Raw genomic sequence first — 71,586 nt, forward strand, 5'->3', positions numbered from 1 at the left:
GTTGTAAACCAAACACCATAAAGTTAGCTGAAACTATTCTGGGATTTTCAATTATATGTGAGATCTTGATGAATCACAATTAATACCCGTGCTTCGATACATTTAGTAAACCTACCTATGGATAGTTTAAGAATTATGGAGAACCCTAAGGAACAAATTTGAGGAAAGCGCAGGAGTTCAGGAAGTTTCGAAATATGTCATGTTGGCAAGAAAGTAGTTTCGAAGGCTATGAAATGGCAGCCTAGAGTGAACAACCTAAACTAAACTAATCTATGCTAAAGTATTTACCGCATATTTTGAGTATATGTAGAGACCTCAACCAGGCCATGTTCAAGGATCGAGTCACGTGATTTGGGTTGAGCCTCCATTGTTGAAAGAATTTGACTTAGGCGAGAGAATGTTGAACATCATTGTGTTAAAGTGAAATCAAAGAAATGCATGTTGAAGGACTAAAAGATGATTGATATGCCTCTATTAAGGAATCTAAGAAGTTATCAATAATTGGTCTATCAATAAGGTTGAATGATAAAGTACCGAAAGAGCACGAGTTTGTATTGTATAAGTGGCGAATCACAAATTAAATCAAGGTTATTCAAGGTTTCAAAGCGTTCAAGTCATGGTTGATTTTCGAGTTACCTTTCCGCACCCTTCATAATGATTGTTTTGTGGATGTAAGTACCTAAGTGTATTCTCAGATATGTTAGGGAAGCTAAGCTAGAAATTTTAAAGTTATGCAAGAATAGTATGCGGGACCCAACATGATTTATGTTGAAAAATATGAAATTGAGTTTACACATGAAGCTTTGAGGATTGTACAACAAATAAGTTATCAAGAATTAAGTTGTCAATAAGGTTGACGATATCATTGAATGTTAGAATTTCGAAAAGAATTATGAATGATTGAGGATTGCAATGGAACTGAGATTAGAAAATAACCATATGACATGTCTATAGGACCAGATAATCTGAACTAAGTTTTCTGGGAGCTAGATTGTTTGTGATAAAGGCACGCTTGATGGCTTAGCATTATCCGCAAAGTCCGAGGTTTGTCGACTTAGAATATAAAGGATAAGTAACAAAGTCATATGTCTAACGATGTATTTCTAGTCACGTGATTGGACCCGAACCCCTGCAACTAACGTAGTCAACAAAGTTATTTAACGTAGAATAAAAGATCGAAGATCGAAATCAAAACGAATCAAGTAATGAAAGTCAACGACAAGATCCCTGCAGCAAAGGAGCCTAATAACAAACGGAAACGAAATATCTTCAAATAGGTTCCTAAGAACGATATGATATACGAATCACTACGTTTTCTGTGAATATGTAATGTATCGACCATGCTTATGCGTGAGATCAAATGATTGGTTATGACATGTATGTTTTCAATGAATGACGAATAGAACGATTAAGTATGAATTTTATGATTTCTAAGAATGGCAAGTTCGACTGAGCTCCAGTTTCGAGGACGAAACTTTTTCTAAGGGGGTAAGAGTGTAATACCCCGAAATTTTTAAACTGATTTATTAAAATTAAAAATATTTATTAGCTTAATTTCGTTTTAAATAATAATGAATAATCGAATTTCGTTAATTTAAACGTTTTTACGATTTATTTTAAACGATAAATTTATAATCGAAAATTTATTTATTTTTCGTGTACAATATTTTACAAAGAATTATTTAAACTAAACATTTCTATTTTTAGTAGTTTCCAAAAATAGCAACAAGTTTCAGAAATTTTAGCCTAATCTTGTGAAATTACGGAATTGCCCTTGAAAGAGCCAAAATTCTATTCTCCTTCTTCTCCTTGCTCTCCACGTACAAAGCAAGAGGAAAATTTTTCCTTCCTTCCCCTATTTCCCTCAATTCAGTCCATGTTCATTCCTTCTTCTTTCACCTCACCTATTTACAAATTCAACTTCAGTTTCAGAATTGAATCTCAATATCAAAAACCAAATCCAATTTTTATCAAACTTCTTTTGTTCTTCTCTGATTTGAATCACCAACCCCAACAACCACCCACAACCACCATTGTTCACCTTCTTCTGCAACCGTCTGCCTACCACCACCGACCACCTAGCCTCAGCCACCCAGCACGCCACCATACGCCACCATACTCCCCCTGCTCTAGCTTCTCCTCCCAACGTATCCCCTGCCCTTCCCCTGTTTTCTCTTCTTCCTTGTCCACCGCACCACCAGCACCACGCCGCCACCACGAAGCAACCACCTCACCACCTATGGAGTGATCCCCCGCCTCCACCTTCACCGCGAACCACCACCCCTCCTCCTAGAATCGGCCGAAAATCACCCGCAAACTCCCCTGCTTCTCTCCTCCGTTCGCACCTCCCACCCTTTTCCCTCGCATCCTGCCGCCAAAAACCACCACCACCGTCGCCTTAACCGGTGTTAACCGGCGGTACCGAGCCGTCTAGACCCCAGCCTTCCTCCCTCCTCTCTTTCCTCCCCTGCTCTTCTTCGTGCTCCCTCCCCTGTTTCTATTTCCTTTCCCAAAAAAAAAAAAAAAACCCGAAAACAGGTTTGTTGAAACCTTGAATTTTATTCAAATCAAATCCATACCTGAGTTGGGCTATTCCAACTTGGGCCTTTGGTGAGTTAAACTTTGAATTACTATTTCAGATTTCCTAACTATTAAATTTCAGATTCTCTAATTATTAATTTTCATGTTTTAATATTATTATGATATAATTATTTACTAATAAATTGTTATTATTTTTCAGGTTTAATTATCAAATATCGATTTTCACTAAAATAAATTATTATCTTGGATTAACAAAAACGAAATTTAAATAAGATTTTCATAAAAACCGGTTTATGAAATAAATATATATTTCGATTAAAATTTCGATTAATAGTATTTTCATTAAGTTATGAAATTATATTTATATTAAAATTCGTTATTTATAAAATTCTTGACTTATAAAGGTTATGATTTATAAAATTTTGATTTTAAATTATTTATCGATTTAGTACTAATTCAATGATTTAATATTTTGAAAGAAATTGGACTCGGAGCTCAGGACGAACGAACCAAGGGAAAATCCTTAGCAAAATCGTGGAAGTGAGGTAACGGCTATTGCTAGTACCCGCAATTCCCTTCTAAATGTATTTATGAAATCATGACATTATGATTGAATTTATGATCTGAATGCTTTGACATGTTTTATTGAATTGCGGGAAATGAATTATGTTTTGATTGAATAATTTATTATAATATGATTTGATGGAATTATTCCTTATTTTATGATTGATTATAAAAATGATATTATGATTGATTGAATTTCTTATAAAATGTTGTTTATAAGAAACCATGAAAGAAAGGATGTTTGATCTTATGATCCAAAGGAAATATGTTACTTCAACTGAAGTAAAAAGGCTAAAATGTAAAATTAAACGAAACATGATAAATGAAAGTGAAAGACCTAGTCCGTTTGGCAGTATATGTTCACAAGTTACGATTCTCGGTCATGCATGTACCCATGGGGAATCCGCCCATTGAGCCAAGGCTCTCATGTTTTCGGGCCAAGGCCCCATGTTTATGGACAGCGGTCCATCGTGGAAGACGTTCCACCATGTCATACTTGCCACGACTAGCATGTGCACCCAAAAGTTATGAATGAATTAAATAAAGGACTTTATAAAATGTTTTATGTTATTCTATTCTCCCTGTGTTAGTAAATAAAATGAATTGAAATGAATTTACGTTGCTAGAATAGTTCGTTACTGAGTCTTCGTCTCACCGTTTTTGTTTTCTGTTTTAGGTACTGTTGGGAACGATGGAAACGAGTAGTAGCGAGGATTTCACTTTAGCAATATTCACCTAGTTAATGTTCTAAGTTTTAATAGTTTAATTAAAGATTTTTAGTAAGTTATGTACTTTTACTTTGGGAATATAAAGGATTATTATGTTGATTTTGGAGGATTTAATAGCTTGTTATTGATGGTTGCCTTGTAATTCCCAAGAGGGAGTTACGGCTGGTAATGTCCCGACTGAATTAGGTTAATTCCGCTGCTAAGTAGGCTTTAATAATTGAATTAGAGGTCGGGGTGTTACAATAACAATAGGGTATACTTATACAACAAGTCAGAGAACAAAGTATTCGTTGCTCGTAACAGTGTCTTTTTGGAAAAAATCACATTTCCAAATTGACAAGTGGGAGAATAATAGACCTCGAAGAGATTCGAGACGAACAATGAATCGAGAACTCTTTGGAAGCAGTTCAAGATGAAGAACCTCCAAGGCCTTTGAAGAGCCAGTGGGAGTAGTTCCTCAAGTCATTGTTGCCCCTTGTAGATCACATAAAACTAAGGTTCAGCTGGACAGATAGACTGGGGCCCTCTTGACTGAAAAATTAGAAGTTCTCATGTTGGATAATGATGAACCTATGTCCTACAAGCAAGCTATGACGAGCCCAAACTGCAAAATGGTTAGAGGCCATGAAATCTGAAATAAACTCCATGTCTGAAAATCAAGTCTGGGATTTGGTTGATTTTCCAGATGAGTTTACACATATTGGAAGCAAATGGGTCTTCAAACTGGAGAAAGATAAAGATAGAAATGTATATGTATACAAAGCTAGATTGGTAGCAAAAGGTTACATACAAGTTCACGGCATTGACTACGATGAAACTTTTTCTCTAGTTGTAATACTTAAGTCTATTCAGATAATCCTTGCAATTGATGCATTTCATGACTATGAAATATGGCAAATTGATGTATTCTAGAAGAGACTGTGTTCATGACACAACCGGAGGGTTTTGTTGATCCAAAGAATGCAGGAAAGGTATGCAAGCTTAAGAAATTCATTTACGGATTAAAGCAAGCATCCAGGTGTTGGACCATACGATTTGATGAAGCAGTCGGTGCATTTAGCTTCATCAAGAATATAGACGGATCTTGTGTATACAAGAAAGTTAGTGAGAGTAAAATTGCACTCCTGGTCTTGTATGTTGATGAAATACTACTTATTGGAAATGACATTCCAATGCTGGAGTCTATAAAGACTTGGTTTGGAAAGTGTTTTTGAATGAAGGGCTCAGGAGAGGCACAGTACATCTTGGGCCTCAAGATCTATAGGGATATATCTAAAAGGATGATTGGACTAAGCCAAAGTACTTACATTGATAAGGTTCTAGCTCGGTTGAATATGATGGAAGCCATGAGAGGGTATCTACCCATGTCACATGGCACATATCTAAGAAGGACTCAGTGTCCCACAATATCTGATGAGCGTAGAAAGATGAGTACGATTCTATAAGCTTCGACTATTGGATCTATCATGTATGCTATGATTCGTACAAGGCCGGATGTTTTGTTCGCACTCAGTGCAACGAGCATGTACCAATAAGACCTAGGAGAGGAGCATTAGACTGCAACCAAGAATATCCTATAGTGCCTGAAAAGGACAAAGGATCAATTTCTGGTCTATGGTGGAACTGATGAGTTGATTGTTAAAGGCTATACGGACACAAGCTTTCAAACCGACATAGACGATTTCATATCACAGTCTGGTTTTGTGTTCTACCTCAATGGTTGAGCAGTAAGCTGGAAAAGTGCTAAGCAAAGCACTATTGCGGATTCTACAACTGAAGTCGAGTACATCGATGCCTCAGAAGCAACAAAGGAAGCTATTTGGATTCGGAAGTTCATTGAAGAACCTTATTGCGATAATAGCGGATCCATTGTCCAGGCAAAGGAGACTTGGAGCTACCAGAAGGTTAAACACGTATTACGGCGATTTCACATACTTCGAGAAATCGTTGAAAGGAAATAAATCGAGATTAGCAAGGTTGGAACTGACGACAACGTCGCGGATCAATTGACTAAACCGTTGCCACAAGTGAAACACAACGCACATGTAGCAACCATGGGAATCAAGCATATTGGAGAATGGCTTTGATTTTCTTAAGTTTTGTTTTAGAATATTTGTCGGTTTTATGTTTAAAACAATTGGTTTAACCATTTCATATTTATGAAATTCTATGTTTCATATTCATTTATTTTGGTTTAGTATTAAATGATAAAGTCCAAGTGATTCAAAATTTCAAATCGGATATCAATACCCCTAACGGTGATTAATTAATTACCAAAGTGTTGCATGTAATAAATATAGAAAATAAAATAAGTGGTGATTTGGTATATTTATGATTTCATAATTTTTGGCAACAAAGATAATAGGAAGGATTTTATTCAGTTTTATAAATGGACGTATAGGACAGTATAAGATTACGGGTATCGAGTAGCTCATTTTCCTTGGAGATATCAAATTTTGCCTTGGAAAAATCCGTACCCTAAAAGTAATAGAAAAGGTTATGTGTTACTATACGTCCGTACCCAAACAAGAGTTTTTTTTTATTATTGTCTAGCTATAATTGTTTGTGTTGTATCGAAAATTTTAAGAGATTTTGTGTTGTATCGAAAATTTTAAGAGATTTTGTGTTGTGTCTTATTACATTTAATTTTTTCATTTAAACAAGGATTAAAAAATCGGTTCAACGAAATTATCTAGAAATTCGAAACTCGATCATATATGCGATATATAAAATAGAGTATCCGAGTATGGGGTATCAGATCAGATGTTGATGCTAATGATGATAATTAATATTTTTTCTTCTTTATTTCCATCTTAAATATTTCTATCAAAATACTATATCCGTACTCATTACTTTGTAATTAAAATAAAAGGTAATTTTATCTTATTATTCCATTAACAATGACAAAATCTATTTTTATTTAACTTAATGAAAAGTTCTTTTTAATATATCGATAGGAAGGAAAAATAAACGAATAACTAGTGTTTGTCCCGGTCGATGCCCCGAATTACAACATTGAATATTATATGATCTACGCACTATTTACACGTGTTGGTATGCGAGTTTGACTTTTTTAAAAAAAAATAACTATCCGGAAATCGTTTATTTTATTTGGATGTGGTGTGTTGTATGTAGTCAATGGCAGATGTTCTATATAGCTCGGGTTGGACCGCCGTGAAAAATTTTGTAGTGTGTTTTTAGTTACGCGCGGTCCCCTCAAAAATTTGTATATAATTGTATGAATTGCATAATATATTGCTTGATTCTTCTACTGCGCGCCTCCCTCATAACAGTGTCCAAGATCTGTCACTATACGTAGTATCTTTTTTAGTAATAGTGTTCTTAATCCTTTTTGGGTGTTAGTATTTGTATATATGTTATATATGCTAACACAGTTGTTGACTAAAGAATGAAATAACATGCTCTATGCTCTATAATACGTGAAAATGGACAATTAAAGATGTGGTAATTATTTGAAATCATTTTCAATAATGGTAATAAAATTACAATATTTTTTTTGCAATCACTATGTTGTGAAAATTAGCAAATAACATAACACGTGTGAAAAAATAGTATAAATACACACTAATCTCATCCAACTTAAATATATCTATACCTAGTCTATACCTAGTATTTAAAAAGCAAAACCACATTTGATTAGATGACAAGTGTCAACACATTTGATTAGATGACACGTGTCATCCATTCTTTCCTCCATCAATTTGGTTTTTTATTTTATTTTTTTCTTTGTTGTTTGATATATTATACAACTTAATGGCCCTTTTCACTTCATCTTCCCCCAACATCAATTCACCAATCTATTCATTCAACATCTTCCCATCCATCTCCCGATTAACACTCAATATTAATACACTATTTAATATATATATTATTTCAACTTACAAAATTTACCTCTATTTAAATCATATATTCTCTCTTAAATAATAAGCTCAATAAAATTAAAATTTTAAAAGATAGACTAAATAACCACTATGCAACAGCCCGTTCTTTGAACGGGCTCAAAAGCTAGTTTGAGTATAGTTAAAAGGCATAACTAATACTTAGCTAAGATGGTAAGATTTCTACTATACTTCTTAATGGTCCCATGTTCAAACCCTAACAAAAACATTTTATTTATCAATGTTAAAAGCATACCCTACATGTCATCGTTGATGTGGCGTCTTGTTTGATGGTCCCATGTTCAAACCCTAACAAAAACATTTTATTTATCAATGTTAAAAGCATACCCTACATGCCATCGTTGATGTGGCGTCTTGTTTGATGGTCCCATGTTCAAACCCTAACAAAAACATTTTATTTATCAATGTTAAAAGCATACCCTACATATCATCGTTGATGTGGCATCTTGTCATATTTAGAGAATGCGTCACATGGCGACTGATTTATCTTGGAGATTTAATAATAGTATAGATTTGTTAACCGTGTTTATAAAACCTTTGTGTAAACCCCCTTTAAAAACCTACGTTAGATTCCGGCTACAGCAGCAGCTGGTGCGAGCTCCAAGCCTCCGAGTAACTGGGTAAGCCACTCATCATTATCATCAAATACAAATGCCATTTTATTTTCTTTTGATTGTAAATTTTTCTAAGCAATGATCATTTTTTTATTACTTGAAGTTCAAAATTTGTTGGATTACATTGAAATTTTGATGAAAAAGGGGAAATTATTCCAATTAGATTAATTAGCGTGTAATTGGGTTTATCAGAATTTAAAATTTGCTTCCATCCTAGTCCGTATTATTGCTGAAAGTTATGATCTTAATATTTTGAAGTTGAAAATGTAATATTGGTGCGAACATAACAGTGACCTACTCCGTATTATTCAATTGATCAGTGTTTTTCAATGAAGTTAAGGTTTCTTGGAAATTTAGTTTGTTTATGCACTCTTATTGCTTAAAGTTTTGATATTTATTCTTTAAATCCGGACGATGGGAGTATTTATGCCATGACTTGATTGTTATTTCATGTATGGAATGGTTCTTGTTACAATTATGAGGTATGAATTATACTATACAATTGCTCATACTAGGAATACAAGGAAATGCCAAGTAGATTTGTGTCACTCGAGGTCTCTATACATCTTTGCCTTGTGCGGCTCCAAATACACCTAAACAGAATATATTAGCACCTTCTCAAAGGAGGAGGAAAGAATTGGGGGTCAATGGCATGATAATTGACTTTTTTGGCAAAAATGTGTCATTTTTAAAAGAAACTAGCTTAAGACCCGTGTGTTCCAAAATAAATATTCAAATGAACTAAATTTGCATATTACAATACAAAGTTAAGTATTATAGTTGTATACTTGTATGTAGATCGATCTAACTAATTAATTTAACCAAATCTGAGTGACCGATTCAAAACTAATTTTTGTCATCAAAGAGTGACCCAATAAATATTTCTGAAAATAGATAACCTGAAAAGATCCGACTTAACTGAGTTAGGCAAATAGTTTGAATTGAATACAATTTTGAAAAATGGACTTCTAATGTTAATCTATTTAGTACTACGTACTTACCATGTATTATTATTTTAATTAACATTGTAGTTACCTTGTGTACAAATTTTTAAATAAGTCCGTCTGACCTGTCAGACCGGGTTGGATTTCTAATTTTCGCGGGTCAATTAATGGAGATATGGGTCACGGGTTTTTATGTTCGGGTTATATAAAACTTATGTTTTTTTCAATATTTCATTTCTCTCTCATCAAATGCAGAAGCGCTTTCTCTCCCTTCCCCTCAAACTCTCCGCCTCTCCTCAAACACGCCGCCCTCCTCGGCGTCCTTCGAGTTCTCATCCATGGCGACGACGCCGTTGGAGAGGCCCCTCCTTTACCCCTCTCTCTCTCTTCTCCAACACTATGCTTTTGAAACCCTAAGATTTCTAACATGGCGTCGAAGAAGAAAATTCTCAGAGGTTTTCGATTTTGTACGGGTTTAGACGCGGCGGTGGTGTGGTTGTTGGTGGCGTTGTGCGGGTCGAGACGGAGGGATGAGAGACATAGATCCAGGTTTTTGGCTGCCTCACTCTTTCTTCTACTTCAAGTTTTATTGCTCTTAGGTTTTTGAGTTTTTTTTATTAATTTTGTTGATTTTCCGGCGAGGTTGTTGAACAGAGACGAAGGAATGTAGGTGGCGGTTCTCCTTGAGGTGGCACGACGGGACATCGGCGGTGATCGTTGAGGAGACGCGAGAAGAAGATCCTCTTTTGTAGATCGAGATCGAACAGATGGTTGGCTATGGAAGAACAGCTGCAGAAGCCATATCTAGGTTGCAAACACCGACCGGAAGCTGCAAGCGTAGGAAGAACAGGTAGGTTGCAGTGTATTGTGATAATGTATGCTTATGTGGTTTTATTAATTTTGGTTTCAAATTTGTATTGTGATTTTGATGATGTTTATTGTATTTGATGATTGGATTTGAGTCCTTTGGCTGTTGCAGTGTTTGCTCGATTCTGGTTGCAAGTGGTTGTACTTCTATTCATTTGGCGTATTGTTAGTGCTATTGTAAAATAAACATGCTAGTTAAGTAGTTATGATAAAGTTTGTTTTATTTAGGATTAAGTTTGTTTTAGTTATGATAAAGTCTTTAATAGTTAAATACTTTTATTTAATTTTGCGATTCAAGCCGTGATTTGGGGCTCTTAAGTTAAACTTTTGTTGCATTTAGTTATGAAATAGGATGCTTTAGTTATATTTTCTTCATTTATGTCAATTATTGACAGTAATGATTTTAGTTTCCAATTGATTCGACTGTCGAATAAGAATGGTTTATCTATCAGAAGTGATAAATTTTAGGTCGTTCGGTTCTGTCAATTAATCTGTCATGGATAGGAGTATAGGACCACCCTGTGTAGCACGCTGCTTAATACTGCTTTTGTTTAACAGCTTGGAACGCTGCTTGTTGCTTTCAGAACCAATCTAATGAAGGATGCTTGTTCTTTTATGATTTATTCTAGCCAAAGCAGGTTCAGATGAGATGCTAGTCTGCTTTATCTGCTCAACTGTTTTCTGTTGTTTGTGTTCTGGTTGTCTGCAGTTGCCTCTGTATAGTTAATTGTTGGTCTGCTAGATCTGATGTACCATGGATCAGTTGAAAGAAATGGAAATGCAGGGGGTAGAACTGTTGTGTTTGATCGCTGATTTCTGCTGCCTAATGAAGCGTGGAACATGGGCAGAAAGTGTGGCAGTCGAGATGTATCATGGGCAGAAATGCGAGAGAATCAGTTGGGACACTTGCGAGAGAATCTTGGAAGCGCGGCAGTCAAGATGTATCATGGGCAGAAATGCTATGATCAGTTGGTGTTTATGTCTTGTAGAACTTGTGTAATTCCAATCAAAATTCATAAGTTGGTGGTGTTTATTTTATATCAAAGTTGACTAGGTTTGACTTTGGTATATTCTGTGTAATTACAATCAAAATTCATCATGTCGGTATATTCTGTGTAATAATTAAATAGGTTTTGGTTCATGGTTAAGATGATTTAGTTTTAGTTATACTTTTGTTATATTTAGTGATGAAATGAAGCAGTTTAGTTACACTTTTATTGTCTAAGTTTTAGTTGTGATTTGAGAAGTTGTAGTTAAGAATAATGTTGTTTTAGTTGAGTGTAACTTTGTTTTAGTTAAGAATAGTTTCGTTTTAGGTAAGGTTAAATTTGCTTTAGTTTAGAATAATTTTATTTTAAAAGTAGCTTCAGACTATGTTTGACATTTTGCTTTGTTTTCGAGGTTGAGAAATTACTTCTTCGTTGTTTTATTTTATAATAATTTCATTTTATTTATGCTGAATTAGTTAAAGTGATAGAACCAATTAGTTAAACTTGAAATTCAATTAGTTAAGTAACGAAACCAATTAGTTAAGCAAATGAATGAATAAGTTAATTTAATTTAACCAATTAGTTAAATTAGAAATTCAATTATTTAACTAACGAAATCAATTAGTTAAGCAAATGAATGAATAAGTTAATTTAATTGAACCAATTAGTTAAACCAAAAAATCAATTAGTTGCGTTTTTTTCTCAATTATAATTTTAGTTATATTTTTTTTGTATTTAGTTAAGAAATAAATAGTTTTAGTTATTTATTATTTTCAATTAGTTTTGAGATTGAAATCGGTTAGTTAATCAATAAAACCAATTAGTTAAGGAATAGATTCAATTAGTTAAGCAATAAAACTAATTCGTAAAACATTGAAACTAAACTAATTACCAATTAGTTAATCAATCGAACTAATTAGTTAAGCATTTGAACCAATTAGTTAAGCAATAAAATCAATTATAATTAATTAGTTAATCAATCGAACTAATTAGTTAAGCATTTGAACCAATTAGTTAAGCAATGAAACCAATTAGTTAAGCACTCGAATTAATTAGTTAATCAATCGAACTAATTAGTTAAGTATTTGAACCAATTAGTTAGGCAATGAAACCAATTAGTTAAGAACTTGAATTAATTAGTTAAGCAATCGAACTAATTAGTTAAGCAATGATACCAATTAGTTAAGCAATGATACCAATTAGTTAAGCAATCGAACTAATTAGTGAAGCATTTGAACCAATTAGTTAAGCATTTGAACCAATTAGTTAAGCAATGAAACCAATTAGTTAAGCACTTGAATTAATTAGTTAAGCAATCGAACTAATTAGTTAATCAATGAAACCAATTAGTAAAGCAATCGAACTAATTAGTTAAGCATTTGAACCAATTAGTTAAGCAGTGAAACCAATTAGTTAAGCATTGGAATTAATTAGTTAATCAATCGAACTAATTAGTTAAGCATTTGAACCAATTAGTTAAGCAATGAAACCAATTAGTTAAGCACTGGAATTAATTAGTTAATCAATTGAACTAATAAGTTAAGCATTTGAACCAATTAGTTAAGCAATGAAACCAATTAGTTAAACACTTGAATTAATTAGTTAAGCAATCGAACTAATTAGTTAAGCAATGAAACCAATTAGTTAAGCAATCGAACTAATTAGTTAAGCATTTGAACCAATTAGTTAAGCATTTGAACCAATTAGTTAAGCAATGAAACCAATTAGTTAAGCACTGGAATTAATTAGTTAATTAATCGAACTAATAGTTAAGCATTTGAACCAATTAGTTAAGCAATGAATACAATTAGTTAAACACTTGAATTAATTAGTTAAGCAATCGAACTAATTAGTTACGCAATGATACCAATTAGTTAATCAATCGAACTAGTTAGTTAAGCAATGAAACCAATTAGTTAAACACTTGAATTAATTAGTTAAGCAATCGAACTAATTAGTTAAGCAATGATACCAATTAGTTAATCAATCGAACTAATTAGTTAAGCATTTGAACCAATTAGTTAAGCACTAGAATTAATTAGTTAATCAATTGAACTAATTAGTTAAGCAATGAAACCAATTAGTTAAACACTTGAACTAATTAGTTAAGCAATCGAAATAATTAGTTAAGCCATGAAACCAATTAGTTAAGCAATCGAACTAATTAGTTAAGCATTTGAACCAATTATTTAAGCATTTGAACCAATTAGTTAATCAATCGAACTAATAGTCAAGCATTTGAACCAATTAGTTAAGCAATGAAACCAATTAGTTAAACACTTGAATTAATTAGTTAAACAATCGAACTAATTAGTAAAGCAATGAAACCAATTAGTTAAGCAATCGAACTAATTAGTTAAGCATTTAAACCAATTAGTTAAGCATTTGAACCAATTAGTTAAGCATTTAAACCAATTAGTTAAGCAACATAACCAATTAGTTAAACAACATAACCAATTAGTTAAACAACAGATCCAATTAGTTAACCAATGAATCTAATTAGTTAAGCACTAAAACTAATTAATTAAGTAAATAAACCAAATAGTTAAGCAATGGATTTTAGAAAATTTAGTTATGATTTTCTTAGGTTTAGTTAAGAATAAATTTGATTTAGTTAAGAATAAATTTGATTTAGTATAACTAATTCAAATGACTTAAGTGTAAAAAAATATAAATAAAGCGTTTCATTTCGTAACTAAATATAACAAAACTATAACTAAAACAATATAATTGATAACTAATCGAATTGATAAGTAAATCGAAATTAAAACACCAACCAGAGAAAAGAAATTGGGGCTTTGCCCTCTTTATCAACAAAAAAAGCAGGTAAAAGAAAAAATTACAAAGCTAAAAACAAAATCACAGCAAGCTAACACCATGGCGCGGCCTCAACAATTCCACCACAGCAAGCTAACACCACCCCGTACTGAAGAAGCAGCAGCGCTGCTACCATAACTGTTGTCGTGAACCAGCCACAACCGCGCATCTTTGCGAGGAGGCCATTAACAACAGCATCGACCACCAGCGCAACTTTGTGAGGATGCGAACCGCCGCCTCTGCTCCCCACGTCTCTCCTCCGTCCTTCGACACTCAGCCGCCACCGCCGTTGATTCTTCCGTCGATATCACCGACTGAAATCTAAAAACAAAACCGAAAACCTAAAAACAAAATCAAATCCACATCAACTGAAATCTAAAAATAAAATCGAAAACCTAAAAACCTAAAAACCTCAAGGCAGCTAGGAGGGACAACGAGGAACTGCAAGGAGGAGCTCCTCGGAAATTTCCGACATGGTAATGGTCGTCTCCGGCGAGAGAGAAGAGTGAGGAGAGGAGAGAGAGGATCGCATCAGCAGGAGAGAGGGGAGGAGATGAGCGACGAGAGGGGAGAGCGCGCAGAAACGAGCAGGAGAGAAATTAGAAGGGTTTTATTATGCGCGTGAGCAAAGGGGCCGTCTGACAGGCGTGTGGCTGTCAGGCGGTCTGACACACAACTTGCTGTACCTTGTGTTATTATTATTAAAGATAGACTAACCTTAGAAGTCTATTCATCAATATTATTTAAATTAATAATATTATAGAAATAAAATCAAATTGTAATAATATTGATTCATCTTTCCTCCAATAATATATTATGCAGTTACATTTACGGATTTTTCATGAAATACCCCCGAATTATGGCGTAATTCACCAAATGCCCCTCGACTTTCAGAAATTCACCAAATGCCCCTCACAAATGACTTAATACCCAAAATACCCTTACTAATGACGCGCCGTTAGTCCTCCGTTAGCCTAATTTTTAAATTCACCAAATACCCCTATTTTATTACTTATTTCATATAATACCCCTATTCTGAAACTCAATTCACCAAATACACATAACTTAAAATTACCCATTTTGATGCTCAGCGGCTAGTTTTATGTTTGAAAATTAGCCGTTGCTTATTGTTTGCTTATAAAAACCCCTTTTCTGACTATTTATTGTAGTTTTTCTATTGTTTTGTTAATTTCATATCATTTTTGTCATGAGTTTTCTTTCAAAATCATCATCCACACCCATGAATCCACATATGTAAGAGTCCCAAACAATTTCTAATATTATGGGAGGAAATTTCCATCCGAGGCTCCGATACAACACTCAGTAAGTTTCAATTATGATCCAATAAGTTCAGGCCTCATCCAGTAAAGACAATGCACTTTAGCTGAGCAAAAGGCCAAAAAACCCCATTTTCAAAGGGATCTTATGTAAGTGAAGCTGAAGTAATTCAATCTAAAGCTAACACCTTAATTTTCTTATTGTCCGAATGGTAAAGAAACTAAGAAATCAAGTTCAATAACACATACATTTTTATCACAACCTCGATTTCAACTTGGATTCATGATGTGAAAATCTTGAGTTTGGAGGCAAATCTTTGTGCCAAGATTCATGTTTTTTCACTGGTTCATGAGCTTTGGAACATACCTTAGTTTCATTTTTTTTCTTGTTCCCTCAAATCCAAAAATAGACATTTGTCCATAAATCTGACCATGTCAATAGGACCTAGCTCAAAAGAAAAGTGGGAAAACCTTTATGCCTCGACTTTAAGGTTGAGAGAAAGTTAGGAGATTGAAGAAAGATGTTTAGAGGCAGTAGAGACAGGAGACAAAAGGGAGTTAACGTTAAATATGTGGCATGGAAGCAATAGAAGCCAAGGTAGCTGGAACATATGCGTTAGAATAAAATTAATAAGAGCTTTATTTTTAATCTGTTTGCATATGTTAAAGATATTTCCCATATTGAAAAAGGAATACCTTCCGATTGCGTGGTAAATATAATTAATTGGTCACATAAAGAATAAGGTACAAAAGAAGTAGCTATTTTCTTGAAGAGTTGCGACGTTTTGAGGTGTTTTTAGGAGTGTTTTCTGTTTTAGTGTTGTACCGGAGCTTCAGATTGAGTGTTGTATCAGATATTCGGATGTCAAAGTTTCTCCCATGATAACAAAATTTATTTGGGACTCTTACATATGTGGACTCATTGGGTGTGGATGATGATTTTGAAAGAAAACTCATGACAAAAATGATATGAAATTAACAAAATAATAGGAAAACTACAATAAACAGTCAGAAAAAGAGTATTTATAAGCAAACAATAAGCAACGGCTAATTTTCAAACACAAAAACTAGCCGTTGAGCATCAAAATGAGTAATTTTAAGTTATTGGTATTTGGTGAATTAAGTTTCTGAATAAGGGTATTTGGTGAAATAAGTATTAAAATAGGGGTATTTGGTGAATTTGAAAATTAGGTTAACGGAGGACTAACGGCGCATCATTAGTAAGGGTATTTTGGGTATTAAGTCATTTGTGAGGGGCATTTGGTGAATTACTGAAAGTCGAGGGGCATTTGGTGAATTACGCCAAAATTCGGGGGTATTTCATGAAAAATCCGTTACATTTATGGTAATTGAATTATATTTTTATTTTATTGTATCTTATTTTCCTAAAAAAAGAGTAATGTAATTTATTTATTTCAAAAGCCAAAAAAAAATGTTTTGGCGGAAAAAACTGCACCAGGAAGTGACACGTGTTATTCTTGGTGTCTATTTTAGTATAATGTAATAGATCGTCTTTTTTCACAAAAAGAGTAATTACTTAAAAGGTGTTGGAAAATTTACCAAATACAACCTTGTTAATCATAACCTCAAACTTTCAAATTTGTAAATTGCTACCTTAAACTTACCTCTCCACTTTAAATTATAATCTCGGGTCATTTTCAGGCAAAATCAATCAAAATATGATGTCATTTATCTTATTAAACACAATAACATAATTTCCTAAAAGAATAAAAAAACGAATAATTTCTTATTAATTTGTTTTTGTTTTTTTAGGAATTATTTAAATTTTGTATAGATTTTTTTGGAACTTTTTTTTTTGGATTATTATATTAAGGGCATCATATTTCGATAATTTTTGACGGAAAATGACTCGGGTGGTAAGGTATACAGTTTAAGGTTGTAATTAACAAATCTGAAAGTTTAAGGTTGTAATTCGTAAAGGGAAAACTTTGGGTTGTAAAATTTCCATAGGTGTTATCTCACAAATTTTCTGCTGTATAAAGTATTTTTCACAAATCTGCATTGAATGTAATACTTGCAATATTATGGGAATAGTTGTAGTACTTACCCTTACAATCCTCTTTGGAACAATACTCTTTCCATCAATTTTGTTAGTTGTCATGAACTAAGGGATCGTATTCCTATCTTCAACGCGTCGACTCTTCTAATGGAGGTCTTAGAGCAGGTTTTTGATGGCAAGGGTCATAGTATATGTTTAAGGATGTGACCATCTTAATAAAATACACCTAAAATTATGCGAAGAAGTTGTTTCGTGTGTACTTTCAGAGTTTCAGGGTTACATATATATTGTGTTTGACTTAAGATTCTGAATTTGTTCTGCTGCTGTCCTGGAAATAGAGTCTTATGTGAATGATAAATTTTGCTATGATGGTTAAAGAGGAAGATAACATAAGAGTTGGTTGAGTTGTTATTTTATTCAAGTTTCCTTAGACTTATTATATTTTGTTGTATGAAGCGTAGGAGACATTAAATTGGCTGAGGAGTACGTAACATGGTTTAATCTGGTAATGTTTGCCAGTGACTTTGATGTTCAAACAAGTGTGCTTGCTGGAGGAGGGATTCCAATTATCGACTGTAATGTTCAATTTGATAATTTGTTAAGTTACAGGCTTACAGCGCACTCTTCATGCTGAAGATGCACGAGATTGGCATGTCAAATTAATGTGATTTTGAAGAATCCATGTATATCCATGATATTTGGAATACTGAAACTTTTGCCGAGAAAACAGTGGCCTTAAGCTTGTAAGAGCTGTGGCTCCATGGTTTGGATTTTGGAGGAGATATCTTGCTGGTGGTAGAAGAAACTTTTGCAAAGTTAAGCCTCATGTCCAGATCATCTTAGTGAGCTTGCTGATGATGTTTTTACTTGTATTCTCTCCGTTTTGTCGGTGCACAATGTTGCAATAATATTTGCATTATCAAAAATCTTGCTTAAGGTGTGCTTGCTTAGCCTTTCCTTATACCTAGTTTTGACCAAGATGGGTATGGTAAGTTTAGCTAGGGTCATCGCAGATGTTGTGTAGGGCGAAGAATGTGGATCAGGTTTTACCTGGACTGGTATGTAATATACGGAGTAATGTCTAGAAAGTCTATCCAGGGTTATCCCACATGTTGAGCACCATGTAAACAAGCATACGTAAAAAATTTGGATCAGAAAGTCGTATCCTTTTGCCTTTCATGTCGCCTTGAATCCCTTATGCCAAACATGTTGGTGATGTTGATAGCTAGATCACCTTTGCTGCTGCAAATAAGGGTCTGCAGAGTCTTAGCCTTCAATTTATGTGTGGATGAGTGAAGATGTGGCCGTATATTAAACATGATGATTGATGACCACTTTTCCTCTTCTTCTTCTTCTTCTTCTTCTTCTTCCAATTCTTGTATTAAAAGGATTTGCATCTTGGCTCTCGCATTCTGAAGCTTGAGAATGATTAGTCTTCCTAATAATAGGTTGCAACTTGCAAGGACTAGAACTATCTGTAGACCTTCTCCAATGCATCAGCTTTGAAGTGCTCGATCTTAGGCGTGTCTCTTTTTTTCTTTTGCAATTTCTTTCTGAGATGTTTCCAATCTAGAAACTGTGTATTTGTTTCTCTTTTTTTCTTTTGCAATTTCTTTCTGAGATGTTTCCAATCTAGAAAGTGTGTATTTGTTTCTGTAGGAATGTACCGATATGTTGAACAGAACATATTTTGAATAACCTTGCAGCTAATGCCTCTAACCTCGAGTATCTGTTCCTTCGAGGAGAGTAGTCTCTGGTGTGTGGGAAGCTAGAAAGTACGTTTGTCTTGTGGTATTGGCCAACATGTTAAGACTCCTTATTTACAAGACTCTTCTTTTCTGATGCATAAACTACCTTGTTGGTTGTTGGCAGAGCAGAGTCGATTCTGAAGTCAGAAAATTAACAAAACTGGACAATTCTGATTAACAAGATTCGCGGAATCATAATAATTATTTTGTATATATATTATTATTATATAATATATTCCATGTCCAATATTCACTCTATGCCTAAATCTAATTAGACAGTGAAACTAGAAACACAATGTTTACATATTAATTTTCACAATAGTAGAAGACTAGCTATAATAACAAAACCTACATTTCTAAACACAATTATCAAAAATTTCCCCAAAAAAAATAACCCTTATACCACAATTTCTTCCTGATGCTTGATGCAACAACCTTTATCCTTTTTTAACATCATTAGATTGTTGCTTATTATTATTATTATTATTATTATTGCTGTTATTAATGAGTAACGAAGACGACGGAGCAGGTTGATATCCCATAACATGGTAAGGATACTCTGATAGAATTTGAACCACTTCTCTCATGGTCGGACGCTCAACGCTATTTTCTTGGGTGCATAACATGGCAACGAAGAACAAATGCATCGCTTCATCTTGGGGTATTGCTGTTAGCCTAGAATCAATGATAAGAGGCACCTTTTCCTTTCGCCCATTTGTTTGGACTCTTGACCATTGTACTATATCTACCCCTTCTCCGAAATCACCAACAGGACGTCTTCCTGTCAGTAGCTCTAGCAGAACCACCCCGAAACTGTATACATCGCTCTTCTCGTCCACCCGTAAGGTGTATGCATATTCTGCATTGTCAATAAATAATAGTTAGACGTTGATATTGCTATATACTTAGGTACTTGTGTACAGAAAGTTACTGATAGCAATTAGAATCAGATGCTGAACACTAAACAGATTGCATTTTATTATTGTCTGTACCTTAAAAAGAAACAGAATCATATCTGATTTCTGGGGAAATTCATATTGAATCAAACGATTTGGATTCTTTATAGACCCAACTCTGAAACTGTGACTTGTACAGTTTGCTCAGTACAGAATCTTAGACAGTTAGACTAAAAGTGAAGGGGCTAATATTCCGTCCTAACCTCTAACTCAAAAGTTAAACACATAATGATCAGACTCCAACATTTCTAAGGGAGGTCAGGCCCATTCCAAACATTATTAGACTCCATTCAACTTGAAACCAAACACAATGGCTTTCTATCTGAACGTACAACCAATCCAAACATCTTGTTTACTACCTCTATTATGCCATAAGGCGAACAAAATAACATTTTTTAAACAAATATGAAAAAGAAGAAACATATAGTGTCACTTTCTTTTAAAAAGGAGAAAAAAGAAAAATTGATAAGAGAGAAATGGGAAATGGGGGGAAGTGGGCACGATAATAAATGTGCATGTGGTGTTCACTTTCACAGCACACGATGGATGACACATACTGGCCTGGCCTGGCCCAACAGATTATCATCAGTCAACTAGCCTTTGCTTTTATTTTACCACTTTTGCTTCTTTTTTTTTCTTTTTTTTTCTTTTGCCTTTAGCTGTTTTCCATAGAATTCTCATAAAACCCCCCCCCCCCTCCCCCAAATATTGCTCCTCTGACACCTTACAGTACACCAACATTTTAGTCCCCCCACACATCCTTCACTTTAGCCTCGACAAATCATGGACATACCCTACTTCAAATGTGTGTTCCACGTCGTCAAAATAGTGAACCGTGTACGTCAATAGTTTTAATATACCGACCAAGTGAGGGGCGCATATCTTGTAAATATGACTTCACTAAACCGAACATGTATAGTATGAATCAGACCAGTTAAAATCGGAAAAAATTAGATGAGCCAAGACCAAGAAAAATTAGACCAGACTGGACCAGTTTAGGCTAAATTGAGAAGAATCACATCAAACTCAACCAGAAACTTTTAATTCCGACTTTCGAGTAGACCAGACAAAGTGAATAGAATTATAAGTATGCGTTATTTAGACCATTATTCTCATAGTTTTGTGATTTTGAAAATAGGTTAGAGTTCGATAATTCAAATCTATATGGATAGATTTACCCGTCAATTTTGTCAGGTCTGTCTATGTAGCCCACAAAGGTTTTGGTAATGCCGTATGCAGCAGGGTAATAATGGGTTTCTATTGTAAATTTGTAGTGACCTTAGTTTTGGATCTAGGGATGCGAGTGGCAGTAGGTTTAAAATAGAGCTAATGATCACCGTAATCATAATGTTTGGTCACACTCATTAGACATTGAGAATGAGAGTACAATGCCCACTGTTGCAGTCTTTTGTTTGTTTCAAGACAGATCTTGATTTTAGAAGAAAAAAAATTACAAAAAATTACCTCTGCAAAATTAGTATCAAACGGCGGTAAAATTTATAAATATAATGTTTATGGAGAAAAATGATTTCTACTTCTTAAATCTAAGGATATACTCATATACTCCGTACTTGTAACTAAAATGGTTATTTGAATAACTTTTTAGATTTAATCTTTGACACAGTTATTAATATCTTCATAATTTGTGATAAAAATTGAGGAAATTATAGGGTTTTTTATATGCATGTTTTCCAACGGATGTCTCAATTTTAGATTTGTTACCACCGTAAATTAGGATATGGCTACAATAAAAATATATAATATATAGTGAGAAAAGAATTAATCGTAATGCTTCTTATATCTTGACTTTAAAGATATAACTACGGATAAAATAAACTTATCATTTGAGTAACGTTTTGATTTTATCGTTGTGGTAAATTTTGTTTATTTAAACATGACAACAAATTTATTTATTAGATTTATTTATGGACACTTTTATTAATATCTACAAATGAAAATTGAGCAAATTGTTTGGAAATTGATACAATTTCAAAAGATATTTAAAAATGAAAAATGATGAAATTATAGGGTTTTTTATATGCATGTTTTCCAACGTTCAGCGGACAATCACAATTTAGCAAATTGTATTAAGCCAAAGTGGGGCCTCCCTTGTTCACTAATCACTAACAACATTGACATGAAATCTAGACTTTCATATGATATGTGATTTTGATATACTACATATATAATCCGTAAAGAAATGAAGTAACTTAAACGAATTTAATTAAAAGTAACTAAAAAAATAGAGAGAATGAGTGTGACATACCTGGAGCAATATAACCATAAGAACCAGCAATTGCTGACATGCACTCTGATGCGCCGGACAAGAACTTGGCAAGACCGAAATCCGCCACGTGTGCCTCGAAATGCGAGTCCAAGAGAATGTTATTGGATTTAACATCACGGTGAACGATCAATGGAGAAGAATCATGGTGAAGGTAACAAAGTCCTTTAGCAGCCTCAATTCCAATCTTGTACCTCATGTTCCACCCTAGGAAGGCTCCTAACTTTTTACCGTGTAACGCTTCCCCGAGGCTCCCGTTACGCATGTACTCGTACACCAACAGATTCGTGTGCTTGTTTGAGCAGAACGCCAGCAACCTCACTATGTTTCGATGCCTTATTTGTCCCAGGGTTTCAATCTCGGCTCTGAAACCATGGTCATGCTTCTTGTTGTTGGGTCCGAAACCTAACAACTTTTTTACTGCGATTTCGGACCCACATGCCATTTTACCGTGGTAAACAATTCCCGCTCCCCCTCTTCCAATCACATTACCGTCCTTCATGCATTCCATAATATCCGAAACATTAAAATCCACTTTCTGAAACGTGGTCATTTTCCAAGAATCGGACCCCTTTTTAAAGGATTTTGCCTTGAATACCGCCGCCCCCGCGAAAATTAGGGAGCAAACCAAAAGAACAAGTGCAAAAATAAGCTTATACTCACCACTGGATTTTATGTTTGGACTAGGACTAGGGACCAAGGACAAATTACATGGGTTGTTCAAAAACAACCCACATAGTAACGGGTTACCCACGAAGGAGGAGGCATTGAACGCGGAAAACTCGGGTAGTTTTCCGGATAGATCATTCAAGGAAAAATCCACAGTTGTTAAACTTTTCATGGACCCTAGCGATACGGGTAACGAACCGTTAATGTGATTCCTAGACAAATTCAAGTAACTCATTATTGTATTACTAGAAATCTCTGGAGGAATTGACCCAGAAAGATTGTTTTGACTCAAATCAAGATATGTAATATGAGGACAACTTCCAATTTCAGAAGGGATTAACCCAGAAAGATAATTGTTGCTAAGATCAAGCTTAATTACTTGCTTAAGTTGACCAATTGACTTGGGAATTGGGCCTGAAAACTGGTTCCCCTCAAAATAAAGAAATTGGATCGAACTGAAATTGGATATGGAATTCGGCAAAGGCCCAGATAAAAGGTTATTAGAAAGATCAAGCTGGTCCAATTTAGCCGGGTTTAACACACAAGGATCCACATTTTCAGACAAATTACCAGAAAGATAGTTGTTTTGGAGCTCCAACAAGTTGATTTGGGGCAAGTAAAGCAACCCATTTGGGACAGTACCATTAAGGTAATTTTGGCCTAATCTGACCCTAATTAAACTAAGACAAGAGCCTAAACTCTCTGGGATAGGTCCAAAAAGGAAATTATTCATCAAGATTAAGACAGTAAGGTGGTTAGAGTCACACAAGTTTGAAGGGATAGTACCAGTGAGCTTATTGGAAGACAAATCCAGGACTTGAAGCTTCCCATTCTTGCCCAAATTTCGCGGTATCTCGCCGGTGAAGTTGTTCTTCCACAACCCAAGAGTCTCCAACTCAGGCAAACCATCAGCAATGTAGTCAGGGATTGAGCCATGTAACTTGTTCATGAACAGGTTTAACAACTTGAGACTCTTAAGGTTGACAAACTCATGTGGTATCTCCCCAACAAATGCATTTATCGAAAGATCGAGGTTGGTTAAACCCGTAAGATTCCCTATTTCTCTCGGTAATCCACCCGAAAGGCGGTTCATATGCAAGTAAAGTGTGTCTAACATCACCAAATTCCCCAGTTCCTTGGGTATCGGCCCAGATAATCCACAGCTTGAAGCATCCAAATGAACAAGGTTGCCCAACTTACCAAACTCCTTTGGGATACTACCTTCATACACATTGTATTGCCCTAAGAAAAGTAGCCTTAAATTTGTCAAGTTACCCAACTCTTTTGGGATACTCCCTTGAAGATCATTTCCTCCGAGAAACAAATACTCTAAGCTGATTAATTCACCATAGATTTGTGGGATTTTGCCGTAGAAAAAGTTCCCCCCCAAATCCAAATGCCTTATGTTTTTCAACTTTGTCACCCCAAGTGGAAGAAAGGAAGTTAAGTTATTGTTGTTGACATCGAAAACCTCCAAGTTTGGAAGGTTTGAAAAGTTCCAACCATCCAACCCACCATCAAATTTGTTGTTGGAGAGGTTAAGGAACTTAAGACTACTCATTGTTTTGAACTCGTCGAGGCGGCCCGAGAAGTTGTTTCCTGCTAAAGAGAGATGAATGAGACTGTCTACGGTGGATAATACACAAGGCGAAACAGACCCTTCAATGTTTAAATCTGTTAAGTCTAACGAGATTACTCTCCCATGATGACACTTCACCCCTGTCCATAAACAAACTGAGCTCGAATTCGACGAATCCCAGTTTTCTGGATGATTATGAAACCCTTGCTTCAGAGTAAGCAATGCTTCAAAATCTGAGGCTGAAACAAGAGATGAAGATAATAACAAGACCAACAAGAAGAAGAAGGAACAGAGGAGGTTGAATTTGAATGGTGCTAAATAAGGAAAGGAAGTGACCATTTTACTGATTCTTTTTGTTTTGGTAATTAGAAAAATACTGAAAATAGAAACTTCTTATTCAGTGTATGAGTATGAATATAAAGAAGAAGAACATGATGAAATTACTACTGGGTTTTTTATGTTAAAAGTGGAAGGGAATCTGGGAAACTTGTTCTTGAGGTGTTTATGGAATCAAACATCCTATCATTAACAAAGGAAGGAAGAAGAGTCTTCAAATTTAAGCTAAAGATTTTTGCTTTTTATTCTTCTTTAATTTGTACTCTGTGTCTCTATCTTTCTGAGAACGGGATGATAAAGATGACAAGGAATGCTGTAAATAAATTGTACGACTACTTCTGGGACCTAGTAAGAGTATCCTTTTGTTATATACTCGGCCAACTCGCAACTCTGTCCGTTCCCTTTTGTTCTTTCGACTTTGTATTCTTTAATGGGTTTCCTTTCCAATACACCTAACAACGGGAATTGGGAGGGGACTGGAACCTATTCACCTAAAACTCACTCCGAATTCGGATTAGCTCTAAGGATGAATCGGGTGCTAACACCAAAAAAACAACGGGGTGCTAATTATACTTGCTATGTTCCTCTTTATTATTCTGACATTTTGTATTTGTATTGCTAATTATACTTAGATGCGGGAGCTAATTATTCTCATCTCCGTTGCATTCCTTTTTTTGTTTTTGTTTTTAGAGAAAGACCGAGCGGTCAAGATTATATTAAATCAAGGTCCGCCAAGGTTTGAACCGTTTTTTGTTGTTTCTACTTTATTTTAATGGTTTTCGAAGAGGCGGAGACTAGATTATAAGATAACTTTTTTTATACTCTGATAAGAAATGTTACATTAGACACCCCTATCAAAGGTGATTATACTCTGTATATTACCGGCATTGGATCGGTAAGAATATTTTTTTTATACATACTCACTCCATTCCTTTTTGTTCTTACAACATTAATTTTTAACAGTTTGGTGGGGAGTACATGCTACTCGTATACAAATACTTGTTATATTCCTTTTTGTTGTTTCGACGTTATTTTTTACGATTTCCAAGAACGGGGGAGTATGTTACGAAGTACTCCCTTCGTCGATAAAGATTGCCTCATATCATAAATGGATGTCTCTATTTGTTTATCTCATATCTTATTTGGTTTGTGGTCAACACATATTTCTTCTCACACATTACATAGTACTCTATATTATCTATTACTATATACTAAAAGAGGCACGGAATGACACGTGTCATTTCCTGGTGTTAGAGTTATGGTATATCAAGGGTTCTAGTATGTTAGGAAACTAGATCAGTTGTGTTAGTTTAGGAATCTACTAGAGTCCGACACCTAATAAAGGTATGTTATAGTTTCCTATATAAACCAATGATGTAACCAAGTTATGATTAACCCATTAACCTATATTATTGTCAATCAATATTAGAGAGTTACAAATCCAGCCGGTGGGTTTTTAACTCATACCCACCGGCCGGAGACTATTTTGCGGAAGCGTAGGATCAATCCAAAATTATGGATAGCTCCGATACCATGATAAACTATAGAGAATAATATTGATGGGTGATATTATGACTGAATGACTTAATCATAACTTGGTTACATAATTGGTTTATATAGGAAATCATAACATAACCCTATTAGGTTTAGGACTCTATTGGTTTCCTAAACTAACACAACTCTAGTTTCCTAAACATATTAGAACCCTAGATATACCATAACTCCAACACCTGGTGCGACTTTTTCCCGCCAAAATGTTTTTTTTATATTTTACTTTAAAATAAATAAATTACATTACGTTTTTTAAGGAAACTAAGATAAAAATATATTAATTACCATAGATGTGTACTGCATAATATATTATTGGAGGAAAGTTAAATCAATATTATTTTTTCGTTTATGATATAATTTTTTTTATGTATTATTATAACTTTTTAATCTGATAAGAAATATAAAAAATATTGATAAATGAACTTCTAATGTTAGTCTACTATTAATAATATAATACATGGTAACTGGTAAGTACGAATGTTAATTTAAATAATAATACATGGTAAGTAGACTAACATATAAGTTTATTTATCAAGATTTTACTCAATTCAAAATATGTTGTATTTGACTAACTCGGTTATGCTCGGGTCTTTTCGAAAATTAGTCTTGAATCATTCGGGTTTGGTTAACGTTGTTAGATCGTTCTACATACAAGTAAACGACTATAATTTTTAACTTTGTATAGTAATATGCAAATTTAGTTCATTTGAATATTTTTTTACACAACTTCGAATTTATACTTTTCATATATCCTTTTTACTTTCATGTTTTCCTAATATCATACTACCTCCGTTCCTAAAAGTTCTTTACGCTTTCCGTTTTAGTCCGTTCCTGAAACTTCTTTACACTCTTACTTTATTCCATTTTTACTCTTATTTGGTCCACCATAACTTACCCACTCACAATACTTTAATATTAGTTTCCACCCACTCACATTGTTGGACAATTTATAGCCACTCATTTTCCATTTGTTACCCCACCATCACATGTTCACCAAAATTCCTTAATTACCGTGCAAATAGTAACCGTAAAGATCATTTAGGAACGGAGGTAGTACGTCTTTTAGTTACTATTAAAATAATAAATTATTTTAGTAGTAGCCGTGCGTTGCACGGGCCCTAAACTAGTTTAATCTAACTTAAAAGGGTTTTCAATGCAACAAAGAATTTGCTTTGAAAGTTAATTGACCGATAACTTATACTTCCTCCGTTCATTTTTACTTGCAACGGTTTTCGTTTTTACGCATATGAATGCACAACTTTAATTATTAATATCTTTAAATCTCTTAAATCGGAAATTATAAAAATTTGATATTTTGAAAATAAACATTGAGATGAATCTAATAAGATCTCACAATACTATATTTTAACTTATATATAAATCACAAATAACAGTCAAAATAGAATATGTGAATAGTGTTAAAATTCCAAACATTGCGGGTACTAAAAATCGAAGGAAGTACGAAATCACAGAGTAATTCTCTTTTTACAAATAAACCACAATCATGTAACTTATCATAAATACACTCTTGGACCAAAACCTCATCATTATGAGCCGGAAGTCTTCATATTCATAGCAATAATGCAATATGCATGCTTACATCAGCAGTTGTAAATATTTGTTACGAGGTATATTTGTTTTGATTTTGTACTTCTAGTTTGATAATTTAATATTTTGTTCGTCATCTTTTGACGTGTATAAATAATAAAAAAAAAACAAATTTTAATTTCTTAGGTCGCTTTTATTTTATTTGTTGCTTTCCTAGTAGTCGTTCAATTTTTCTTTGCTTTATTGCTTTCATCATTTTTTTGTTTTCTATTCTCCTTTTGATCGATCTTCTCTCTCCTCTTATGCTTAAATTAATCACATATTTTCCATGTCGATAACTATTTTATTATGTAATCCGTACTTAGTATGATTTTATTTAATTAACTGACTTAATTAAGAATGAGGGTACCTACGACGGTCTTAAATCACAAGCTAGGTGAATTACCTCATGAGACGAATTCACTTTTTTTTTTCAAATAATAATAATAGTGGTTACTCGATCTTATGTTTTTAATTAGATATATGTAGTTACCAATGTATTACTCGTACTACACTCTTGTGACTTGGCTCACACAATAATTACTCTTTTTATTTGGCATGTATAGTATAGGTGGAGCAGTACCAAGTAATGTTTGGCCTAGTGGTAAAGGTTTGGCTTCATAACCTCAAGGTTATGGGATCAAACCTCACTAGGGGTTCTTTGGGAGTGAGGATTTCCCATATAATCCCCCTCACTTTCAATGAGTCTGATCTGTAAAGCTGGCCAGAAATATCTGTGCGAGTGAGGATTTTCCATATAATCCCCCTCACTTCCAATGAGTCTGATCTGTAAAGCTGACCAGAAATATCTGTGCGAGGTACCAGTACAGTAGGATTATTTTGAAATGGATATAATTCCTCTGTTCTTTTTTAAATGACACAATTATTTAGGCACGTTTGCCAACGCACGACTTCAATCGTTAATATCTTCAATTATGGATAAAAAAAAATATAAAAAGTTGATATTTAAAAAATATTTATCGACACGAATCTAATAAGACCCCGCACGACTATGTTTTCTCTTACGTATAAATCACAAAAGGAAGTCAAAGGAGTTTGGGTGAATAGTGTCCAAAACTCAATTGTGTCATGTAAATAAGAACGGAGGAAATATTATGTAACTATAAAGTCGAAGGCAAAGAAAAAGCAAGAAAAAATAAAGCCGCTTGGATAACAAAAATCTAAAGTTATCAACCAAGAAAAATGAAAACATAAATTTTAAAGGTAAAGATTTTGCGTAAATAAAAGAAAGGAAAGAGAAGTAAAGTTTGATTCTCTTCGTCTTTGTTAAAAAAAAATTTGAAAATGACAAGAATACCCTTTAACTTTAATCAAAGGGGCATGCTTTGCTTGCTTTATGTCCTTTTTATGCTAGTTGTACACTAATCTTACTTTCGATCGGAGAGATGATGAACTTGCACTTTCCATCATAATTCATGAAGAAATCCAGGGAAATTAAATTAAAAGAATAATTATAAAAGGATGCCGCATGATTTTGATCCTATGTGGATCCACATAATAATAATTACAATAATAAATAAGGTCCGTTTTATTCGACTTATTTTGCCTGAACTAATATTATCTGAAATTAACCGAACTTATCTGAAGTTATTTTATCTGAAAAAATATTTATCTTGTCTTATTTGTGTTAAAAAAGTCTGAAAAAAACTCATTTTTTCCGAGTTGAAATTATTTTGTCTAAAATAAGTCGAAATAAGTCAAAATAAGTCGAATATAACAGAGTCTAAATAAAATATACTTATTTTATTTCTGGATACTCACAACACTTGTGTAGAATAATAATTGAGTACGTAAAATATAAGAACTCGTAGAAATTAAATTAAAAAATATATAAAAATCAAGATGCCGCAATGATTTTGATCATATGAGGATCCACATAATAATAATAATAATAATAATAATAATAATAATAATTGAATAAAATTTAATGTAATGTTTATAATATTAATATATATGAGGAAGTGTACCAGCTATTATAGATTTATAGCTAGGTTAAAGGGGTGAAATGTGGAAGACAATGATGATGAATGTTATAATGGTATATTGGTATATGTCACTAATTAGTTGAATAGTAGTTTCCATCATTCGCATTGGATCTTGTGAATTTTTGCTCATGTTCATAGGCAATAAGGTTATGTAATCATTTACTATCAAAAGTTTAAGCTTCCAGAAATTGAGATCGAGTACACATGTACACTCTTAATTATCGGTCTACTATTATTAGTATACTAGCTTTAGATACACGCAATGCGTGAACATATATACTACAAAGTACCTTCATTTCTGAAAGGCTTTGCATTACTCAAATTTATTATCACCAAAAATGTTAGTATCAATGTTCGAACCCATGACCTCTAATTCATAATGTAAAGTTCTAACCATCTCTACAATTGTAACGTGTGACTCTAAAGTAATGAAAAAAGACAAAAATCATTCTTATAAGTACTAAAACTTTAATGCCCAATATATATTTGAATAATAACCTATTATAATAATTTTACTTAATCTTTATTAATTAATCAGATCATACATAAAAAAAAGTTAATTGTTGTACTATTTCTTTAGCTAATCAATTGTGTGTTTTTCTAAAAATATAATATATTTTTTGTTATTCAATTTATAATAATTGATGCTTTAAGAAATTTCTTATGTTTATAAGTGAATTAGAAAAAACAAAGTTTTATACAGAGTACCAATCAAGTAAGACTTGCAAAAATAAAGTATTTGATCTTAGGAACTATTCTGGAAACCTTCATATATTTGGAGGATATTCTGTAATATTGGCAACAAATTAAATAGAAACATACACAAAGGTTTGCAAAGAAAACAATCATCAACCGGACAAAAACCAAATAAGAAAAACAATAAAATTTGGGGCATCGGGCCACTAACTAGTTATATACATCAAAATGTTACATGTAAGATCTTGTTAAATTGGTGTCGGTATGTATTTTTAGAATATCAATTTTTATAATTTTTTCACATAAGAAATTGGATATATTATTAGTTAAATATTGCATTAGAGTCCGTGCAAATAGTAACTGCACAAAACTTTATGAAATGGCAATAAAACAAAATTACCTGTTGGTCAGTAGTAAAAATTAGTTGTAAAATTTCTCTAAAGAAAAAGTAGTAGACATAAAAAAAAAATAGGGGGATTGATTTTTATTTATTTGTTTAAAAAATTTAAATCTCTGTTATTAAGTATTTTATTGTGATTTTCTTTTTTATTTTTGACATTTTTTCGGTTGTGATTAAGTATTTAATTGAATAATTTTCCTTCATTCTTTTTTATTCTGTTTTACAGTTAATGTTAATATAGTTTATAGAGAAGTTAACCGGGCCGTGAATTGGTTAGCTAACTTAGGTGTTCGGTCGAGTCAAAAGCTTGTTATGCTAGAGGCGATCCCGGAGGATCTTCGTGCTATTTTATTGAAGGACCTAGGTGGAGTTTCTTGGACAAGATTGGCGCCGGTGACTTCTCGTATGGTGGACTGAGCTAGTTGCTGTGGTAGTAGTCGTTGAGTAGTTTGTCTTAGTTTGTCTTTTCCTTTTTTTTCGCTTTACTGTATTTCTTTTCCTCTTTGTTTGCTTGGGGCTTTGCCCTCCTTTATCACCGCACACAAAAAAAAAAAAAAAAATATTGTAGGATCATTTTATAGTTTATACTGTTTTTTAAGGGGACACTAAAAGTTCATTTACAATAATGATCCTAGGAGTTCCCTTATAAAATAGAGATTCAATTGTTATATAATATATCGTATTTGAGTCATTTGAAAATTATCTACACTCGATTAGATCAGCTCAATTTCCGGCCTGGAAGTTGTGTGTATTGAGATCAGGTCGCTCCATATTCACCCTAGCCCCACAATCCTACCCCCCCTCTCTCCCGGGAAGATGGCTTTCGGTAAAATCATAACATTCACATATCGGAGTACATCATTGAACTATTTAATTATCAATATGAATAAGAAAAACGATAGAGATCGACATCGTAATTACTATCATTCTTATTTACATAAACAGTAAATATTGTAAGTGGAGGTCTACATTTGAGTCACTTGTAAGCATTTCGTAAATGATAGATCTCTACCTTGTGACCTCCAAGTCACCAAAGAAATGATAGAGACATCGTGATTACTATTTACTGTATTAACTTAATTGCATGTACATTATATGAAAATAATAGGTAGGAATTGGACTCACAAAAGAAACATAGTTGTAAAAACACCCACACAAAAATCATGTTTTCCATGTACACACTATATGTACTATTATGACACGGGCACCTAGGCGGCTAAGCGTATGGAAAACATAATAAAACAAAAATTAGATGATAACCATTATTCAAAAAAGTTTTCTTGCAATAAAAAAGTTATAAATAATAAAATAATTCATCTGCTATCTTTAGATGCATTTAACTTTTGCACGATTTACATGCTCTACTTTGATTATAACTAGCTTTTTTGCCCGTTCAAAATGGACGGTTGTATAGTGGTTATTTAGTCTATTCTTATAAGTTCTAAAAGTATTGAGATTGTGATTTTAGAGAGAATATATGATTTAAATAAAGGTAAATTTTGAAAGTTGAAAGAATACATAAATTAAATAGTGTATTAATATTGAGAGCTAATCGGGAAGATGGAGTGGAAAATGTTGAATGCATAGATTGGCGAATAGATGTTGTATGAGGAAGATGGAGGGAGAGGGGCGATTGGAGTTGTATAATATATCAAACAACAAAGAAAAAAACCAAATTGATGGAGGAAAGAATTGATGACACGTGTCATCTAATCAAATGTGTTGACACATGTTATCTAATCAAATGTGGTTTCCCTTTTTAAATACTAGGTATAGAGGTATAGATTAGTCGTACCATGACATTCGCTTAAAGATCTTTACGGTTAGTATTTGTACAAGTATTGAAAATGGGAAAGTTGGTTGAATATAATAAAATATAGAGAAAGTAAGAGAAATGTGTAAAAAAGTGGATGGGTGGCCGTTGGGTGAAGAAAATGAATAAAGTAAGAGAAAGTAAGTATTATAAATATTGAGGTGGTAAAAAGGATAAGATAATAAATTTTTATGTTTAAAAATAGAATAAAGCAAAGTGTAAAGAACATTATTAAATGGACTAAAACGAAAATATGAAGATCATTTTGAAATGGAGGTAGTATACACTTAAGAACTCCTTCACCATTTCCCCCACTCTTAAAGTGTCTAGCACGCAACTTAGGGCGGGTTGACACGTGCGAATTTCGACCCGGTAGAACATTTCATCTTACCTTCATAAGAAAACATAGTTACTATACATGAAACTTTATATATATACTCTGTATATTAGATTCATCTGGATGTATACTTTCAAAGCATTAGTTTTTTGTTTTCTTAGTATCCCTACATGACGTGGAAAAGGTCTTTGATGTTGAATTAAAGGGATATTAACAATAGAGTAATTAGTACTCCCTCCGTATCTTTTTATTCTTTGCGTTTTTCATTTTGGGTGTCCTAAAATGTTCTTTACATTTCCTTTTATATTATCACATAGATGATTTAATATTCTATCAAAAATTGTGTTCAATTATTATTTTAACCAATTAAATCCATTGGGTCATTTAATCTCTCACACTTTTTCATTGCGACATTAAATTTTTCTCATTTTTCCAATATCAGAATTTTGATAAGAGTGAAAACATTATAAATAAACGTAATTTTTCACGTTTACATAAAAACTTAGACGAATCACAATGCACATTCATTAGTCGTTAAAACGCGTGCAAAATGCCAAACGTAAAAAACAAAAAGAGACGGTGGGAGTATAAGCTAGAAATGATCAACATATAATTAGTGTTGATTGGGCCCACAAATCAAGATTTGAAGATCCGAAATCTATGGACTATGCTCCACTATTAATACTGGTAATTAAGCTTTTAAACATACCTTTTAAAAATAAATTAAGCTTTTAAACGTAATTAAACACTAACATAATAGCAAATTATGATGGTTAATAAAATTATTAAATCTCAATGTACATTTTCAAAGACTTTTCTCCGAAGAAATTTGGCTATTAAAGACTCTTTCCCTTCAATTTTTTTTTTTTTAACGTTTGATTTCAATAAAATTACTATATCCGTCTCTTTAATTTTTGTTTTTTACGTATTTCGTTTACTCGTTTAGGGTGTCTTTTTTTTTGAAGGAAGGGTGTCTTGTTTTGGTTCTTCACATTGAGCATTTTTCCTTTTACATAGCAATACGTGTACTCCGTTCTAATTTATTAGTCCCCTTTTCGTATTGTGATGTTTTTTTATTTGTCCCTTTTAGAATCTTTCCTTATTTGTTCAACAATATTTCCTTTTACCCTTATATTACACAAAAGGTCTTGCGCGCACAAGGTGTACAATAAATTTATTGTACACCAAGATAACTTTTACCCATTTTTTTGTAACTTTAACCTAGTTCTAATTAACTTTTATATTAGCAAAAAAAAGTTGATAGAAAAACATTTGAAAGGGTTAAATGATTAATTTTATAAGTTATTAGTGATTTTGAAGAAATAAGTTTTACTAAAATGAAAAAATTTATCACTAAAAAATTGATAACTTTTACCTATATAAACTTAACTTTAAAGCATTTTGAGTTAACTTTTAGTTCGGTGTACAATATTTATTGTACACCCCTTATAAACAAGAATTTGTGTATATTACAAGTGTAATTCCATTTTCGTCCCAAATAAATATGCAAGCGATCCCTTTATTTTCTAATTTAACAATACTAAACACTACCTACTCATATTTTCTTAATTTTTTCTCGTCACATGGGTGAAATTCTTTAGAGATTCACATACAAGGTGTCATTTTAGTGGATTGTTCAATATTTCAAAAGGGACTAATAAACAAGAACAGAAGGAGTACTTTGCCTTGATTGGTTCAAAAAATAAATAAGTAATCTATTGGTTGTTAGATTAGTTAATGGATTACCTTAATAAAAAAAAAGAACAGTTAATGGATTGAAGTCATATTTTGTTTAATTTTTTTAAATAAAGAATAAAAGTTGTTCTCTCTGCGTGGAGAGCTCAGCGCGAACTCGCTGAGTTCGGGGCAGCGGTGAAGAACGGTGGTTGTATCATGTATGGGTGGGCTTCTATTTGCATGAAATTAAGAAGGAAGAAAGTATCTACCTGGTTTGTGTTTGCAGGACAAAGGGAGTAAGTATTAATGAGCTCACTAGGTTTTTTTGTCCTTTACGCATAAGAAAAGTATTAATGGCGATTTACCAATTGAATTGATGATATTGTGCTGAATTATTAAAAAAAACAGTAACTTTTCTTGATGATGTATACAGTACATAGAGAATTTTGTGAAAAAGTGACACATTTTGGGAATTTTGACTTCTTTGAATATTATTGTCGAAAATCGCTGAATTTTCAAAGTATCATCAATATTTGAAAGTATGTCCCTACATGACGTGGAAAAGCTAAATGTTGTTGAATTAACGGGATATTAACAAGAGAGTAATTAGTAGAAGCTGGAAATTATCAACACAATTTTAGTGTAAATTTGGGGCCAAGAATTGATATATCAAGATTTGAAGACCCAAATCTTTGCTCCACCACTATAAAAAAATAAAATTAATGCTTCTAATTAAGCCTTTCAACATAATTAAACACTAACACAACAACAAATTATGATGGTTAATAAGATTTATTAACCAGCAACTTGTGATCATTATGTAGAGGTTGGTGTAATGTAGTAGTCAATCATATTCTCAAGATATGTATTGACAGTTACTTATGTTTGTTTCACCATCAACCCACTACTTTCACTCAAGATACTTTATCTATTTTTAGGCTAACAACTCAAGTTTCTCATAGCCGTTCTACTCACCTTAAAAAACACAATCTTCATTTGCAATAAGTTCATTAAGTCAATCCGTGGACTATGGACCATGGTGCACATAGACCATGGTGCACCATGTGCACCAAAAGAACACATGTGCATAAACAAAAGAACATGATACTACGACAAAAGAACATGCAATATAATGTTTTACTTTTTTGTTATAAAAAATCACAATTTATTAAAAATATAAAAAAATATATGTCCATGTTCTTTTTACGTAACCAGATGTTCTTTTAATTATATACTAATGTTCTTAAGGTGCATCATGCTCTATGTGCACTATGGTCCACCTTCTAAATTGCGCATTTAAGTAGATAAGATCGTCAATAAGTTTACTCTGTTGCATTCAGGTCTGATTAGATTCAATAAATATCAATCAGGTCCAACTTGGTACAATACGTTACAATACCTTGCAATCAAGTCATACTATAATTTTACTCTCTCGAGTTTACTCTCTTACAATGAGTTCTAATCAGTCTAATAAGTTACAATAATTTCATATAAGTTCAGCTTAGGTAAGTTCAAATAAGTTTAAGTCTCACTAGGTGAAAAGAACGTATCCAAATTAAAGTCATTGTTCGAGCTATCCCTTTCTCTGATGTACAAAGAGCAACCAAGGGAAAACGATATAGACGAAATTTGATCATACATCGTGCAATTTATAGACAAAAGATACATACAAAGGTAGCCAAATTGAAAGATTATACTATATAGATCACCAACTTTAACACTACTTTCTTTTAAGTAGTTCATTTTAAGCTGGAGAAATCAAACATTGTGCCTGCAATGGCAGTGTAATGTAAGTGGTAAAAGATGATGATTATTAATATATCATTACACTGGTCATCTTAAAATCATCATAACATAATTTTGTACCCTAGAGATGTTTTCTTGTCCATCCATTATCCATGGAATCTAAACTTTTGCTTTTCTCAAAATAATAAAAGTAAAAAAATATCCATTTTATTATTTTTTATTTTAAAATCTCTTCCTAGACCGTCCTTTTTCTTTTATAATGGGACCAAAACTCTCCAAAATATGTGAAAATTATTATATTTTTTTAATTATTCATTTAATTTATTTATTGGTATATTAAGGAGAGCTTCTTTAGAAGATGGAATAGTCTTAAAGGAAGGGCTGAAAAAGTAAAAGTAACAAAATTTGCATTGTTTTTGGTTCAAAAGGAGAATTCAAAGTGTAATAAAAGAAAAGGGAAAATAAAATAAAATTATAGATGGTCTTTAAACATGGAAAAGAGAGATATAGATTGTCTTTCATGTTAACTCTATTCATACGGACAATGAAATTTTAAAATTTTAGAAAGAAGAATCCTTTATCCATGCATGGAGAATTGAGCCGTTTTGTTGAGAACTAAAAATGGATGGTCCCTTCCTTAAATCGACAATTGTATGTATAATAGAGAAAATAGAGAAGATCTAATACGGTAGTAGGAGTACATATTGAATAATGAGTTCGACTATTCAGCCAAACAATCGAAATATCCTCTTTCGATGTGAAAATAATACACATATGACTCTGTTTGGCAACACTAAATGAAATAGAGTTGAAACTGATAAGTTAGATGAGATTGAAAAGGTGATAGTTGAAAGCTGATATGTTATTTTTTATGTTAAGAAATAAATTATCACATATCTTTTTGTAGTAAGTGGTTTAGTTTAGGATGAGTGAAGTGGAGAAGTGGAAGAAAAAATAACACAACTATGAAAAAAGATATTCAAGTGAAATTAGGTTAAAATTTTCTATATGAATGGTGTAAACAATGTAACAAATAATTGTGGATAAAATGAGTGTCATGTAACCAAAGAAAAAAACTTATTTTCACATCTTGAGAGAAAACATGATTAGCTTTACACTGTATCTTACTTAAAAAAAAAAAATTTAACAAAAGAAAACGAGAGCAGTATGAGAAATGAACTAGTTCACGCGCAAGGTGCTTCGTGTTGCACAACTACTGAACCATGGCTTACCAATGTGCCCATATGTGCTAAGATATACCGAGGTTGCTGTTACAGAGTATACGAACTTGATTAGCTTCGCGAACAACAGGCATGATATCATACAAGTATGTTAAAGAGGTTCTGCACAGATTAGTAGATTTCTTTATACAGAACACCTACTGAGATAATCATCAATTTGATTGCCTAGTCGAAAAATGTTTGAAGAATTACACGTTTGATTAATTTGTTTTACGTTCTTTTCACCATAGCAGAACAGATTTCATAGAGCAGTCTTACTTGTTTGAAACTGGATGTTTGTTTCATTCTTCGTTCTTTCTGACACGTACTTCTGGCAAGCAAGCAGCTGATTACAGTGCAATGATGTTCACAAATTTCCTCTTAGCAAATGCCAACCACCATTTATTTGGAGTGCCATTAGGTCGATAAGCAACGCCCAGTAATCTCCCACTTGTTTCTTCTCTTATCTGCTTCAGGTAGTTTCTGAATAACACTGTTTACACATGGGAGGAAAAATACAAGGTAAATAGAAAGTTTTGAGTTGCCGAATGTCATATGGTAGGCAACTGGAATCAGTTCAACATAACATTCCCCCGGGTTTTATCAAACTAGACTGAAAAAGGAGCATGCTGTTTTTCAATATCTGAGAAATGGAACAATAGTGGTACATATTTAACCTAGACTCTTCTTTTTACGGCCTCAAGCACTCTACGTTGAATCCTCCACGTTCTAATACGAGTGTTGATACTTGACACTTCAGTACTTCACTATGGACCAATATGGTAATTTTTCACGACATTTGGACATAAACATGGGTGTGATTGTGTGATACCGTACCAATAGTCCAATACCCAAGTTCCAGCTATCAGTTACGTAGGTGATAACATCAGAAGCTGTTGTTTTATGACAATCTCCGCTGTTCTAAGGAAACAAAATAACCTACTTCATGACATCTGATAACAACACGTTGTAGCAAATCAGAGGAAAAGCCTAATCGAACACTTAATCAGGTCATTTCACAGGATGAAGCTGACAAACACGGTTCTGAATCCAAAAAATTTGCAAAAGTGCATTTTGGGTTGTCAAGTATGAAGATAATATGGCTCTAATCCTGAAATTTGGCCTTTGCATATGCATTTTCAAATGCGAATTGGTAATCCTAAATCCTAGTTTGGAGAAACATGCTTCAAAGAGGCAGATTTAATAGCTAAACATGCAAGTTTACGTTATAATCTATAATAGCTATAGTAAGGATGAAGTTGAGAAATTTACGTGCTTCCTGATGGCCTTTAGGAGGTGTGAATAAACCAGGGAAAGGAAACCCAGACTCTCCAGGCACCGGAACTTCCTCAAGACCCAAATTAATAATGGCCTTGGTACCTTCAGCCAATGTTCTGCATCCCTCAAGCCTCTTCAAAGCAACATTGACATAGTATGTCAAGTAGATAAGCAGCTTATCGGCAGAGCTCTTTATGTCGAAATTCCTGAAGAAGACATTAGCGCGGAAAAAGGTAATTGCTTCATCAACAATATCAATGCTTTCTGCACAAGTTTGCATAGCACACGTTGATCAACGACAGGAGAAATAGGTAGCAGAACTCATTTACAAAAGGATAAGCGAGTACAAATGAATCGTTATTAGCCTAACCTTGATCTGAAACTGGAGCAGGACCCTTGATATGGCTTTTCAAAGGAAGTAGTGGACAACCACAAGCTTTTGTTACTCCTCCCTCATCAACAAAACTAGAGTGGTAAACCTATGATCATTCGGACCCACAACTTATTAATCCCTCTAGCATCAAACACGTATAGTGATGCACAGAAACAAATCAATTCAAAATCTAAACAACTAAGAATTAGCCTTGATCACCTATTCTAAAGATGCCCTAATGATGTACTTGTACATGTTTAGTTGTTAGAGTCGCGCATTTTCCAAAGATTATGCACGCTCACCAACACGATTGAAGTTTCAAAGTGTTCATACCCACATCAGAGCATCGAGTGACGAGTGTGCAACATGGATACTTAAGGTGAAACGGAAAGAGCACGTAACAGAACGTCATAGAGAAATTTGAAGGTTTCGCCATAACATTCATCCTTAGATGGGAATACCATCATCAGAACAAGAAATCAATTGAAAAACGATCATTCACAAATTCTGCACTATTTAGCTAAAGAAAGCACATTTAGATTAAAAAAAACCCAGATCAAAAGCAATCCCAGAAATTCTTGCCAACCCCAAATCATTTTATGATTGTTCCTTATTATGGTTCATGTTAGCCGACCCCAAATCATTTTGGACTAAGCCTTTGGTGTTGTTGTTGATCAAAAGCAATCCCAGAAGATCCAAAACAACTCATTTTAACAAATTCAACCCCAAAATCACAGCAACCACTAAACATAGTTCTAGTTCCAATTCACTATAAATTCAATCACAATTGACGAAATTTAACAACAATTAAGCTCAAATAATGAAAAGGGTGTCAAATTCTCTCACCATAATGAGCTTTGAACCTCACTATTGCAGCAATGTTGCCCGCCAAAGATCTGGACACAAGAAATTTAATCACAAAATTAATTCGACAAACATCAAATTGAAGATATTTCCATAAATAAATTAACCCTGGGAATGTTGAAAATATCATGGATTAACAAGATAATTAAGGAAATATTAAAAAAAAATTACCAATTGAATCTTTGAATTATTATAGAGTCCTTCCTTGTTCAGTTGTTCCAGACTCTCAAGCTGATGAGAGCTGATTATCATCGGGCCTTTTCCGATTGTGGGGTAGTTGAGTTTTTAGGTGCTGTATCCGACGTCGTTTTCCTCTAATGAAATTGAATTATTATACGAAGTAATTGGATACAAAATGTACATTGATTCACGAGGTGTACAATACAAATTGCTTTTAAGGTCGAAACACGAACACAGAACCCAAACCCTAAACCCTAATAAGTTTCAACACGAACAAATTTAATATGTAGGGATGCTCGTTTTTTAATGTTTATAAGAGTTGTGAAAAGAACTTGTTTACTATCACGTGAATAAATAGTAAAATGTGCACATGCGTTAGTAGTGTGGGCATATGAGGAGAGAGATAGCGAACAAGTGGGAAAGTACACCAACATCCATAAAAGAAATATGGGACAATTTTTTAGAGACGAAAGGAATAATGATTTGATTTCAATATATGATACTTTGAAGGTCATTTAATTGTTTGTTTGAAAATACTACCCTAACTTGTGTGTACTGTTTCTTGTCAATTTTTGTTTTTTGTTTGCTTCAAATGTTTACGTGTTTTATTAAGAAATGTTCTGAGGTAACGCAAATGTTTTTAATTTAAGCTTTTAACTTGCATTTACGCTCTGTTTGGTAGGGCGTAAAACGTTTTCATGGAAAACAATTTTCCCATTTTCAATCATTTTACGTTGTTTGGTTGGGTAAAGGATGAAAAACAATTTTTCATGACTCCCTCAAAGGTAGAAAACCCTTTTCCATTTGAAAAGGAGGAAAACCACTTTTCGTTCTTACCTCCTTACCTCCCTCTCCTTTCTTCCCCTCAATCTTCATCATCTTTTCCCATTTTCTTTTAAGGTACCAAACAAAGGAAAACTAGTTTGGAATTGTGTTTTTCTTTGAAAAATGTTTTCCGTGGAAAATCATTTTACAATAAAAACGTTTTACACCTTACCAAACAGAGCCTTAGTATATAACTATATATAATTGAATATGTCGTTGATGAGCTAGGTGAATAAGAGACTAGTAGACTGTGTTCCGGTGTTGTAAAGATGGAAACAATGGGCTTCGAATGAAGGCCCTTTTGTATGTGTTGAAGATCTTGCTTGTTTGAATGAGTGGAGTCCGAATTCACCTGCACAATAGCAAAGTTACTAGCCTCGGGGGTGTTTCCGAGGAAAGCCCCTCCGATGCCTAAGTAAGAATGATGCTCGGATTCTAGAGAGAAGTTCTCTAGAAGAGTAGTCTTAAGGCGGTAAATTTTACGTGTTTGCATAATAAATGCCCATAGGTCACTTATTGTTATTGGGCCTTGGGCCTTAATGGATGGCTGAATAGCCATTGGTAGGTTTGATGTTGTTGTTTAGAGCCATTGGGCTTTGGACTTAGTGGCCCAATTGAGAATCAATTGGGAGCCCAAACAACATGCCCCCCAGACCCGGTCCATTTAGAATTAAATGGGTGGGTTTCCAGCTGTCAGAAGTCCGAAAGTTCCCTCTCTTTTTTGAAAAGGGATGATTTGCATTGATGACAAGTGTTGGGAGTTGTATTGTGCCGTGTAGATCGTGGGTTGAGGAAGTTGATGCGCCCCTTTTCTTTTCTATAAATACGGGGTGCATTGCTCTTTTCGAACTTTTTACTCCTTCTTTCAAACCCTTTCTCTCTCTAAATTCCGGCGATCGCAGTGCGATTTGTTTCTTCAGATCTACGAAATTCGGCCAACTTTGGACTTCGGGAACTTGTGCTGTTCGTTTTATCGGCGAATTCCGCTTCGGAAGAAGGTAATTTGTTTCTGAATTCTCCTTTTTTTCTTCGTTTTTCCTTCTACCCCTCAATCTCAACCCTAGACCGAGAATTCGCGGCCATGGCAAAGAATAGGGGCAAGAGCAAGTTCGTCGTTGGCTCCTCTAGTGAGAGGGAGAACGTGCCTTCGGGAAGGTTGCCGAAAACTTCGAGGGTTCGGCCTTCGGAGAGGCCAGTGGAGAGGCGTTCGACTGGTTGGGATGCTTCGAAAGATGATGTTGTTGGCGGGTCTAGCGTGTCTGAACGCGCAACTTCTGGTAAAAAGGCTGGCTCTTCGGGTGTGCGCCGCTCCTACCCTGAGTTTCCAGTTCATTGGACTGAAGCTGATCCGCAGGGTAAGTATGCCCCGATTCTGCATGAGACCACTAAGATCGATGGTCCCTTGGAAAAATCGGTCAGTGGTGACTGGTTGGTGGAGGCGAAGCTGGGGCATTACCATCGGAGGGCCGAAGAGTTATACGGAATCCAGCACGCCTTGGGGTACTGGTGCGAGCTTCCCGACCAGGAGCGTCCTCGGGTGACTCATCCGCCGAGGGGGTTCATCTCTGTGTATACTCATCATTTGGAGAACGGCCTCCGCTTTCCTTTGGATCCCTTCATATCCGAGCTCCTGGTGTCGTATAACATCAGTTTGGCCCAGCTTACCCCCAAATCTATGAGGCACATCATCGGATTTAGATGGGTGTGCGATTTTATTAACTTTCCATGCTCTGTTGCCGTGTTTCGGGATCTGCACGATCTGTCTTTCAACCATGCTTCCAAGGGGGATGGGTATGGTTGGTGGACCATTATCAACAAAAGATCCCGAAGAAAGGGGGAGCCGAACTATATTACGGCCTACCCTTACCTCAGCTCTGATCATAACTGGAAGACGGAGTGGTTGTTCGTTCGTGTGCCGACAGATCCGAAGCATCCACATTTTTACCGCCCTCCGAAGTGGTTTGTGACTCCTGATCCTGATATGCGAAGCGTGGCTGCTCCGGATCGGAACCATCACCACTACGTGGATCTCCTCCAGTGGTTTTTGGCTCGGGAGGACAACTACAAATTGCCGTCCAACTGGCTCCCGAACCTCAACTATATTTTGCGGGAGGACATTCTTGCTGTTGCCGGTCTCAGCAGGATTTTTGACAGGGGTAGGTGTCTTTCGGCTGGGACCGTGCTTTAGTAAGTTTGCCCTCTTCCTTTTTGGTCTCGTTTTACTGATTTCGTTTTGTGCTTTGTTTCTGCAGAGTACGGCTTCAGCTGCGTTGATCCTGTGGTCTTGGGTATTTCTTTGGATCTGAAGACCATTCACGACTCGGCCCCTGATTATAAGTTCGGGAAGGAGAATCCTCGTAATCCTCGCTTGAAGGATTACGTGCTGTCTCCGTCGGGTGTCGCTCGGATATCTGAAGTTCGAGCTGATCCGTGGGATTCTGCCTCTTCTCCCGAAGCTGTTCCAGTGAAAGTCGTGCTCCCTGATTTGAGGACAACCTCGGATCCGGTGAGTGTTTCTAGTCTCAATATCTTTTGTTTGTCTTTCTTTTTGGTTGGCCGTCGGCTAACGTCTTGGTCCTGGACCATCTTTTTAGGGTCCTGGGACTGACGCTGTGCCGCGTGCCGTTCCTTCGGTTTCATCTCCGGCTCGGATAGATATCTCTTTATCTAGGAACCGGGTACTTCGCGATTTTTCTTTATTCCTTCCTTTGTCTTGTTTTACCTTTATTGACCCTTGGTTTCTTCTGTTTAGGATCAGCGCAAAAGGAAGAGCAGCACTCTTTTGAGGCCTTCTGCGCATCCGAAGAAGGCGAAAGCTGATCAGTCTTCGGAGAAGGTATTTGTTCTGACTTAGAGCTTTTGTGGTCTGTTCTCTCTTTTTCTGAAACTGACCTTTGAGCGTTTGCCCTGTAGGAAGTGGTTTCGGAAGTCATGCCTCCTCCCAAAAACCTCCTTCACTTCATGCCCTTGCCCGGGCAGAAGTTGAAGAGTGTGGTGGTTGTGGAACCGCCTCCCGTGGACCAACCGCTGGCTGAGGAAGATACCATCCCTTCTCCGCTGAAGCCGTCTGCTGCTTTAGGGATCGAGATCCAGGATATAACCAAGGTGATGGAGGCAATTGAAGCCGACCTTGTTCCTGGCTCGGATGTCCCTATTGTGGCCGAGCAGAAGGAAGAAGCTGCTGACGTTTCTCTCGAAAGGGAGAAAAGTCCGGATAAGGAGATGGTGGATCTCACCGAAGCTCACGTAGAGGTTCCCGAAGCTGAGAAGGAGGAACCCGAGCAGGGTCTGACGAGGAAGAGGCGTCATTCGACCTTGGGCTCCACTTCGACCTCGGCCCTGGATAGACTGATCCACGCTGACCCTTGCTCGGATGTTCCGCTGAAACGGATCCCCGAGGAGGTAAGGGAAGCGATGGCTCGCTATGCCAGAGCTCCGGTTTTGGGGGAGAACCCCATGGCTCACGTGGGATCTTTGGTGGGTCCCGAAGCTGCACGGGAGAATCTTCTTCGGGCCAACCCGCAGTGGAGGGTTCCTGGAGCTGAGGAGAGGAACCCAGCTATGATGGCCCAATATTATCTGAATGAGGTAAGTGTTGGAAATTTTGTTTTGAGTTCCGTTTTTGGTTTGTTGTCTTCTTTCCTCATCTTTTCTTGTCTTTTCTTCTTTCCCAGGCTGTTTTCTGGTCCTCGTTCGCTTCCGAGTGTAGCTCGGTTGAGGAAAGGCAGCTGAGGAGGTATCAGGAGGCTTATGCTCGTGATATCCCTGTCTTGGACCAGAAGGCTGGGCAGCTCATGGCCGAGATGGTGGACCTCAAGCAACTGTACCTTCAGTACAGTCGTGAGGCTAGGGAAGCGGCGGAACAGATCGGGGCCGAAGTTGGGAGGCTCACTTTCCAAGTTGAAGAGGATGCTGAAAAGATAGCTTCCTTCGACAGGGAGAGGAGAGAAATGGCTGCCAAGTTTGCGAGCGAACTTGAAGAAAAAGACAGTCTTCTCAAGGAGATGACGTCTAAATTTGAGGCGGCCATTAAGCAGAGCCAGGAAGCGGAGGCGAGGCTTCAGCAGTTTATCAAGCACCGGGAGATTGTTCAGAATCAAGCTGACAAGGTGCCCGTTCTCCAGCTGAAGATCCGAGAGAAAGATGCTGCCATTCGGAAGTTGGAGCAAGAGAGAGTTGACCTCTACACTGCTGATCAGTGTAGAGAGCAATACTGGAATGGCATCCTGGGTGCTCGGCGGATGTTCGCGAAGCACATGCCTCATTTCCCTTGGAATGAGAAGGTTCCGCTCTGGATGAGGGCCCAGGATCACTTGGTGGAGTGCCAGGCCGATCGAGACGAAGCTGAAGCTGAACGCCAAGCTGCTCTTGCAGAGGCTCGGGCCCAGAAGGCGGCTTCCGAAGGTGATACTACTGCTGGGGGTTCTTCGAAGGATGCTCCTCTGGGGGATGCTCCTGAGACTCCCAAGAGCTAGGGATTCGGGCAGTCGTCTTCTTCAGAGTCGGTCGGTTCCAGTTGAGGACTTCCGAACATGTGCTTGCCTTTCCCCCCTTTTGCCTCGGCGCTGCGTTGTACTTATTTCTTTTTTGTTTTCTTTAGTACTTCGGTAGGCCGGTATTGTCTGTTGATGGCTGCCGATTTTAACTTGTTTCATTTTGTTTTCAATTTTTGAGGTTTTTCGATGTATTTGTACTTCCCCCAAATATTGAATAAAAAATGAATGTTTGTTACTTGGCTGCTTCTTTTCAACTTGTTCTTTCGCAATTTTTAGGTCTTTAAATCCGTAGATTTCTCGAGCTCCTCTTTCTGTAGACTTGCTAAAAACCTTTTGACCTTGCGAGCTCTTCAAATCCGTAGATCTGCTAAGAGGCTCTTTGACTTTGCGAGTTCTTCAAATCCGTAGATCTGCTAAGAGACTCTTTAGTTTTGCGAGTTCTTCAAATCCGTAGATCTGCTAAGAGACTCTTTAGTTTTGCGAGTTCTTCAAATCCGAAGATCTGCTAAGAGACTCTTTAGTTTTGCGAGTTCTTCAAATCCGTAGATCTGCTAAGAGACTCTTTAGTTTCCAGACTCTTCAAATCCGTCGATCTGCTCAGAGGTTTGGATTGTTCTTCCGATCTCTTGTGGTTCGGAAACCTGGGCAAGAGATCGCTAGTCTGCCTCTTTAGTTATGCCTTCGGCGATCCGTGGATCTGAGCCGGAGTTTTATAACTTGATTCGAGCGACTGTTTGTTGCGAACAAATTTTATTAGGGTACCGCGAATCCGAGGATTCTGGACGGTTCCCTGAAGTGTATGATTTGGTCATTTCTTGCATTTTATCAAGGAATGGACAAAGTCAACCTGTTTTTAGTCTCGGATTGATCAGATCCGAGGCTGCATATATATATAAGGGGACAATAAATGTAGAGATAAGTTTAATGAAACACATGGTGCCAATGGCTTTCCTCTTCTCATTAAACAACTTACTTGGTTTACAGACAGAGATCATACAAAATATTTCTTGAGAACATCGGTATTCCAATGGTTCTTCAGAATTGTTCCATCTAACTGTTTCAGCATATACGTGCCTGGCCTTTTTTCGGAATGGATGATGTATGGTCCTTCCCAAGTGGCTGAGAGTTTGCCATGGATCCGTCCTTTCTGAACCGAGGCGGCGTTTCTGAGTACTAGATCACCGACTTTTAGGGGTCTGGCGTTGACTCTTCGGTTGTAATGCTTGTTGACCCTCTGCAAATAGGCTGCGTTGAGTGTCCTTGCATCGTTCCGAGCTTCATCCAGTAGATCGAGAGCTTCGGATAGAAGCTGGTTGTTGCTTTCTCCTTGGAGCCCATCATACCTGTTGTATGCCTGGATCCTCAGGCTTTCTGTTCCGATTTCCACAGGAATTACAGCTTCGGATCCGTATACAAGGTGGAACGGTGTTTGTCCGGTAGCTTCTTTTTCAGTGGTCCGAAGGGACCATAGCGTTCCGGGTAGCTCTTCTAACCATTTGTTTTTGTCATCCTCGACTCTTTTCTTGAGTGCGTTGAGGATGAGTTTGTTAGCGGCTTCGGCTTGCCCGTTGCTTTGTGGGTGACAGACTGCCGAGTATGCTAGGTGTATGCCGAACTGTTTGCACCACTTTTGCAACGGGGTGTTGTCGAACTGTTTCCCGTGGTCGAAGACCATCAGTCTTGGTATGCCGAACCTTGTGATGATGTTCTGCCATATGAACTTGCGGACCTGAGGTTCGGTGATGGAGGAGACAGCTTCGGCTTCGATCCATTTGCTAAAATAGTCGACTCCTACAATCAACCACTTCTTCTGGTTCGTCGCTGAGGGGAAGGGACCAATGATGTCTAACCCCCACTGTGCGAATGGTAAGGGATACAGTGTTGATTGTAGGGCTTGAGCTGGTTGATGGATGGCTGGTGCGAACTTTTGGCATTTCTCGCATTTCCTTGCCATCTGCTTTGCCTCGGAAACCATAGTGGGCCACCAGTACCCAGCCCGAAGGGCTTTATGTGCTAATGTCCTACCTCCAATGTGGTTTCCGCATATCCCGAGGTGGATTTCCCTTAGGATGTAGTCAGCGTCTGTTGGACCCACACATTTTAGCAGCGGAGCAGAGAATGATTTCCTCATGAGCTCTCCTTCGGCGCTGATGATGAACCATCTGTTGAATCTTTTCAGTTTTCTCGCTTGCAGCTTATCTTCAGGAAGTTCTCCCCTTTCTTTGTATGCAACTACTGCGTCCATCCAGCTCGGTTCGGTGCGTAAGCTGCATACTGTGGTGGGTAGCAAGTCGATGCTTCTCTCCTGGTGAACTTCCACGTGGACCGACCTGTTTAGGTCGATGAGTGTCGAGCTTGCGAGTTTTGACAGTGCGTCTGCTTGCGCGTTCTGTCCTCGGGGAATGAGGATGACTTCAAAGGATCTTAACTTTGACGTTAAGGATTTAATCTTTGCTAAATAGGCTGTCATGCTGGGCCATTTGGCCTCATACTCTCCTCGGATCTGGTTGGCTACAAGCTGGGAATCAGTTTTGAGGCGAACATGTTCGGCCTCCAGGGATAAACAAAGCTCTATCCCTGCGATTGCGGCCTCGTATTCGGCCTCGTTGTTGGTTGCTTTGAAGCCGAACTTCAATGCATACTCTATGCTTTTCCCCGTCGGGGGGATTAGTACAACTCCTACCCCTGAGCCGTTTACTGTGGAAGATCCGTCAGTGAAGACCTCCCAAATGCTTTTCGTATCATCCAACATTTCCTGGTATGAGCACTCGGCCAAGAAGTCTGCCAATGCTTGTGCTTTGATTGCTGTCCTCGGCTGATATTTGATGCCGAACTCTGATAGTTCGAAGGCCCAGGCAGCCAATCTTCCTGACCTCTCTATTTTGTCGAGTACTTTTTCGAGCGGTTGGTCAGTTAGCACTGTGATCTGGTGGGAGTCGAAGTATGGCCTCAGTTTTCGTGCAGCTACCACTACTGCATATGCGACTTTCTCGATGAGTGGGTACCGGGTTTCGGCTCCTGTAAGTGTTCGGCTGGTGAAGTAGATTGGCTGTTGCTTCTTTTCTTCTTCCCGAAGAAGCACTGCGCTGACGGTTCCAGGGCTAACTGCGACATATAGGTACAGGGTTTCCCCCTCCTTTGGTCTGGCCAGTGTCGGCAGTTGAGCTAGGTGGGCTCTGAGTTGCTGAAAAGCTTCTTTTTGCTCCTGTTCCCATATCAGTTCGGGATCCACTTTCCTCGGGACCCCCTTTTTCTTGACTGGTTCTGCTTCTCCTCCGGGGAGGTTCTTTGGTTTCAGTGCCTTGAAGAAGGGGGCTCCCTTGTCCGAGGCTTTTGATATGAACCTTGTTAGTGCGGCTAACCTGCCGGTTAGCCTCTGCACATCTCTCTTGGTCTTCGGCTCGGGTAAATCCAATGCCGCTTGGACTTTGTCTGGGTTCGCATCAATTCCTCTTTCGCTCACCATGAATCCGAGGAATTTCCCTGACTTCACCCCGAAGACGCATTTTTTTGGGTTCAGCTTCATGCTGTATTTCCTCAGATTTCCGAAGGTCTCTGCCAAGTCTTTGACATGGTCTTCCTCCTTGATGCTTTTTACGATGGAGTCATCCACGTAGACCTCCACGTTCCTCCCTTTCTGGTCGGCGAAGACGTGGTCAACTAACCTCTGGTAGGTGGCTCCGGCATTTTTTAAGCCAAAAGGCATCATTTTGTAGTTGAACACTCCTGCGCTTGTGATGAACGCTGTCTTTGCCCTGTCATCGGGGTGCATGAATACTTGGTGGTAGCCTGAAAAGGCATCCATGAAGCTGAGCAGTGCATGGCCGCTGGTGGAGTCAACCAGTTGATCTATCCTTGGCAGGGGATAGCAGTCTTTGGGGCAGGCTCGGTTCAGATCTGTGAAATCTACGCACATTCGCCATGAGCCGTTCGCTTTCTTGACCATCACCACGTTGGCCAGCCACTTCGGATACATGCATGGTTCGATGAATCCGGCCTCTTGCAACTTTTTAACCTCCTCGGCGATGGCTTTGTTTTTCTCCGAGGAGTAATTTCTCTTTTTTTGCTTGACTGGCCGAGCTTCAGCGTTGACATCCAGCTTGTGACAAATCAGCTTCGGATTTATCCCTGGCATATCTGCTGCTGACCATGCGAAGATGTCTTTGTGATCCCTGAGTAGTCGGATCAAATCGATTCGGAGCCCCGAGCTTAGGCCCTTGCCTATTCGGACGCTCCTGTCTGAATTATCTTCGAGGAAGATATCCTCCATTTCTTGATCTGGTTCGGGAGATAGGGTTTCGGGGCGAGCATCAACTTCTGCGGGAGACAAGCTGCTCGTGCTTGCTCTTCTTCTTTTTGCCTCGCTTTCTTCTCCCTTAGCTCCTTTTTCTTCCTCGGGGCCGTCCTCTAGTTTGGGCTTTCGGACAGCAGTGTGGCAGGTTCTTCTCGCCACTTCTTGATCACCCCTGATTCGTTCGGCGAATCCTGCATCCGAGACGTATATCATCAGCTGGTGGTATGTGGAGGGGACTGCTTGCATCTTGTGAATCATGGTTCTCCCCATGATTACGTTGTATACGGAGTCGCAGTCCATCACCAAAAATTCGTCCCGAAGGGTTTTTGCTGCCTGGCCTTCGCCCACTGTGACTGGCAGGGTGATCTTTCCTCGAGGGATAGCTGCGGATCCGTTGAATCCGATCAGAGGATAACTGACTTTCGTCAGTGCTTCCTCTGGCTCTTCGAGGATCAGCTGCTCGAAGCAGTTTCTGAAGATGATATTGACGGCACTTCCTCCGTCGACTAATACTCGATGTACGTTGTGGTTATTGAGGTCCATGGAGATGACCAGAGGATCATCATGCTTGTACTGGACTCCGAAGCAATCATCAGCAGTGAAGGTCATGTTCGGGGGGTGTGGCTGGTTGTCTCCCACCGCGCTGAAGTTGACCCGATGGGAGAGGGCTCTTAGGTGTTTTTTGCTGGCCTGGCCAGACTTCTGTCCCCCGAACACCACTAGGATGTCATTTTTCTTGTGCCCTGTTGCTTCGTAGACCCTTTTCTGGGGTTGCTCGTGTTGTTTGCCGCTTGCGGCCTTTTCTTTTTCCTCCCTTCGGTCTAACAAGTACTGTTTCAGGTAGCCTCGGCGAACGAGGTCCTCAATGTTGTCTTTCAGCGAGTTGCATTCTTCGGTATGGTGACCGAAGTCATCATGGAACTCGCACCATTTGTTCTTGTTTCTCCGAGCTGGGTTGGACTTGAGCTTCCCAGGTAGTTTCCACTTTTCGTCATTTCTGTTGAGGCTGAATATCTCCTTTCGGGGCAGAGCTAGTGGAGTGTAGTTGGTGTACTTGGGTTGAAGTTCACCCCTTCTCCCGTCTTTCTTCGGGCTCATCTCTCTAGCTCCTACTTTCTCTTTCCCCTTCCTTGAGCTACCCTCGGGCTTGCTCTGGGTATTCTTTGTGTCTCTCGGATCCGACGATCCTTTCAGTCTTGCAGCGGCCTTGTTGAACTCCTCGGTTCTGATGAACGCGTCAGCCATTTGGAGCACGTCAGCTATTCTGGAGGGGTTCTTCATTGAGAGTTCGTCACGGAACTTCCCTTCCTGGAGCGCGTGCTTCAAGGCGAAGATGGCCACGTCTGGCTGCAAGTTTGGTATGTTTGTTGATTCCTTCATGAATCTGGCCATGAATTCTCTCAGACTTTCGTCTCTTTCTTGTTGGATTGAGGTCAGTTCTGCTGTGGTTCGCTCGGGGCGATTGTTGCTCACGAACTGTGTGCAGAATCTCTTTTTCAGCTTTTTCCAGCTCTTGATCGATCCCTTCGGCAGCGATCTAAACCACTCTCCCGCCACTCCGGTTAGCGTGGTTGGGAAGTATTTACACCAGCATGCTTCGGAGTAGGGACTCAAGAACATTTGCTGCTCGTAGGAGATGACATGATCCCACGGATCTGTGATTCCGCTGTAGGTTAGGTGAGCTGGCAGTCTTACCTTCGGTATTTCTTCCATAATCAGCTCGTCCGAGAAAGGGGATGACGTAGGAGTCATGATTCTTTTCCCGAGTCTAGCCCTGATGCCTTCGTTTGCCGAGGTTCTATGATTAGAACGTTCGGGCGTACGATGGGGGCTAGGGGTTCGATCATGCCTCCTGTCTCTTCTTCTTTCTCGGCTACTGACCTCGGGTCGTTCGCCAGATCTGCTCGACTCACCTACCCCGAGTCTCGTGTGGATCGAAGGTCTTAACCTTGAGTGGACCGAGGGCCTCAACCTGCTGAGCACCGAGCTTCGGATCCGAGTGTTACGAGTAGTTGATTCGCTTTGGAGAGCTGTTGGAGTAGGCGATGGTCTCGCAAACCAATCTGGTTGCTGTTGTGCCCTTTTTTGGGTGTCCCACGTGCTTTCCGTCCACCTCGACGTCAAGTGTGTTCCTGTCAAGGGAAGGAGTTCTCGTTCGGGTCTGGACACTTCCGCACTGGGTGGCTCGTTCAGCCTTCGCCTGGTCCTCCTCTCTTCTCTGCGGTCGTTTTCCAGTCCTTGCTGCTTCTCATTGAAGAGGAAGTTTTGCATGATGGTCATGGCCGCAGTGAGCTCTTCCCTAGTTGGAATCGGAGGTCCTGCATTTGTGGCGGTCGTAGCTCTGCTTGGCTGTGACCTCGCCATCGATTGAGGGTGCCCCTCTTGGTCAGATTCTGAATCTGACCGCACCATCATATCGTCGTCATTGTTAACAACATCATTCACCATTTTCGCGGAAAGAGGTGGTTGATGTCTTTCAAAGGCTTTGAAGTGTTCTTCCCCACAGACGGCGCCAAATTGTTCCGGTGTTGTAAAGATGGAAACAATGGGCTTCGAATGAAGGCCCTTTTGTATGTGTTGAAGATCTTGCTTGTTTGAATGAGTGGAGTCCGAATTCACCTGCACAATAGCAAAGTTACTAGCCTCGGGGGTGTTTCCGAGGAAAGCCCCTCCGATGCCTAAGTAAGAATGATGCTCGGATTCTAGAGAGAAGTTCTCTAGAAGAGTAGTCTTAAGGCGGTAAATTTTACGTGTTTGCATAATAAATGCCCATAGGTCACTTATTGTTATTGGGCCTTGGGCCTTAATGGATGGCTGAATAGCCATTGGTAGGTTTGATGTTGTTGTTTAGAGCCATTGGGCTTTGGACTTAGTGGCCCAATTGAGAATCAATTGGGAGCCCAAACAGACTGTAATGAAAAAGAAAGGTAGATAACAAAACAAACCGAGATCAAACATATCAATTCTTATATGAAGCGAGCTTAAGCTCTAGCTCAAAGTCTCAAACATATCAACTGGAGCTCCCAATAGACCTGGTTATTGGACAGGGTAGTCCAATGGATATAGGATTAGGGTCAAGTTAATAGGGCTTTTATTGGGCAGGGCTCTTATTGGACAGGACATTTATTGGACAGGGTCATTATAGGGTCAAACTTATACTACAATTAGTTTGAAAATAAAAATAGTAATGATACAAAAAATTACATGCATAGCTTCGTATTTACTTGTACTTGCACATGGCTCTTTTGTTTTTCATTTTTCATTGCTCGTTTATTGACCCGCCCAATAATGACCGCTATTGACCCGCGACCCGCTTTTGACCCGCCCATTATCAACCCTCTAAAAATGACCCTTTCAATACCCGACCCTCTTTTGACCCGCACCGACCCTGACCCGCCCCGCCCGATAACCAGGCCTAGCTCCCAATAGAGACCGAGCTTGAGCTCAAGTCCGATTATTCTAGAGAAATTGTGATAAAAGCAAAGTGTTAAATACCTTGGAAAAATTACAGTGTACGAATGAGATAAATTATTATTATTATTAGCATCAACAATAAATTGTTACCTATGAATAAAAGAATAACATAATGAGAGAAAATCAAAGTTTCCTATTCTTCACTTGATCTAAACTTCACATAGGAAGCAACTCAGGAAACAAGTCAGAACTGCTACTACTGCTACTGTTACTGCTGCTATTGAGCACCACAACGTTTCCATCAGAATCAACATCCAGAATAACTGAATCACCTTCTTGGATTTCACTGGCGAGCATCTTCTCGGCCATGCTATCCTCCAACAGACTCATAATAGCTCGTCTCAACGGCCTTGCTCCATAACTAGGATTATATCCATCTTCCACTATTCTATCTTTGAATCTCTCTGTTACTTGAATACCAATGCCTTTAGTTTGAAGCCGCTTTGAGACTTCCTTCAACATAATATCTGCAATCTCCTTTACTTCTAACTTTGTAAGCTGTCTGAACACAATCATATCATCTAACCTGTTCAAAAATTCCGGCTTAAAGTATTGCTTAAGCTCCTCGATCACCAGATTCTTTATCCTGTTATAACTACTATCCTGATCATCATAAGTCAGGTCGAATCCTATACTGCGCCCACCTTTCTCAATCACACTGCTTCCAATATTTGAGGTCATAATCATAAGGGTGTTCTTGAAATTTACAGTTCTACCCTTGCTGTCAGTTAACCTTCCATCTTCAAGAATCTGAAGCATCATGTTAAAAACATCAGGATGAGCCTTTTCGATTTCATCAAAGAGAACCAAAGTATAAGGACGACGCCTCACAGCCTCAGTAAGCTGACCACCCTCAGAGTAACCCACGTAACCTGGGGGTGAACCAATTAATTTTGAAACCGTATGTCTCTCCATGAACTCACTCATATCAAGGCGGACCATAGATTCTTCTGAACCAAAATAGTAAGCAGCTAAAGCTTTTGCAAGTTCTGACTTTCCAACACCAGTTGGACCTGAGAAGATGAAGCTTGCAATTGGACGGTCAGGATCTTTTAGACCAACACGAGAACGACGAATAGCACGGCTTATGGCTTTCACAGCTTCATCTTGACCTATTACACGACCATGGAGGTTATCTTCCATCTTCAGAAGCCGCTTTGATTCGTCACTTGAGATTTTCTGAACTGGTATGCCTGTCCAAGAGAATACTATTTCCCTAATCTCCGCGTCTGTCACAACTGGTCCAACATTGTCCATGTCTGCCTCTTTCAGTTCTTTGTTTTGGCTTATCAGTGCTGATATTTCTACCTTCAGCTCTACTTCTCTATCACGCAAATCAGCAGCCTATATATGAAAAGTTATGTTGTAAAGGAATTCACCTACCCATAGAAGAGGAAAGCTTCGTAGTAAACCATAACACCCAAATAAACCTAAAAGACAGACCCAACCCAAACCAAACCAAACCCAACTACAGCTGATTTTTACTTCTAAAAGCCCACTAAATATTTGATCAAAAATATAATTCAAACCCGAAAATTGAGATTGACCAAGCCGACCTGCTACATAAAATTGCACCTAACCTCACAAAAACTGGGACTAAATTGAAGTAGAGATCTCGAAACCCATTCAGAGTTGGTATTTTAATATTGAAAAACACCTTAAACCCGCATAATAGGGAATTATGAAAGTGTCACACAGGTACTTTAATTTACAGGAATGAAAAATCTTAGAGAAGAAAATTCTTTACCTTCTCAAAATCTTGGCTGCGGACTGCACTATCTTTCTCGTTCACAATCTGCATGACCTGTTTCTCAAGTTCTCTTACTTCTTCAGGAAACTGGAAAATGGAAGAAACAATTAAGGCACACGCATATAATCTGTAGAAAAAAGTATCGAGGCCAAAACTTTAGAGCATAAATTTGTACCTCAGCATGGCGCAACCGCACCCGAGAACCAGCTTCGTCAATAAGATCGATAGCTTTATCAGGAAGAAATCTATCACTGTAGAACATTCAGATATATAAGAACAAATCACACTTGTCTAAAGCAAGATCCTAGAAAGGAAAAGAGCAGAAATTTAAGAAAGGCATTTAATAAAAGTTTATCGTCACACATGAAACTAAATTTGTCTTCCTTTTCCACCTGAAAGGTGAAAGAAAGAAGCAACAAAGCAGCTTCATACACAATGGACTGTATGACAGGACCAAAGCCAGCATGGTTTTACCGATCTTTATGAGTAAACTCAACAGAAAAGTGGATCATTTTTCTCGAGATAGGGCACATCAAAAACATGATTCTAGAGATAGGGCACATTGTAAACATGTGTCACATTAAACTTGACAATCTGGGGAACACAATTACAAAGAGAAAACTTCATTCAATTTAATGCTTTCTCAATAATTTGACGGATGACTAGCTGAAATATCTGAGGACTGATATCACTCAATTCAAGTGTAAAGTATAAACGGACAACAATATTCAATTTAAATGTGAAGTGACAACTGACATGGAAGGAGTACAAGGTCCATATAGATAGAAGTATATAACCACTAAAAACTTGTAACCATTACTGTATTGTGTTAATAAGGATAGAAGACCAGGTATAAGAATACTAGGTCTTTGTTATCGAACATTATACTAGTTGATTAAACACTATGTTTGGTGTGGACCTTCTAAGTTACTAATAGCCAGTTCAGGAACAATATCCTCATAATGCTTCATTTGTTCACCTGAAAAACGCTTATCTGAGCTACTAGTTGTTAATCGAAGAACTTATTTTCTCAAAATGAAAAGAACAAAACTAAGCTACAAATATTCCCGAAGCAAGAGGGAAAACATAATCCCACAAAACCAAACAAAAAAGTAGCACAAAGGCGACAAACAATACCTTTACAAGGGTGCCAAAATTTCCATGGAAGTAGGCAAAAAAGATTAAGGCTCAGTTCTATTCAACTTATTTTAACTTATATCATCTGAAAAATACTTATTTTGCCTGAAATAAACTTATTTGTGTGTGAAAATGTCTAATTTTTTTTTTCATGAACTTATTTATCTGAACTTAACTGAACTTATCTAAATTTATCTCTGAAATAAATCGAACAAAACATAGCCCAAGCAAATATCTTGATGAGAATGTCTTGTCATCCTTAAGGCAAATCAAATACTAGCACAAAGAATACATTTATGAGGGGTATCAAATTTCCATTGAAGCAGGTTAATTAAGGTTAAGTGGAAGGTTTTTGACAAGCAAATTTCTTAATGAGAACATCTTGTTATGCTACCGGTACATTTTATTCTTATTAAATTCTTCTCTTTTCTGCAGAAACAGCAAGGGCAATCCTGTCTGCAAGTTTGTCAAGCAAGTTTGTTAAATCACATGCATGACACCAAGCGTAAAGAATAAAAAAGGACGGAGGGAGTAGTTACTTAAGGGGCTTACTTTTACCATGTTTTCTATAATGTGCTTGGTAAGTAGGTCACTCATTGAGTCATTGGCACAGTGCAGCAAGAATTTATTACTAGGAAAAACACTATAGGCTCAAAAATAGAAAGCAGAAGTAACCTGGTTTCTTGACAAAGTGGTACAGTAACTACAAATCAATTGCTAACACTTGTATTCAGAATATTTGGTCACTACAAGACAAATTATAAGAGGAAACATCGGCTAAAATGAGGGAAGGATACATACCTGATGTACTGGGATGACAGTTCTGCCGCTGCAATTAATGCTTCATCTGTATAGGAGAGCTTGTGGTGAATCTCATAACGCTCACGGAGCCCTCTGAGGATCTGCACTGCTTCATCTACTGTGGGTTCAGGCACTTCAACAGGTTGAAATCTTCTCTCTAATGCTGGGTCCTTCTCAATATGCAGTCTGTATTCATCTAGTGTTGTGGCCCCAATGCACTGTAATTCACCCCTTGCAAGAGCTGGTTTTAAGATGTTAGCAGCATCAATTGCCCCTTCTGCTGCCCCAGCCCCAACCAAAGTATGCACTTCATCGATAAAAAGAATCAAGTTATTTGATTCTTTGACTTCTTCCATTATCTTTTGCAGTCTACCCTCAAACTCTCCACGGTATTTAGTTCCAGAAACAAGACGACTCATGTCAAGAGTTATAACCTGAAAGCAAAAGAAGAGGTAACTAATAGAAATATAACACTCTTGACTATGAATTTTTTTTTGGTGGGGGAGGGGGGGGGGGGGGGGGGGGGGGAAGAAACATCAGAGTCCCAAAACTGTGATGATCACTTATAGCTTCAATTCAAAATGTGGACCCTGTAAGGAACATCTTTTATTTTCATACTTGTATGTTGCAAAGCATTAGCAGCCCATGCTATGATAGAAAAAGACTTCATAAACAGGCTGCTGGGATAAATAGTACAGAGTACAAAAAGAAGAATTATTTTACACTGAAGATTTACTAAATTGTTTATAAGTGGTTATCATACAAACTGACTTTAAGAACAAATGTGTTAAGAACAAATGTGTTAAGAACAAATGTGTTAAGAACAAATATCTTAAGAACAATGTGAACATTTTTGGCTTGCGGCTCCCTGACCCACATGGTTGTGCTGCAAGTCTGTAACAGTGGCTTGCTCACCAAACTTCTATGAGAAAATATACAAAGAAGCATGTAACATTCACTACCTGTCTCCTGGAATTCCACTTCTCTTCTCTAAAAGGGTAAATAGGAGCAGGTATGCCCCCGTCTCCCCTGTCAGCTTATTCGGTTGAAAAGAAAGAATGAATATAAATGCACTATCGTTTTAAATTATAAGCTATTCACAAACACTATTATTAACCTAACGCGTACAACTGATAGTTTAAAAAAGTGACTTGCTATCGTAAGTTCATAACAAACTCAGTAGGTTATTAACATACATATCTATGAAAGTATGAAAATTGATAACCCCAGAACTTCAAATGTGCTCACTAATCATAATTCATAAAGGCCTTTTGTAACTTGCAATATAAAAGTCATAAATTGGTATACCTGCTTTCCCTGGAGTGTTTCTGGAACATCGCCAAGAGAAATTTTCAGAGCCAGACCTTCTGCGATAGCTGTTTTACCAACACCTGGTTCTCCAATGAGGCACGGGTTATTTTTTGTACGACGACTCAGTATTTGGATGACACGTTCTATTTGTTTTTGCCTTCCAACTACAGGATCTAATTTTCCCTTCACAGATGGAAGACTTTCAGCTAAAAGACAATGTACATACGACATATAGACATTGTTATATCATTTTGCAGTTTCTATTAGACATCAATTAGTGTTCAGGCACATTTGTTTTCAGCCTGCAAGAAAAAGAAGAGAAAGATCTACAAGGGCTGTGCATACCTCTTCTGCCTCCTTCGTCAAATTTGTGCCATATTCTTCCAGTGTGAGCATACTATCACCTGATTTTCCACCAGTATGATGGACGGGCTCCTTTTTCTCACCCATCATGCTTAGAACCTATTTACAACATGGAAAACATCACTCATATGAACAGAAAGCTAATGAAAACCCTTTACACACACAAATTAATCATCATGGATAAAATAAATTACAATTGCTAACCTGTTTGCGGATCTCTTTTGCTTCGACACCTAAATTATCAAGGACACGAGCAGCTACACCCTCACCTTCACTAACCAACCCCAAAAGCAAGTGCTCCGAACCAATATAATTTTGACCTACAACATTCAGAAAGAGGCACAAGAATGAAATGTCCACAAGCTTAGAGGCAGTAATTTAACATCAGATAGTATACCAAATACTTGAAAGATTGCTACTGAATAAGTGGTATGCATGATGCAACTGTAGATCAACTTAAGAAACTGTTTTTCTCCTAGGTACTACAACTTCAATTGATAGTAGATCAATAGAAAAATCTTACCAAGTTTACGTGCCTCTTCCAGTGACAGCTCTAAAACATGCTTAGCACGAGGACTAAACGGAATTTCAACAGGAATAAATCCACCACCTCTTCCAACGATCTTCTCAACTTCCAAACGTGCATTTTTCATGTTAATACCCATGGATTTTAGAACTTTAGCACCAATGCCTGTCCCTTCACCAACAAGTCCTAGAAAAATTTGCTCAGTACCAACAGCATTATGACCTAAACGCCTCGCTTCCTCTTGAGCAACCAGTATAACTTTAATGGCTTTCTCAGTAAAACGTTCAAACATCGCTCTAACAACACTCCTCCTGGCTTTCCCTCTATGAACCAACATTGAATCCTTCATCTTAGCATCAAACCCTAAGGTCCTAGAACTTCCCAAAAACGGGGTACTCACTCGTAGCCCCGAGAACGCCTGAATTCTTAACCTAGGGACTTGAATAGGCGCTATCATTCGTACAGATGAAGTTATAACCTTCTTAGAACCTTGAAATCTTTCATTTCTTCTTTGATAGTTTAATGAAACAGGTATATTTAGCAAATGAGGTGAAGAAACAGCCATGATATTCATTATTTTCCTGTGATCACCAGATATTCTGCATTCATTGAAAAAACCAAGCTAAGCACAATAATCAAATAAATTCAACATTTTTTTTTATTAGGGCATAATATTTTAACAATTGAACCAGTTAACCAGATAAATTAACAAACCTAACTAATTCATTCAATTTTACTATTGTACTTCACACAATCATCTCAACACAATATTACAAATTACATCATCATAAATTCATAATCATAAAAAGAGTACTCCGTATATCTTTTAAACAGAATAATAAAATCATACAAAAAAAAAAAATCAAGCAATTAAGTTAATATAAAGGCCTAATTAACCCAATAATCTTAACCCCAGAAAACATGCAAATTAACCCAATAATCACAACCCCAAAAAAGTTGCAAATGAACCCAGAAAAACTACAAGAGAAGAGAGATGATTACTGTTTGACGAAGATTGTAAATTGGCGAGTGAAGAGGTGATTGACGCAAGAACAAAGAGTCTGAAAGAAAAAGTTGAGTCTTTTTTGTTTTGCTTTGTTTATTCAAAGGTTTAAGGTGTAACTTATAAGTTGCAGGTTAAGGGCCCATTAGTGAGCTTTTGGCCAAGTTTCCACCTGAAGCCCGCAAATTCTTTTGGGATTGGTCATTGGTATACAACAAACAAGAAGATTCTGGTGTGGGGTACATTTGCGTTTTTTGGGATGTTTTATTAGCCGGATAAATTTGAATTTACCTGAACTGAATTTATTTTAGTTTAGTAGAACTGGTTAAATATAATTGACTTGATATAACATAATCGAATCTAATGATTCAAACTTATTGATCTGACATGATCAAATTGCAATTTATTTGAACTTATTTGAACTCAATGGACTTAAAACCAAAAAGCATAAATTTGAATTTACCTGAACTGAATTTATTTTAGTTTAGTAGAACTGGTTAAATATAATTGACTTGATATAACATAATCGAATCTAATGATTCAAACTTATTGATCTGACATGATCAAATTGCAATTTATTTGAACTTATTTGAACTCAATGGACTTAAAACCAAAAAGACATCGCTTTTTGGTCTCTTTTCACACTTGTGTTTGAATAAACTAGGGTGTTTTTTTTATTGTGTAAAAACAAAAACAAAAAACCAACAAATGTTAATATACATTGATTTTTTTTTAAAGTCATAAACGGTCTACATTGCTCTTATTCATGCATACATCGCGTGCATAAACTCTAGGGGTTGTTTGGTTGACATCTAAAAATGGGGGAAGTGAAAATTAATGGGAATTCATAAATTGGCTAGTTGTTTGATTGACATAAAAAAATGGAGGAAGTTGAAATTCATGGAAAGTTTGAGTTCCTGCAAAACATGGGAAATAAATTACTTAATCCCCCTTGGTTAATCAAAGTTCATGGGAATTTCTTGTAACGCCCCGACCTCTAAATCACTTATTAAAGCATAATTAGCAGCGGAATTAACCTAATTCGGTCGGGACATTACCCGCCGTAATTCCCTCTTAGGAATTACAAGGCAACCATCATATTAATTACTATTAAACTCCACAATTAGCATAATAATCCTTTTTAATTCCTTAATAAAAGTACGAAACTTAATCAAGAATCTTTACTTAAACTTGTTACAACTTAAAATTAACTTAGGTGAACTTGGTAATAGTGAAATCCTCGCCACTACTCGTTTCCGTGGTCCCCAGCAGTACCTAAAACGGAAAACAAAACGGTGAGCCGAAGACTCAGTAACAAGTTACCCTAGTATCGTAACATCATTTCAATTCATTTTATTTAATAAACAGGGAGAATAGAATATAGTAAAACATTTAATAAATCAATATTTCAGAAGCATCATTTCAAAAACATCATTTCAGGAACATTAATTTTAGGAACGTCATTTCATTACTCTTTTTCCTTTTAACAGTATTTATTCTGGTCGTCATGACTTTACAGGAAAACATGGTAGGACGTCTCCTACGAACAGGGGAAGCCAGTGCTTCATAACAGGGGGAGTCAATGCTCCATAACAGGGGAAGCCAGTGCTTCATTTCAGGGGGAACCTTGGTTCCATATCAGGGGAAGCCAGTGCTTCTTATCAGGGGGAACCTTGGTTCCATATCAGGGGAAGCCAGTGCTTCTTATCAGGGGGAGCCTGGGCTCCATATCAGGGGAACTTGACCAGTTCTTACACTTTTATTTATCATGTTTACATTTCTTTTAATCGAACATTAATCAGGAAAATCTCAATCATTCAGGGTGGTTCAATAAACCATTAAATCTCGTTATTTCATAAAATCATTTATTTCAGGAATAATAATTCATTAAATCAATACTTTGCATAAAGCTGCATTATCGTAAAACAATTCAATTAAATCATACTTGTAATCCCGCAATTCATAAAACATCATTATAAAACATCAATCATTCATAACATCATTCATAAATACATTTCGAAGGGAATGCGGGTACTAGCAATAACCGTTACCTCAATTCCACGATTGCTAGGCCTTTTTCCTTGGTTCGTTCGTCCTGAGCCCCGAGTCCAATTTCTTTCAAAATATCGAATTATTGAATTAATAACTAAAGCGATAAATAATTTAAAATCAATATTTTATAAATACAGAATTTATAGATAGTGAATTTTAAAATAATAAATTTAATAAAAATATATTGAAATTTATAAAATCTTCAAAATATTATTAAACGACATTTTAATCAAAATACATATATTTCATATATAGATTTACATGAAATATTATTTAAATTTCATAATTTAACGAAAATATTATTTAAATTAAAATTTCAGTCAAAGTATGTATTTCAAATCATCATTTAAAATCTATATTATCACAATATTGAGTTTTGTAATAATTTATGTTCATAAAACATTAATACTTAATTAAAGAAATAATACTCACTTTGAAGTATTGGGTCAAGGAAAGGATATTGGGCTTGGCTTGGAGGATGGGTTTAGAATCAGTAAAACCACTTGGGTTTTTTTTTTTTTTTTTTGTTTCGTTCCCTGGGGTTTTCGAACAGAAACAGGGGAAGCAGAGGAACAGGGGAGGCGGAAGCACGAAGGGGAGAGAAGAGAGAAGGGAGGGGGCGGCTGAGCTCGGGTTTCCCGGTGTCGCCGGGTTGTACTGGAGAAGGCGGCGGTGGTGGTGGGGTTCCGCAGCGGCGGAGAACCAAGGAAGGGGAGAGGGTGGTCGAATCAGAGGAGGGGAAAGCAGGGGAGTTGATTGAGGAGGGAGGCAGGGGAGGCTGACGCCTAGGAGGCACGGTGGCGCAATAAAGCAACGGAGATGGTGGTGGTTGTGCGACGGTGGAGCAGCGAGAGGGAAAGACGAGGGAGGCAGGGGGGCGGCGGCTCTGCGGGCCGGTTTGGTCGAAGGAAAAGGGTGGAATTTGTGGCGGGGGTGGTCGACTACGGCAGTCGGGCGGTGTAGCTGGGTGTCTATGGTGATGATGTTCAGTAGGTGGTGATGGTGGTCGATGGTGGTTGGCACGGTGGTGGTTGGTTCAGATCAAGGAAAACAAGGAGGGGTGATTTTCATATTTTTGGTTAACTGATTATTGATTTAGAAAAATGGAAGAAAATGGTGGTTTATAGTGAAAAGTAGAGTGAAAAAGAAGAATGAAGATCTTGGAGGCCAAGGCATGAACATGGACTGATTTAAGGGAAGAGAGGGAGGAAGGAGTTACGTGAAGACAAAGGAGGAGGAAGCAAGATGCCAATTTTGCTCTTAGGGGTATTTTGGTAATTTCCTTTAGTTAGGCAAATTTCTGAAAATTTGGTTTCTATTTTAGGAAATTAATTAAAATAGTAATGTTTAATTAAAATCAAGTTTCCAAATAATCTTTTGTTACGAAAAATAAAATTTAGTTTACGAATAAAATAAAAACGTTTCGAAATTATTAAAAATTCGAAATAAACAAGATTTAAAAAGGTAGTTTAAGCTCGTAAAAAATTAAATTATAAAATCTGAAAAATAAATAAATCGTGTAACGATATTAAAACTTAATCGCAATAAAACTTCGTTAATTAAAATAAAGTTTAAAATTAGGATTTAAAACGGTTTTAAGCCAAATGAAAAAAATTAGCATAATTAATCAAGCTTTAAAAATTCGGGGTATTACATTCTTACCCCCATAGAAAAAGTTTCGTCCTCGAAACTTGGAAATTAGACGTATGAAATGATTGTTGAAAATCAATAACATTCGATTAAAAGTATGATATTTATTTTAAAAACCAAGATCTCACAATTTCATTCCAATTCCGACAATATCTAGCCTTCATTCCGCCATCATCTTTTAGGACTCCGCTTCAACTCGAGACCTAGAATCGAAGAGTAAAGAATGCAAAAGGGGCAAAATTATATTTTAATCCTTAATCGTCATTAAGGTCAATTACATTTCTCCATCGTCTTTCGTATCTCCACTTGATTTCATATAATAGGATCGAGGAGCAAAGAACATAAAAGGGGCAAACTTGTTAGCATAGACTAGGCTCCTATTTTACTTTGCGAGATCCTGTTTGAAAATATTTTCCACCAAAAATAGTAGTTTTTAATGCAAAAATTATAATTCTGAAAATATATGTATATATAATGAAAATAAATATTTATCTATCAATTGCAATGCTCAAATAGTTGTAAAAGTTATTTATTATAATAATAATCTCGTACTCTGAGCTCAGGAGAACTTCCATCGGAGACGGCATCCATGAAAAACAATTAGGTTACCAGTACAATCATGTCGGCATAAACATAATCATATCATAAAGACATAATTCATAAATTGAAAATTTTCATATTCAACATAAGCATAACATTCAAAATCATTTGATCTAACACACTAGCATGGCTGACCATAACATAATCATTCATAGAAAACATAATCATATCGTTCATGGGTGAGCAATTAGAGACATTTCACTTTCATTTGCCATTGGGCTTCTTTGCCGCAGGAATGTTGTCGTTGGCCTTCATTATTTGATTCATTTCGATTTCGATCTCCGAAAATAACTTTGTGGACTACGTTCGTTGCAGGGGTTCGAGTCCAATCACGTGACAGGAAACTACATCATTAGACGTACGACTTCGTTACTTATCCTTAGTATTTTAAGTCGACAAACACTTGGGTTGTGGCGGTCAATTCTAAGCCATCACACGTGCCTTTATCAGAAACAATCTAGATTCCAGAAACTTAGTTCATACTACCTGGTTTTACAGACATGTCATTTCGTCGATTTTTTTTCTTAACTCCATTGCATTCCTCAATCATTCATAATTCTTTTCGAACTTCATAACATTCATTGATATTATCGACCTCATAGACAGACTAATTCTCGATAACTTATTTTGGTAAGATCCTTGAAACTTATATGCAAAACTCAATCTCATGCTTTCACCATAAATCATATTTTCCACATAACATTTTTGCAAACCTTACATTTCCTCGCTTAGCTTTCTTTATGGAGATTATCAGGCATTCTTTCAAAAAAAATCCTATAAATGATGCGGAAAGGTAGACTAAAAACACCATCAACCTTACTGACAGACTAATTCCTGATAACTTCCTTTGGTATAATCCTCATAACTCTATGTGTGACCTAAATTTCATATTTTCACCATCAATCATGTTTGGTCTCGATCACATAATATTTTTGCATAACTTTTTTAAGATTTCTAGCTTAGCTTCCTTAACATATCTGGAAATATACTTAGGTGCTTATAACCACAAAACAATCATTATGAAAGGTGCGGGGAAAATAACCCATAAAATCAACCTTAACCATAACTTAAACGCTTTGAACCCTGAATAACCTTGATTTAAGTGATGATTCATCTTTTACAAACTCACACTCTTCTTGTACTCTATCATTCATCCTTAAATACAAACTCATGCTCTTTCGGTACTCTAAAAATCAACCTTAAATAATTCATAAACATAAAAGTTCCTTAAAATAATTCATATCCACAAAATCATGCTTTTATTAATTCTTTCATAAACTTCCTTGAGGACATTAATGATCCTTAAACATTTCATAACATGTCCTTGACAAAAGATCTATAACATGATTCAAATCTAAAACAGGAAACTTAGGTTCAAACGTACATAAGAACTAAATTGAAATAGTATCAGCGTTGGCGTCATCTTCTTCGTCAGCTCACATCATGTAAGCCTTTCCAGATATTGGTGGTCGTGGTGGGTCATGATTAACCCTAGCATTGTTGTTGTTTCGTTCATGATTGGTCGAGGTTGACGAAATGCTCTTTCCCTCCACGTATTCGTTCCTACACGACATTAGTTTCTTATTCGTCAGGGCATTGCAAAGTCTCCCATAGTTGATCCATCTTGTTGGTCCATTCTTCAAATTCCATCGAATCGGCTAGCCGTCATAGATTGGTGGATTCCAGGGTGAAATTTTCTCAAATAGTGATGCATTTTCGTTCGATTTCGTTTTTCGAGAATATTTGACCGATTAAGTTGACATTGTACTTGCAGTTCCTAATCGTTTCGTCATTTCCTCGTGGTCTTCTATAAATTGTTCGTCACAGGAATCATCATGGAAAACATCATTGTGGACGACGTCATTGTGAATATTGCGCTTGTTGTGAGCTTCGTTCGTGGCATCATGAGTAACCTCGATAATCGATATTTCGCATAACATATTCAATTAGGAAAACATAAATAACATGAGAATAAATCCCTTTAATCCCGTTCCTACACTCACACTCATTCCATTTTAACTTGACTTGATTTTAACATATTCTTTTTAACTCATTCCTTAAAATTCTTTGCTTAAAGCCTAATGAATTCTATTTCGTGCAAAACCCGTAAGGTTTAGCACTTATGGTCCAGAACCTTGGCTCTGATTACCAAACTGTAACGCCCCGACCTCTAAATCACTTATTAAAGCATAATTAGCAGCGGAATTAACCTAATTCGGTCGGGACATTACCCGCCGTAATTCCCTCTTAGGAATTACAAGGCAACCATCATATTAATTACTATTAAACTCCACAATTAGCATAATAATCCTTTTTAATTCCTTAATAAAAGTACGAAACTTAATCAAGAATCTTTACTTAAACTTGTTACAACTTAAAATTAACTTAGGTGAACTTGGTAATAGTGAAATCCTCGCCACTACTCGTTTCCGTGGTCCCCAGCAGTACCTAAAACGGAAAACAAAACGGTGAGCCGAAGACTCAGTAACAAGTTACCCTAGTATCGTAACATCATTTCAATTCATTTTATTTAATAAACAGGGAGAATAGAATATAGTAAAACATTTAATAAATCAATATTTCAGAAGCATCATTTCAAAAACATCATTTCAGGAACATTAATTTTAGGAACGTCATTTCATTACTCTTTTTCCTTTTAACAGTATTTATTCTGGTCGTCATGACTTTACAGGAAAACATGGTAGGACGTCTCCTACGAACAGGGGAAGCCAGTGCTTCATAACAGGGGGAGTCAATGCTCCATAACAGGGGAAGCCAGTGCTTCATTTCAGGGGGAACCTTGGTTCCATATCAGGGGAAGCCAGTGCTTCTTATCAGGGGGAACCTTGGTTCCATATCAGGGGAAGCCAGTGCTTCTTATCAGGGGGCTGAGCTCCATATCAGGGGAACTTGACCAGTTCTTACACTTTTATTTATCATGTTTACATTTCTTTTAATCGGACATTAATCAGGAAAATCTCAATCATTCAGGGTGGTTCAATAAACCATTAAATCTCGTTATTTCATAAAATCATTTATTTCAGGAATAATAATTCATTAAATCAATACTTTGCATAAAGCTGCATTATCGTAAAACAATTCAATTAAATCATACTTGTAATCCCGCAATTCATAAAACATCATTATAAAACATCAATCATTCATAACATCATTCATAAATACATTTCGAAGGGAATGCGGGTACTAGAAATAACCGTTACCTCAATTCCACGATTGCTAGGCCTTTTTCCTTGGTTCGTTCGTCCTGAGCCCCGAGTCCAATTTCTTTCAAAATATCGAATTATTGAATTAATAACTAAAGCGATAAATAATTTAAAATCAATATTTTATAAATACAGAATTTATAGATAGTGAATTTTAAAATAATAAATTTAATAAAAATATATTGAAATTTATAAAATCTTCAAAATATTATTAAACGACATTTTAATCAAAATACATATATTTCATATATAGATTTACATGAAATATTATTTAAATTTCATAATTTAACGAAAATATTATTTAAATTAAAATTTCAGTCAAAGTATGTATTTCAAATCATCATTTAAAATCTATATTATCACAATATTGAGTTTTGTAATAATTTATGTTCATAAAACATTAATACTTAATTAAAGAAATAATACTCACTTTGAAGTATTGGGTCAAGGAAAGGATATTGGGCTTGGCTTGGAGAATGGGTTTAGAATCAGTAAAACCACTTGGGTTTTTTTTTTTTTTTTTTTTTGTTTCGTTCCCTGGGGTTTTCGAACAGAAACAGGGGAAGCAGAGGAACAGGGGAGGCGGAAGCACGAAGGGGAGAGAAGAGAGAAGGGAGGGGGCGGCTGAGCTCGGGTTTCCCGGTGTCGCCGGGTTGTACTGGAGAAGGCGGCGGTGGTGGTGGGGTTCCGCAGCGGCGGAGAACCAAGGAAGGGGAGAGGGTGGTCGAATCAGAGGAGGGGAAAGCAGGGGAGTTGATTGAGGAGGGAGGCAGGGGAGGCTGACGCCTAGGAGGCACGGTGGCGCAATAAAGCAACGGAGATGGTGGTGGTTGTGCGACGGTGGAGCAGCGAGAGGGAAAGACGAGGGAGGCAGGGGGGCGGCGGCTCTGCGGGCCGGTTTGGTCGAAGGAAAAGGGTGGAATTTGTGGCGGGGGTGGTCGACTACGGAAGTCGGGCGGTGTAGCTGGGTGTCTATGGTGATGATGTTCAGTAGGTGGTGATGGTGGTCGATGGTGGTTGGCACGGTGGTGGTTGGTTCAGATCAAGGAAAACAAGGAGGGGTGATTTTCATATTTTTGGTTAACTGATTATTGATTTAGAAAAATGGAAGAAAATGGTGGTTTATAGTGAAAAGTAGAGTGAAAAAGAAGAATGAAAACCTTGGAGGCCAAGGCATGAACATGGACTGATTTAAGGGAAGAGAGGGAGGAAGGAGTTACGTGAAGACAAAGGAGGAGGAAGCAAGATGCCAATTTTGCTCTTAGGGGTATTTTGGTAATTTCCTTTAGTTAGGCAAATTTCTGAAAATTTGGTTTCTATTTTAGGAAATTAATTAAAATAGTAATGTTTAATTAAAATCAAGTTTCCAAATAATCTTTTGTTACGAAAAATAAAATTTAGTTTACGAAAAAAATAAAAACGTTTCGAAATTATTAAAAATTCGAAATAAACAAGATTTAAAAAGGTAGTTTAAGCTCGTAAAAAATTAAATTATAAAATCTGAAAAATAAATAAATCGTGTAACGATATTAAAACTTAATCGCAATAAAACTTCGTTAATTAAAATAAAGTTTAAAATTAGGATTTAAAACGGTTTTAAGCCAAATGAAAAAAATTAGCATAATTAATCAAGCTTTAAAAATTCGGGGTATTACATTTCTAATTCTCATGTTGTCAACCAAACAACTTTATGGCCTGTTTGGATACAAGAATTTCATTTGAAATTCTGGATTTGGCCCAATTAACTTATTTGGAAAGACATAGAATTTGGAATTGGATTTGAGCCAAATCCAAGCCAATAAAAAAATAATCCCAAATTACTGAATTTGAAATTCCAAGCCAAGTGATGTAATTTCAATTCCTTTCTTCATCCTCAACTTGTTTTCTCTCTCCTCTTAACAGCCAGAAAGCTTTCTCCTCTAGTAAGTTGGCCGCCACCACCGCTTCCGCAACCAGATCTCCGCCACTCTCTCCCTTATCTTGCAATCAACTTTCTCCTTCACCCACCTCCTCAACCGCTACCTGCACCCTCACAATCGACGACCATAACCGTCGATTATTTCTCTTCTCTCTCCGCTAAATTCTAAGAAGCCACCACCACCGCCGCAACCTCCACTACCTCTGACTCCTTGTCTTCGTACTCTACGACCGCCTTTCAACATTATCACCTACGTTACCAACACATCCACCGCAAGCGCCAGTTCACCACCATGGATGAAGAGATTAGCAATCGTCCTTCGCCGATGTCGGATTCGTCGTTCCTTCACCGCCGGAGCTAGTTTAATTGTTCGGTTTTCTAATTTTTATATCCTGATTTTCAATTAGAACATATCCTATTTTATATTAAAAAAAAGTAGCAATTGTATTTGTTGTCAATCACTTTTGGTTAATTGTTTTGGAAAAACGATCGACGACAATACCATCTGCATTTTCTTTGTTTTTTACTATTACTTTTCCAGTTTCTAGATCCATATGGAAGTTTTATCAAGTTGTAATCTCTGCAACTGTTTTGGAATATTTTTTTAATTTTTATACTTCCTTCTTAAGTTGAAATAAACACTTCAAAAAATGAAGTGATACAGTTACTTTCCAAACACTGGTGGAATTGAAATTCCGAAAATCAAATTATTAGTGTTTGCCAAACACTTATTTGAAATTCAATTTTAGAATTTTAATGTTTACATTTGAAATCCAGTATTTCAAATGAATTCATGTTACCAAACACTACCTTAAGAAATTCTCATGAATTTAACAAGGGAACTAATTTTCCTTGAATTACAACTTCCTATGGGAATTCAATTCTCATGTCAACCAAACATACCCTAGGTGTTTATTGAATTGGACATTCACCAAATGCATCTTCCACAAAGCCTATAATTCTCCGCAATATCTACTTTTGATATAACAACTTTGTACATACCAAACGTAGTTTAATTTGCCCTTAGTTAATAACTAACTAGCTTTTTGACCCGTTCAATGAACAGGCTGATTATAGGAAGAAGAAAAATGAACCATTTTTTTGTTTTTTTTTTTGTTTTTTAAGAAATGAACTCCTTTTAATGTATTTTTTGTGGTTGTATTTCCCTTTCTTTCGCACACTTTATTATCAGTCTTCACATTCATATATTCACCATTGATGAACACATATATTTTTTTTTTTTGATAGTATGATGAAAACATAGTTAATCATACATGCTACTACGTATATTACATAAAAATTATGCCAATATCTCCTGTGTCTTGAATTAAAACTAAATACTTCATATATCACAAATCATAAAATCATAAATGAAAATTTTGACGTTTTGGTCACAAAAAGAAGTTGATGCTCATATTTTCCACCTACTGTAAAATCTTGCTTTTGCCATTAGAATTTAGGTGCACCTAAATCTCTAAAAGAGGTGTTATTTTCCCATTCTCAAAGTTATAAAACCATGCTTATAATCCAGCTTCTTTACGTCACTCCGAGTATTCCACTTTTACGCTTAAAATGGTTGTT

The 71,586-nt window shown here is 36.6% G+C and overlaps 4 protein-coding genes and 2 long non-coding RNA genes across 8 annotated transcripts; 2 read left to right on the forward strand and 4 right to left on the reverse strand.

The window, feature by feature from the left end:
* The first annotated feature begins 9,545 nt into the window (after positions 1-9,545).
* Positions 9,546-11,389, forward strand: LOC110805897 (uncharacterized). The gene is made up of 3 exons (XR_002538143.2): positions 9,546-9,860; positions 9,966-10,161; positions 10,888-11,389. It is a non-coding gene; the product is annotated as an uncharacterized lncRNA (long non-coding RNA).
* Positions 11,390-13,828: 2,439 nt separating this feature from the next.
* LOC110805890 (uncharacterized) lies at positions 13,829-14,633 on the reverse strand. The gene is made up of 2 exons (XR_002538141.2): positions 14,396-14,633; positions 13,829-14,305 (listed from the first exon to the last, which is right to left on the reverse strand). It is a non-coding gene; the product is annotated as an uncharacterized lncRNA (long non-coding RNA).
* Positions 14,634-19,218: 4,585 nt separating this feature from the next.
* Positions 19,219-25,188, reverse strand: LOC110805884 (leucine-rich repeat receptor-like serine/threonine-protein kinase BAM1). The gene is made up of 2 exons (XM_022011501.2): positions 22,252-25,188; positions 19,219-19,888 (listed from the first exon to the last, which is right to left on the reverse strand). Exons 1-2 carry the CDS (start codon positions 24,854-24,856, stop codon positions 19,467-19,469), a joined length of 3,027 nt encoding a protein of 1,008 aa, XP_021867193.2. The 5' UTR covers positions 24,857-25,188; the 3' UTR covers positions 19,219-19,466.
* A 12,538-nt stretch (positions 25,189-37,726) lies between these two features.
* On the reverse strand, positions 37,727-40,722 carry LOC110805896 (actin-related protein 2/3 complex subunit 3). Of its 2 annotated transcripts, XR_002538142.2 has the most exons (6): positions 40,573-40,722; positions 40,384-40,433; positions 39,535-39,643; positions 39,159-39,428; positions 38,166-38,379; positions 37,727-37,934 (listed from the first exon to the last, which is right to left on the reverse strand). XR_002538142.2 is itself a non-coding variant. In XM_022011514.2 (5 exons), exons 2-5 carry the CDS (start codon positions 40,384-40,386, stop codon positions 38,237-38,239), a joined length of 525 nt encoding a protein of 174 aa, XP_021867206.1. In that variant the 5' UTR covers positions 40,387-40,433; positions 40,573-40,721; the 3' UTR covers positions 37,727-38,236. The 2 variants fall into 2 exon arrangements, 1 of the variants encoding a protein (XP_021867206.1); XM_022011514.2 differs by having other exon boundaries at positions 37,727-38,379; positions 40,573-40,721.
* A 1,158-nt stretch (positions 40,723-41,880) lies between these two features.
* On the forward strand, positions 41,881-45,881 carry LOC130467959 (uncharacterized). Of its 2 annotated transcripts, XM_056837141.1 has the most exons (6): positions 41,881-43,562; positions 43,659-43,912; positions 44,001-44,084; positions 44,159-44,242; positions 44,320-44,994; positions 45,081-45,881. In XM_056837141.1, the coding sequence occupies exons 1-6, from the start codon at positions 42,488-42,490 to the stop codon at positions 45,879-45,881; spliced, it is 2,973 nt and encodes a 990-aa protein (XP_056693119.1). In that variant the 5' UTR covers positions 41,881-42,487. The 2 variants fall into 2 exon arrangements, with proteins under 2 accessions (XP_056693119.1, XP_056693120.1); XM_056837142.1 differs by lacking the exon at positions 44,001-44,084.
* Positions 45,882-53,715: 7,834 nt separating this feature from the next.
* On the reverse strand, positions 53,716-60,718 carry LOC110805895 (chaperone protein ClpC1, chloroplastic). The gene is made up of 9 exons (XM_056837143.1): positions 60,561-60,718; positions 59,556-60,157; positions 59,237-59,352; positions 59,015-59,131; positions 58,667-58,852; positions 57,359-57,792; positions 55,596-55,671; positions 55,418-55,507; positions 53,716-55,014 (listed from the first exon to the last, which is right to left on the reverse strand). The coding sequence occupies exons 2-9, from the start codon at positions 60,130-60,132 to the stop codon at positions 53,827-53,829; spliced, it is 2,784 nt and encodes a 927-aa protein (XP_056693121.1). The 5' UTR covers positions 60,133-60,157; positions 60,561-60,718; the 3' UTR covers positions 53,716-53,826.
* Positions 60,719-71,586: the final 10,868 nt, after the last annotated feature.

The sequence above is a fragment of the Spinacia oleracea genome, chromosome 2, assembly GCF_020520425.1.
Source record: "Spinacia oleracea cultivar Varoflay chromosome 2, BTI_SOV_V1, whole genome shotgun sequence".
NCBI lineage: Eukaryota > Viridiplantae > Streptophyta > Magnoliopsida > Caryophyllales > Amaranthaceae > Spinacia > Spinacia oleracea.

Excerpts from the sequence above, each read along its gene's own strand:
- LOC110805884 (XM_022011501.2), bottom strand. The coding sequence starts at position 24,856 with ATGGTCACTTCCTTTCCTTATTTAGCACCATTCAAATTCAACCTCCTC. Across the intron at positions 19,889-22,251 it reads TTATGGTTATATTGCTCCAG|AATATGCATACACCTTACGG; the intron begins GTATGTCACACT and ends TTGACAATGCAG.
- LOC110805896 (XM_022011514.2), bottom strand. Across the intron at positions 39,429-39,534 it reads TGCTCCAGTTTCAGATCAAG|AAAGCATTGATATTGTTGAT; the intron begins GTTAGGCTAATA and ends AAACTTGTGCAG. Across the intron at positions 38,380-39,158 it reads TAAAGGCCATCAGGAAGCAC|TGTTATTCAGAAACTACCTG; the intron begins GTAAATTTCTCA and ends ATGTGTAAACAG.
- LOC130467959 (XM_056837141.1), top strand. The coding sequence starts at position 42,488 with ATGGCAAAGAATAGGGGCAAGAGCAAGTTCGTCGTTGGCTCCTCTAGT. Across the intron at positions 43,563-43,658 it reads CAGCAGGATTTTTGACAGGG|AGTACGGCTTCAGCTGCGTT; the intron begins GTAGGTGTCTTT and ends TTGTTTCTGCAG. Across the intron at positions 44,995-45,080 it reads CCCAATATTATCTGAATGAG|GCTGTTTTCTGGTCCTCGTT; the intron begins GTAAGTGTTGGA and ends CTTCTTTCCCAG.
- LOC110805895 (XM_056837143.1), bottom strand. The coding sequence starts at position 60,132 with ATGAATATCATGGCTGTTTCTTCACCTCATTTGCTAAATATACCTGTT. Across the intron at positions 55,672-57,358 it reads CTGTCATCCCAGTACATCAG|TGATAGATTTCTTCCTGATA; the intron begins GTATGTATCCTT and ends AATGTTCTACAG. Across the intron at positions 55,508-55,595 it reads TGCGGTTGCGCCATGCTGAG|TTTCCTGAAGAAGTAAGAGA; the intron begins GTACAAATTTAT and ends TCCATTTTCCAG.